At 40.7% G+C, this 72,089-nt stretch overlaps 3 protein-coding genes across 3 annotated transcripts in view; 1 reads left to right on the top strand and 2 right to left on the bottom strand.

The window, feature by feature from the left end:
* Positions 1–3,029, bottom strand: part of drd4b (dopamine receptor D4b) — a 46,369-nt gene extending 43,340 nt beyond the window's left edge. The window contains exon 1 of the mRNA XM_031323688.2: positions 2,429–3,029. Within this exon, the coding sequence (XP_031179548.1) occupies positions 2,429–2,731 (303 nt within the window). The 5' untranslated portion in view covers positions 2,732–3,029. The remainder of the gene's footprint in view (positions 1–2,428) is intronic.
* An 18,076-nt stretch (positions 3,030–21,105) lies between these two features.
* On the top strand, positions 21,106–43,363 carry cdhr5a (cadherin-related family member 5a). The gene is made up of 14 exons (XM_031323678.2): positions 21,106–21,337; positions 27,304–27,476; positions 28,677–28,736; positions 28,902–28,991; positions 30,226–30,312; positions 32,732–32,836; positions 32,916–33,101; positions 34,357–34,447; positions 35,645–35,742; positions 35,900–36,106; positions 38,535–38,648; positions 38,765–38,831; positions 39,599–39,759; positions 41,501–43,363. The coding sequence occupies exons 1-14, from the start codon at positions 21,241–21,243 to the stop codon at positions 42,080–42,082; spliced, it is 2,118 nt and encodes a 705-aa protein (XP_031179538.1). The 5' UTR covers positions 21,106–21,240; the 3' UTR covers positions 42,083–43,363.
* A 3,784-nt stretch (positions 43,364–47,147) lies between these two features.
* On the bottom strand, positions 47,148–59,305 carry ctsd (cathepsin D). The gene is made up of 9 exons (XM_031323691.2): positions 59,066–59,305; positions 55,121–55,277; positions 52,858–52,981; positions 51,793–51,911; positions 51,499–51,698; positions 49,394–49,516; positions 48,734–48,878; positions 47,946–48,044; positions 47,148–47,706 (listed from the first exon to the last, which is right to left on the bottom strand). The coding sequence occupies exons 1-9, from the start codon at positions 59,125–59,127 to the stop codon at positions 47,545–47,547; spliced, it is 1,191 nt and encodes a 396-aa protein (XP_031179551.1). The 5' UTR covers positions 59,128–59,305; the 3' UTR covers positions 47,148–47,544.
* Positions 59,306–72,089: the final 12,784 nt, after the last annotated feature.

The raw sequence follows: 72,089 nt of genomic DNA, 5'->3' as shown, positions 1-72,089 counted from the left end.
AACACTTTCCTCTTCAGGTGAACATGGGAAAGGTTTTAACTTTCAGACTGACTTCTCTAATCCAGTCAGTGCATGCGGACGAACCACCACGCGGTAGATAAACTGGCTGCATACACTGGCACACGTAATGGGATCACACCTGGAGCTAATTAAAAAGGACTTAAAGGGGGAAGCCTCGGCCGGGCATCTCTGAGCCACGCTGATATTTAGACAGGCAGGCAGGTGGCTTTTAATACTTTAATAACCTCCCTTTAAACCTTTTTATTGGCTGCTAATGTTTTGAGTCATGGATCACGCCTCTCCTAATAACCAGTACGAACCCCCAGTGTGTCCACTGTCCTTAAATAATCCTGATTAAAGAAGTGAGAAACGCAGCACGACTCAGTACTGGATGCTCTTCTGATAAATCCTGATAAAGTTCCCATACCTAGAGATTGACATGGGGTACTTTCCATAAAGTCATCTCTCAATGCAAATCAAACCAGCTATTAGGCTAACTGAAATAAAAATATGCCAATCTCTAGGTATGGTGAAGGGTATGTGATGATGTGGGGCTATTTTAATTCCAAAGGCCAAGGGAACTTTATCAGGATGCATAGTATCCTGGATCCATGAAATAACTGGCCTTTAAAATAAAAATCTGCCTGCCTCTATGGGAATTTAACATAGGGGTGTATTTACTTATGCCCCCTGTATTTTAAGGAAGAATATTTATTTATTTACGATACATTATTTTTTTTAATTAAGCCATTAATATCAATTTCCAAAAGATGATTTTTTTATTCCTCTTTTTAGTCAACTTTAGTCCGACGTTGGATCCGGAACCTTTTTTATTGGATCCGGCACCTCCTGTGTTACTATGAAAAATTAGTCGCCTAAATGAAAAAAATAAACTACTGTTTGTGTAGTGTTCAATGTTGTTATCTGTCTTGTTAGTCTTGATTCCCCATTGGAGTTCCACAAAAGTCTTGTGTTTGCATTTTCAATGCGTTTTGAGGTGAATTTTCAGGGTAAGACAGAGGGGGGAGAGGGACGGAGGGAGGGGAGACAGAGGGAGGAGAGGGACGGAGGGAGGGGAGACAGAGGGGGGAGAGGGACGGAGGGAGGGGAGACAGAGGGGGGAGAGGGACGGAGGGAGGGGAGACAGAGGGGGGAGAGGGACGGAGGGAGGGGATCGGCACTTCAACAGCGCGGCGCTGCACTTCAAGTGACACAAGCGCTTGTGCTGGTTGAGGATAAAAATGTCAAAAAGACAACAAAGTTTGCTTAACTTTTTCAAATACGCTGGCCAGTCGGATCCCAAACAAGCAAAAATCGTTTTTGCCGATCAAGAATGTGGAGACCACGGTGGGGTTTATGTTTTAATTGTCCGATGGATAGTTGCTGCTTTTGAAAACGATCGTTGCAGTGTATTTTTAATTTTTTTTACATTTCGCACCGATGCAGTGCACGTTCTGAAATAAAAATAAACATTGCCCTGATGTACACACAGCGTTGTTTAGGCTTTTTTAGTCAGAGTCAGAGAAGCTACGTAGGCAGGTGTAATTTTTGTTTTGGTTCCGTTACCTCCAAGCCCCGTTTTGAGTCGCCGGATCCCCCCCCCCCCCCCCCCTCTGCGCTCCGGGACCTCCCACTTTACAAATTAAGCACTGGGAGCATGCCACCCCCCCTCTCTGAGCCATTAATGTTTGCAATGTCTAGCTCCGCCTTTGTTTTGTTACACACTAAACTCTCTGCTCCTTGTGCTGTAACATGTCTGCAGGTGTTATGTGTGACACAGGCTGCTGTCATGGATGGATTAGAAAACAATGGGCCCCTGGGCCCAGACATGTAAAAAGGCCCCTCATCCCTCCTGCACTGGAGCAAAAACACCCAGACAGAAAGAGAAACAAATGGACTGCAATTGACGCAATCAGTTTGTTTGGTCGTTTGTGGTCATTTGTGTTTTACGCATCTTACTATTTGTTTTACGTGTGTTTGTCATTTTTAGTGTCTTTGCAGGGTTTTTTACAAGTCGCTTTGCGTTTCTTTGAGGCTGTGTTTCTCTGTAGTTGCTTGCGTGTTTTTGTAGTCACTTTGCGTTTGTAATGCTTCGCGCAAATTTGTAGTCGTTGAGCACGCCTTTGAGGTAATTGTGCCTGTCTTGTTTTGCATGTGTAGTGGTTTTGCGTGTTTTTTTCTGTCTCCTTTAGCAACATTCTGCAGGTAAAGTCGAACCCTCGGGTGCTTAAAAACTGCAGCAACAGTAGGCTATTTGGTTCTGAAAGTGAAAAGAGGTTTTCTTAAAGCTTCCTGCCACAGCAGATTCACACTGACACTCAATGCACAAATACTACAGCTCACGTCCTGATCATATGGCCCCGGTGCCTTCTTGCCCCAGCCAGCCTCATGCAGTAATCCACCCGGGCTCCGGTAGCTCGGTGCTTACCTCTGCGTAAACGAAGAGCGGCAGCACCAGCACCGCCAGCAGCAAGTCTGCAAACGCCAGACTGACTATGAAGTAGTTTGTTGTGGTTTTTAAAGCCTTCTCCAGGTACACGCTGAGGCACACGAGCACGTTACCACCGGTGATGATCACAATCAGCAGAATCCCGAATATGAGCGCGGGGAAGTTGTAGTGTGTGACCGCAGCCGCCGCCGGCAGCGTGTCGTTGGTGAAATCACTGGAGTTCTCCGACATGGTCGCCGGTGTCCCGCCGTGCGGAACGACTCTCTCCGGAGTAGTTTTCATCTAGGAGCCGTATCCAGCAGCTCTGAGATAAGTAGCAGCGTGACAGGTGAAGTCTCTGAAAGTATCTCCGCGAGGACGCTCATCTGACGCCTTTTGAGTCTCTGCTATGAGCGCGCACTGCATGCGCTCCGCTCTCCAAACTCAAAGCCCCGCAGCGCACAGAACCAAACTCTGCTTTATCCAGCCCCTCGTTTCCTCTTTTCTTTAATATTTTCTGGACGGATACTGCCGGGCACTTGTAGAATTGTGTGGATCAGAGTCCCTGCCGTCTTCTCAGTCAGCCCGCTCCTTAAGGAATGAGTGACGAATCAGAAGGCAACAGCTTAAATCCATCCGCACAAAGGCTGCTTACTGAAGCTCCGCTGCTCGCTTTGTGTGTGAGCAGTTATATGGAATGCCATTTAATTCAATATTAATTAAATAAATAAATACATAAATATGCCTATGAAATACATCCTGAAATAAATAAATGAGGCAATAAATAAATATAAAAACTATAAGGGAGTCAAAATACTTCAATAAATAAATTAGGGACCGTTCGGTATTTATGGAATGGATCACTGGAGGAAAATAGGGGAGGGTCATGTCTTTTTATTTTTTTGTTGAGGGGAGGGTAATCCAACATTTTTTAGTCTGGAGGGGGGGGGGCAAAATTTCAAAGTGGCTTGTTTGGTGCATATTTATCCATGTAGCTCCCCCTAGCAGATGGTCTGTCCGCATATGCGAAGTTTGCTGGGGGGGCAGGAGGAGCACTGCCCCCCTAGTAGCTGAAACGGGTAATTGCATTGTTTAAAAAATTAGGCGAATAATTACGTCTGGCATGACCAGATATTTTATAAATATCTTAAATAACACAAAACAACTAAATGGTGATAGGTAATACATCTGATTTCATATACTGCTTTAGTAAAAAAAATATTACGTGACTGACAATGGGAGCAGCAGGACGCAAAAAAAGAAAGTTACTGTTGCACTAGTCTGGACATGTTGCCGTGCCAACCTTGCAATAAAGGTTTCCTAAATGCCATGTATATAAATGTGATGTCAGTTTACTAATTGATTGCGGGTTTTGTGTAGATTTGGACTTGTATACGTTTATTCCACTTTGTTTAAACGGCGAAGTGGAGAGGCCTCGTTTACATGTTTGGAGCTGGCTGGTGAATTGACGCTCGTATCGGCCTTGCTGGATACACCGTGACTCTGTTTGTGGATCTACTGATCGCTGCGGATTACTTTTTTCCCGTGTCATGGGATTACGGCAAAATATGGATCTTTTTTCTTAAAGGGGTGATTGAGTGATTATATAGGGTATTTTACACTGTTCCTTAAGGTCTCTTAATAGGGTATGTAACATTGGTTGGGCTGAAAATTGCCCGAATGCTATTTTATTAGGCCCTTAACTACCCTGTGAATATGGCTCTATTTGGAACAAGAGCTTTTCTTCCAAATATGATATGCTCATGAATATTTAGATGAGCTGCGCGCTGATTGGTTTGAGCGAACCCGACAGAAACACATTGGAGACGAGACAGCAGGTCTCATATTTCAGACACTGCAAAGTTATACATTGTTTGTCGGGTTATTTCGTCATTAAATTCACTTCTGAGACTTTTTTAAGCGAGAAATCAACTATATAAAGCTCAAATATGGGCCGTTTTACGAATTGCAAATTTAGTAAGACGTGTCGGACTTTAGGAGCTCCACACAGTCTGACGAGAAAGCGGCAACCTCCATAACCAGTTAAAGTCACCGGTTCTCGGTTACTGGACGACCGGGGCTCGGGGCTCCGCAGAGCTCCGGAGCTGCAAGCTAGGCTATGTGTCCCATTTAATAATAATCGTTGCTACACTTTCGGCATAACATTCGTATATTTACAGTTTGAATTTCGTCACGCCACTTACAGAACATGTACCCCAATGTCTTATAAAGCTAACTATGGTGTCCGATTTTAATTTAATGCATTTTTGTGAACATTAGGGATTTCGTTAGCTGCTACTGTCCCTCCAATCCTATGTTTACAGAGCGCGGCTAGCTAGTTAGCTCCACTTTCGGCATAATTAAAGTATATTTACAGTTTGAATTTCGTCACGCCACTTACAGAACATGTACCCCAATGTCTTATGAAGCTAACTATGGTGTCCGATTTCAATTTAATGCATTTTTGTGAGCATTAGGGATTTCGTTAGCTGCTACTGTCCCTTCAATCCTATGAATCGCGGCTAGCTGCAGGCCCTGGAGCTCCATCAGGGCCTCGGCATTTTGTAGTCCAGTAACCCAGAACCGGTGACTTTGCGCGGGTATGGAGCACCGCGGGCTTCCCTTCGTGACGGAGATCCAGCTAGCTCACAGCGAGCCGGGGGCTATGAAGTAGGACACGCCGGGCGGCGAGGCAGCACCAGCCGCTGTCACGTAGCCTGCTGAGCTCCTGCTGAACTGCGACACACAGTCGGACAAAATTTGCAATTAGCCATCAATTTTCGTAAAACGGCCCATATTTGACCTCTACATAGTTGATTTCTCGCATAAAAAAGTCTCAGAAGTGAATTTAGTAATGCAAGAGCAGGCGAACAATGTAAAAAGTGTCTGAGATTTGCGCGACCTAGATTTAGAAGACTAACTGACCTTAGATCAGTTAGCTAGTGGCCTATGTAAATGTTTGGGCGTGACAAAGATAGAGACTAGAGCCAAATGAGGAGGAGCTGCCGAGTTGACGTCAACTAGGCGGCTCGTTGAGATTTGCCTGTTTTCAGAGGCAGTTTCAAATTGTGAGATTTGCAGAGGAAAGAGGTGTCAATGGGGTTTTGAGGTTCTACGTATGTCCTAGTTACCCACTAAACTGTCATTATTCAACTATGACAAGGTAAAATCGGTTTTGCATTCAATCACCCCTTTAACGTGTCTTAACGTTTTATGGTGAGTTTGGAGAGGCATTTCAACAGACTGTAGGTCAAACACTGATTGTTCACCGTTACATTTTAGTTGAATTTAAGCATCTGTCTATTGCGTTCCAAAACAGCCGTGCCGCGATTGGATTTCATAAGGGCGAATTGTTAAATTGTTACAATGTAATTTAAAATCTGCTTTAAAAATAAACATGTGTTTTGGAATATAATGTTCAGCTTCGGCACCTTTACCTATGTGCTAAAATATACAATGACAAAGCCTAGTGACAAGTCCATAGCAACCAGTGTTGAATTGTTATTTCCTATTGTCCTTTGCTGAATGGTCTCAATGTTTTATTGTTTTATTTCATGTGAATACTAGTTTACTAAAGGAAGAACTTAGTATCTGAAGTAATGCAGTAAGGCATGAAGTGTGCATTTAGTTTCCATGCTTATTGTGTTTCCACAACAATGTTAGTAAGTAAATCTACTAAAATGGCCACCACACCATGACAGAGGAGTATGATGTGTAAGATGAGAAAGCAGAGGTTAACTCCTGTACGTCATGGCTGTAAAAATCAAATGGCATCTGTACTTCTTTGCTAAGTGCGAACTTGCACGCAAGGGGAGGGTCATGCCTCTTTTTCAAATCATTTTAGAGGGTTAGGGGAAAATTATTACTGACGAGGGGAGGGTCATGTCTTTTTAGGTTAGAGGCCACAAAACTCCTCCGGTGGCCCCTTAAATAAATAACGAACAGTCCCTTAATGTTTTTTTTGTTTTTTTTTGTTTTTTAAAAGAACGTTTTTCAAACTACCACTTTTATTTATTTCAGGGGACTTTTATTTCATAAGTCCAGATTGTTTTGCATTGTTTCCCAACAAAAGTATAGTTTTAACTGGTTTCACATGTCTCTTGTCTGGTTGTGTTTGGTCTTTGTCATTGCCTGTCTTGTTTTATCATGTTTTTATCTAATGCAGCGGTGTCAAACTCATTTTAGTTAATGGGTCCAAATTCCCTTAATCTGATCTCAAGTGCCACAGAGTTTCTTGTCAGTTTGATGTTGGCAAACGCAGGTTGCTTCTGCTACGACAGCGTTCTAAGGCCGTTGTAGGAAACAAATTATGTTACAGACCCGGCAGAGAGGGGTAATATTCAGAGAAATAACTCAGAATATCTAAGATTAAAGCTATAGTGTGTAGTTTCTGTCACCCCCATGAGGAATTCAAACTAATGACAGCTAAACTGTCAGCGCGTCCACATGATACTAGTCTTCTGTGACCGTGCACCGCCCCCACCACTCCTCCTCCACGCAGTTACTAGTAGCCAAGGAGGACACGGAGGATTAAAAAAACATGATGGACTCTTCAGAAGAGGTAATTATATTCTCTCGAGTTTCTGCGCGGGAAAGTCACCGGACACCACAATCTTCTGAACATAGCCATACTGAGAAATACAGAGAGAGTTGTGTAGAGCTGATAATCTTAATTAGCTTTGTAGCAACTCATTTGGCAATGGCTTGAATGTAACGGACGTTCATTAATATCAAAAAGTTACGCACTAAAGCTTTAAAGTCATACATTTACGGAAAAATAACTCTCAAACTGATATTCTCTGAGATTAAAGTGATAAATTTGGAATTGGAATTAATTACTTCTCTGCAATTTTCACACTTTGCAAAGTCATCCAGTGGGCCTGATTGGACTCTTTGGCGGGCCGGTTCTGGCCCACAGGTCATATGTTTGACACCCCTGATCTAATGTAATAGAGAAGACACACCAGTCCAATAAACGGGCGTCGGGCCGTCTGGCGAGGTCCGTGACTCGAGTCTGTTCAGTGTGTCCCGTGCCGTCGGCCGTCCGAGGAGCCGTCGGCCTTCATTTGGGCCGACCCGACATGTTCAGTCGGAGACAGGGCAGTCGGGACTCACCTGGAAATGGGGAGCGGATGAGCCTCTCAAAATCTGACGAAAATCTTTTAAACTGACCTTTGTCGATCTGAAATGAAGACAGATTCAGCAACTGCACGGCCTATTTCTCTCTTAAAATGTTTTCAGAAACACGTTTCGGTGAACTATTTTAGTACAATATGAGATCGTATTCTGAAGAAGCCGCCATGACAGTCTGGCTGTGAATTTCCGGAGAAAAAAGAACCACGTGACACGTTCATCCAATCAGCTGCCGGTTTTCATTTTCTGGGAAATAATCAGACTGTTAATGGAAACAATACAGAGCAGCGCCGCCTGTGGAGACGTATTACGTTTCGCGCACGAGCAGAGCGTACACTCAAGTCGGCGTCGCCTCAGTGTGTTCTGAGGCATTTTTTGGACCTCGGGACCTGACTGATCAGTCGACTGGCTTTTCTGCCGACGGTCGGCCGTCTGGTTGGTGTGTCAGGGCCTTAAGGTGAACTTGGGTGTTACGAAAGACACCTCCAAATAAAATGTATTATTTATTTTTTTCCACTCTATTTTGATTTCTTATATATTTCAATGAAGGGGCGTGACATTAGACAAAAATCATTTCAGGGAAAAGTTTTGTTGCTGTTGAATAAAATATATGTGATGTGCAGACCCAAATGGGATCGAGCTTTTTTCAGCTTTTTATTTTTTTTTTTTTTATAGTTTTTCAGCTTTCAGAGTGTTTTTTTGCTTGGGATGAAGATGTCTAAATATATATATATATATATAATAATAGAGTTTTATATTCATTTATTTAGAATTCTGCGTAGTTGTGTGTCCGCAGCTACTTTGTGCTGATATTGGAAGTGACACTGAATAGCTCGTTAGCTGGACATGCTAACGTTTGCAGCTTTCAATAGATGTTGGGGCAATCAGTGTTTGCCGGGGAGAGGGTTTAGCCTAGTTTTGTGTCATGCATCTGAACACTTTGCTTCCTCGGGTGAACACGATGCAACTTTCCGTGTGACTTCTGATATTTTGAACTGTTTGAAAACTACATTTAGCAGCGACACAGACGCTGGATAATCTTGGGTTCAAACATCTAATCTCCATACTGTGTTTGCTGTTTATCCTTCCAACCTCAAAGAACCAAAACTTCAAGGAGCAAATATTTTTATACTTCTTAAAAACTAATCTTAGCTTCTGAAATTTGCTATGAACTGAGGGCAGAAAGGCATGCACTTCCAGGTCTGGTTTTCACCCCACAACGTTATAATCAGACATCACATGCTACAAACAGATGATGAGTTGTCTAGCGACTTTTGATCTGAGCGTAAAGGTGTTTGCACCGCGGCTGCTCCTGTGGCATGAATATCATTAGAATAAAGTCAGCAGCAATTAGTTCACACATCGTCACGGAGCCTTGGGAAGAAAAGGAGAACAGCACACATGCTTAAAAAAAAAAAAAACACGACGCAGATGTTAAACTCGCCCCGGAGTCCTTTTGGCCAGAATATTCATGAAGAGAAGGACGATCAGTGTGAAATATCTTCTCACTCATGGAAATAAAGGACACCATTTGGGCTTTAGACTTTATTTTCTTGATCAATCGATTAGTTATATGGTCTATAAAATGTCAGAAAATGTTTCCCAAAGACCAAGATGACGTCATCAAATGTCTTATTTTGTCCACAACTCAAATATATTCAGTTTACTGTCACAGAGGAGAGAAGAAACTAGAACATATTCACATTTACCAAGCTGGAAGCATCAGAACAAGGACTCAGATTCAAAAACAGTTTTTCCCCAAAATCCATAACCACTCTGAACTCACACATGCACTGACTTCACAGACTGCACAGTCTACTCCCCCAACCCCCGGACTTTCTACTCACTACTGTGCAATATTTAATATTTAATACTTATATTAAATATTGATAATTACTGTAATTATCTCATTGTACATGTGTATAGTGACAATAAAAGGCATTCTGTTCTATGGAATCAGAGAATCTTTACTTTTTTCATAAAAAATGATGAATTGTTTAAAATAGTTGGCAATTAATTTAATATTTCACAACTAATTGGTTGATCGTTGCAGCTCTATGTGGGCTAATCTTCTTTCCTCCACCTGAACTCAATGATTAAACGAGAGCAGCTTTCAAAATCATGACTTTTATGTTCAAAACCGTGACCGACATTCTCTGGTTTACATATGAGGACTTATTTCCTACCGCTTAAGGTGCTAATTTATGAATAATGCTCCTGTAGGTCGTGAGAGGGTAGGAACAAAAGACCCATGTTGTCGTATGGTTTGGAGGACTTGTTGAAATCAGATTTAACACGCTGTTACCACCCAGTGAGCAGTTTCTTTCAGCTTAAAGGGATACTTCACAGATTTATCATTGAGCTTTGTATCAGTAGAAAAACGGTAGTATTTTTGAACGACTGTACTTCCCTCCCTCATTTCCCCCTGAGACGAGAGATCTCTGTATTGTGGGTCTGGAAAAAAATCTTCCGATGACGTAAAACGACGATTTTTGCGTCATCTGAAGATTTTTTGCCCAGAGGCAATGGACTACAGCCAGTAGTAGGAGCTACTTCCGCATGAGCTACCCGCCCATAGGGGGTTGGACTGTCGTCTTTCTCCGAAAATTGCCGAGGCAAAACGAGGGCCAGCCATCTTGATTCCTCACTTAATGGTTTCTCAGCAGATAGATAGATAGATAGATAGATAGATAGATAGATAGATAGATAGATTTATTCATCCCGAAGGAAATTTTAGAATAAAAATTACGTGCATTCAAACTACCACACATGTGTTACACCGGGATACATTGATTACAGACGGAATACTCGCACACTATGCGAGTTTTGCCAGCCGGCTATGGAGACCAGCGGTGTTGCTTGATGCATCTGGCCCGGTAAAGCGACATCATCAGCGGGGAACACATAACGAGTGCTGTTGGAAAGCTAACGCCAGCCGGCCACCTGTTCCATCAATCCTGCTTGCAAGTGTCTGCTCATTAGACAACAAACTGGACTACATCCAACTTCAACGAAACTCCCAACGCGAGTTCAGAGACTGCTGTGTTTTTGTTGTTGTGGAAACATTGCTGAACAACAGTGTACCGGACTATCCAGAGTGATAGAGAAAGATGGCTCTGGGACTATCCAGCTACCAGGCCTGCTGCTCTGTCGCCGGGTAAGACTATTCGAGGTGAGCTGTGTTAACACGGACTGGTGCAGAAATGGGGGTGCTTGTATCCAACTAACTGCTAACTGCTGGTGGAGTTTGTGACTGTTAAATGCCGACCATTCTACATTCCACGCAAATTTACGTGTTTATACTCTGTGTTTACAGCTCACCAAGCGCTAATGCTATTAGTTATGTGTTAGCTGAACTTTACGGGGCATATAATGTGTGTGCACTAAATGTAGCCTGTTTCGTATGTCGTTTTTATATATTTTAATTGTGTAACCACTTGAGCCATGGTGAAACGTTGTTTCGTGTATATGGTTGAAATGTACGGTGGCCGACAGGGGCAGACGCCCTGCAACTTAAGAAAACACACGCAAATAGACAAAACACAAGCAAATTAAGAAAACAACTTCATTAATTTGACAACACATGCATTCAGCAAACGCGCTGCAAATACCACAACACAACCAAATACATAAATGCACTGCAAATACACACAACACAACCAGATAGATAAAAGCGCTGCAAATATGAAACGATGCAAAAAGAAAAGCACACCAACCCAGAAAATAAATGCAACAAAAAAAGGCTGCATCCAGATTACACAACGGAAGTTCTCCAGACCTCTAGAGGGAGCAGCTAGTGGAACAGCTGGATTTTCAACCTCACGGGGAGAGAGGGAAGGAGAGAGAGAGAGAGAGAGAGAGAGAGAGAGAGAGAGAGAGAGAGAGAGAGAGAGAGAGAGAGAGAGAGAGAGAGAGAGAAACTGCATAGACTGTAAATATTAAGTCTATGTTTGAGATATGTTTTCTCTCGTTTGGTGGGTGTGTCTCGGCTCAGGTCACAGGTGAGACCCAATCAGCAGAGACGTCTGTAAACTCGTGGTGATAAACATTGAACATTTAAAACTGCATCAGCGTTTAACGTTGACGTTTGTTTAAGCAATATTACATGAGAGGGTTTAATTTCGAGGTCCGAAATTACTGAAGTGTAGACCTCCTCAAGTGTAATATTGTGATTATACAACAACGGTTACCAACAAAATAAGTGATCAATCTGTATTCATATTGTGGAGCAATTCGCTCTTGAAATACAAAAAACAGACAGGATTTCTAGTCCCTCCCTGTTAGTAAACCAGCCAATTTACCGTGGGATTTATCAAACTGAATAAATCCCGCTCGCACATATAAACACACAACTGCTTTGCTAACTCCATCGTGTTGTAACTAAGACATCTGCTGAAAAAGTTATTGTATTCATTAGCATGATTGTCGTACTGTTTAGTTCACAAACATCCAACACACCAAAGTACAAACACATAGCGGACCAGACGTGAGCTTTTATTTTGAAAAGCCGAAGCTCGAGGACAGCACCAGCCGGGAGGGCATGAGACGGGAGCATAGACTGTATATTAATAATATATTATGTTATTAATAATAATAATAATAATATGAATTTAATATTGGTTAATAACGGTCGGAAATCCAGCTGTTCCACTAGCTGCTCCCTCTAGAGGTCTGGAGAACTTCCGTTGTGTAATCTGGATGCAGCGTTTTTTTTGTTGTATTTGTTTTCTGGGTTTGTGTGCTTTTCTTTTTGCGTCGTTTCATATTTGCAGCGCGTTTATCTATTTGGTTGTGTTGTGTGTATTTGCAGCGCGTTTATGTATTTGGTTGTGTTGTGTGTATTTGCAGCGCGTTTGCTGAATGCTGCGCATGTGTTGTCAAATTAATGAAGTTGTTTTCTTAATTTGCTTGTGTTTTGTCTATTTGCGTGTGTTTTCTTAAGTTGCAGGGCGTCTGCCCCTGTCGGCCACCGTAGAAATGACAATAAAATACACATAAGTTGAGTTGACTGTCTCACTGTCTGTCTGTCTGTCTGTCTGTCTGTAAACGGTAGGCGTGGCTTGGGAGTAGATGCTAAAGCAGTGAAACAAGTGCATTCTGGGATTTGGTGTCTTTCATCCACATGAGCCAAAAACACATTTTCTGGCTTTTCTCTGCCTAGAAGCCACCAATTTCTAAAATAAATTCACATTTCTGCTACATAAGTGACCCAATTTAAAGGTGTATTCATCTTTCCAACGGTGAAATATCCCTTTAAGTGCCACTGGATCCTCTTTAGGTGTGTTCCTGCCACTTGACCACAATTTTTACAGGTCAGTCTGTATTTGCTTTGTTACACACACACACACACACACACACACACACACACACACACACACACACACACACACACACACACACACACACACACAGCAGCAGGAGAAGGACCTTGTTCCATTCACAGGCTATAAATAGGAGTAGATTGATGGGACATGGCTAATTACTAAGGTGTGTGTGTGTGTGCGTGTGTGTGTGTGTGTGTGTGTGTGTGGAGAGGAAGGTGGTGAGCTTCCCAGGGATGAAACCTGACCACTTTTTCCAAAATATGCAGTTGCTTTCTACATCATAATTCCCTCTTGTACCCATGTACCCATGTACCCATAGATATAAAACAACCAGTGCACTTCTCTTGTTATACTTGTTGACTATGATTGATTGATTGTCTGTGTTCTCATTGCCAATTTTAGTTCTTACTTTAATGCTATTTTATGTCATTTTAAACTGTATATATGTCTAATGTATTTTATCTAGCCCTCCTTCCTTTCCCCCTAAGTGGCTTTGTCGCTTGTTGACACACTTTCTATTGACCGCCGCACTAACGCACTTATTTCGACTCACAAAGTAACTTTACATTTGGTAACTGCAGTGCTAGTTGTATTTTACATGTGGAGGATTAAATAATTGCAATACAATCTTGAGCGCGTCACAGTGTGCTTATGCTTCTCTCAGTGTTTAGTCCCTCGCGGCAGCACTTTGTTGGACTGCTTACAGCTGCAACAGACACGTTAAAAGAAGATAAAGACACATTAGAAGACGATAAAAACACAGTGGAAGCAGATAAAGGAACACTAGAAGACGATAAAGACACAGTTGGGCTTTCTTTGTGTTGGCATTTTAGGGCATTTTCACACCTGAAAGTCTGAACCAAGGTCCGGACCAAGGTTCATGTTTTTGTTACATTGTCTACATTTGATCCAGTAAGTCTTGGTTTCACACTGCAGTTATGCAAGCGCACTAAAGATCTCTACGTGACAAAACTACGTCCTGCCGTCATCACATACGTGAGCTGCGTCTCCAGATACTTATAATTGATTGGTTTGTAGACGGGCTTCCCCGTCCTCTCGTATCCTCTCTCTGTGTCGGAGTTTTTTCAACTGACTGCTGCTCTCCCCTACTGCCGCGGCTTTCAGGTGTGAAAATGCCCTAAAATGCCAACACAAAGAAAGCCCAAGGTAACGGATATCCGGCCTAAATGAGAGATATCCGGTGGATTTTCCAGAGGCCACGGAGCAATCCTGGAAGTGGAACGTCAAGGATATAGACTACAGAATTAACAGAATGGGCTTAAAAATAGAGGCACTTTTTGTTTTGTTGTGATGTTGAAAAGCAAGACACGGGAACTTTCTATCTGGAGCATTTATTTAGAGACAAATGGAAACCTACACTGTACATTTACGAGGCCAATCACTTAACAAGTAAACTGCTGATTTATATTCTGCTCTGATAGCTGACAGCTGTCTGCACACTCTCTCTCACGTAGGCTACAAACTAAGCACTGACAGCTGTTCCTTAAAGGAGCTTCCCCGGTCTTATAACACCTGTATATGGCCAGAAAGTCTGAACCATCCAAAAAATGCTTTCACACTATGAAAGAACCGGACCATGGTTCAGTTTGATCCGGACCGAGACACCTCATTTGGCTGGACCAAATTTCGGCTGATTGGTCCAGACCATGGTCCGGGGGAGGTTTCACAGCTGTAATTTTGGTTCGGATCAAACTGAAAAGTCCGAAAGTCCGGACCAAACAAGGTAGGTGTGAAAGCCCCCTTAAACTCCGGTGGATTTGTGAGGACTATGGTTAACTGCTCCTCAGATCTCTGCAGGGTAAATCCAGACAGCTAGCTAGACTATCTGTCCAATCTGAGTTTTCTGTTGCATGACCAAAACAACTTTTGAACGTACACATGTTCCACCAAAACAAGTTCCTTCCCGAGGCTATTTTGCAGAGGCACCGTGGTTTTTCTCTGGCGCTTAGCACCGCCCAATACGATTGTGATTGGTTTAAAGAAATGCCATTAAACCAGAGCACGTTTTCCTCCCATCCCTGAATGCTGTGTGGACTAGCCAGACCCTCCTGCACAGCGCTTTGGAGGAAGGTCTGGCAAAGCGAGACTAATTAATTGTGTTGTAGCTCTGCTGCTACATACGTTAATAAAAAAAAAAAATAGAAATAGTGTTTTAGAGGGATTGTGTCATGATTTATCTATCATAGGTCACAGTTTGTTAAGACACAAATCTTGCACTTTGGGGCAGAAACAAGTTTCAAGATTCTGTCAAAATTTTAACCGAATTTCCGGAAAATCTGCACAAAAAAAGGGAATTAACGCGGGTTTCTTTCCAATGAATATTAGTTGGTTCATCGAGAGAAACAGTTTGTGTTGCCCATAAACCACTGCAGAAGAATACTGGACTAAGTATGCAAGTCGAACCTTAAACAGTAGAAAACAAAGTAGAAAACATGATGTAAATATATGTTTCATGTATTAATGTGAGAAAGATGACAGTCTCCTCATCGCTCCACACATCTGATGTCTTCAGGTCTTCAGTGACGCTTCATGTACATCACCATTTATTTGTGGGTTGCGTTGTACTTTGCTGCATGTTGCTTCCTATACACCAAGTTTTCCACCTCTGCCAAAACTTTAAAAGCTTTATTCTTTCCACTAAGTTTTGCAAATGATGTGCATAAAAATGTGGATGTGAACATACTGACATATTCGAGATGATATAGAAGAAGAAGATACCAAATTATTTAAAATTCACTCTGTTATACACTTAAGCTGTGTTGGAAACCACTCCCTCACTCACTCACTATTCCCTATATAGTGTTTATTAAATAGTGAACTATATATGGAACGACGATTTCGGACACTCACTGAAAACACATCATTGACGTGTGCCAGAAGATGTGCCCGTTGTTTGTGTGACGGAGGCGGGCCCGCCCAGCATCATGTAAACAAACCCAAACAAAATTACTTCTAATACGTCCCTGAAACAAAGCGAGCACCCAGGAGAATAGTAAAAGGTTGTATATATATATATATATATATATATACATATATATATATATATATATATATATATATATATATATATATGTTGCATGTTACATTTCCACTGTTTAGAAACGAAAGTGCACTCCATTTTTCCATTTCAGTTGTCGGGGTGCAGCTGCTTCTTCTTCTCCTTGGGGAAAACAAGACGGCGTTGCATTGTGGTATATGGGAGTAAAATGTAGGGTACATCGGGTACACTCACATTAGCAGTGCATTGTGGGTATCTTAAAGTGGACTAGATAGTGAATGAAATTAACCGCGGAGAATTCGAACACCACTACAAAATGGCGAACACACTATATAGTATTATATTATTATATTATATACTATTTCCGTGATAGGGAACGGTTTCGAGCACAGCTTCAGTCTGAATCAATGGGAGTACATTTCCATGTTGTCTGCTCTCTGTGTGTTGCTGTTCTTTTCTGTACCTTAATGTATGAATGGTTCATGAGAACAGCTTGAGTGTTTCCCTGTTCATCATATCATATAATCAAAATATTGATTATAGCCACTTTAAAGCTTTAGTGCGTAACTTTTTGATATTAATGAACGTCCGTTACATTCAAGCCATTGCCAATTGAGTTGCTACAAAGCTAATTAAGACTATCAGCTCCACACAACTCTCTCTGGATTTCTCAGTATGACTATGATCAGAAGATTGTGGCATCTGGTGACTTTCCCGTGCAGAAACTCGAGTGAAGATAATGCCCATCATGTTTTTTTTAATCCTCCGTGTCCATCTTGACTGCTTGCAACTGTGTGGAGGAGGGGGTGGGGGTGGTGCGTGGTCACGTAAGACTTGTATCATGTGGACACGCCGACAGTTTTGTTGTCAATACTTGGAATTTGTCATGGGGGCGAAAGAAACTACACACTATAGCTTTAAAGTCACCTGCTAAACTGGCACGAATGAATGAAAAGCAACAACCCCCTCCTGCTGCTCTGTTGGTCAAAGGTCAGCAGCACAGACAATTTGGGTTTTGCTTGTTTTATGCTCTCACGTGTGTGTGTGTGTGTGTGTGTGTGTGTGTGTGTGTGTGTGTGTGTGTGTTTTAAAGCTTATCAGACTCAGCAGACGCTCAGTTTGTCATTCACACTTGTTTCCCATGTCGTCACACCCCTGTGACAGACTTGCGTCCCATAATCCTCAGCGTGTGATGTCACAGGGTCAGCCACAGGTGACTTGTCACTAAAGACGCAGGTCAGGCAGGAGCATGATGCAAGAACGGGACAGATTTCAGAGTTTAATTTCAAAGTTTAATTGCAGCCAATCAGTGTTGATTCTCAGATCACAGCATCATGTCTTATGCCTCGGGCCAGATTCTGTCCACACAAGCTTAGTTTGACAACATTTCTGCGCCCACACTAAAATGCAAAAAGGACTCCAAACACTTGCCGGGCCAGTAGATGGTGATAAAGGCTGCGTCAACAATACAATAAAGATTCTGAGCACGTGTAATGAGCCTATTTTCCTTTGAAGGTGTAAACAAATCAAACAATAGTAGCTAATTATTTCTTTATTTCTACATATTTGATAGAGGTTGATTGATTAGAATATCCTTTCCAAAAATATCTGTATACTAGTAGACCGGTCAATAGTGAGAGGTGAAATGTAACGTTAGATAGCTCACGTTAGATGATGCTGAGCGCTGTGAGTCTATCTTGGCTTAGTCTCGCATTGCCAGACCTTCCATCACAGAGCTGTGGAGGAGGGTCTGGCTAGTCCACACAGCATTCTGGGATGGGAGAAAAACGTGCTCTGGTTTATTGACATTTCTTTAAACCAATCACAATCGTCATGGGCGGTGCTAAGCGCTGGACGGAGAGACGGCGCCTCTGCAAAATAGTCTCGGGAAGGAACTTGTTTTGGTGGAACGTGTGTACGTTCAAAAGTAGTTTTAGTCGTGCAACAGAAAACTCAGATTGGACAGATAGTCTAGCTAGCTGTCTGGATTTACCCTGCAGAGATCTGAGGAGCAGTTAACCATAGTCCTCAGAAATCCACCGGAGTTTAGAACGCCAACACAAAGAAAGAGGAAGGTGACGGACATCCGGTGGAATTTCCGGCGGCATCGGAGCAATCCCAGAAGTGGAACGTCGTGGATATAGACTAATCTTGGTTTATCTGCGAGTGAACAAACTGAAGGGAAGGGATGAGAATGGGTGGCGGGTCGAGGGGTGACATTACTCTCGGATTATTTGACTGACTCGCCGGCATCAGCTGGGAGGAACGACAGGCTGCACGAAAAATGAACTCTGTTTACACATTATGTGTGAAACGGCAAATTATATGTATTTATTTTATAATCGAAGGTGCCAGAACGCCATTCCTGATCGTTCCGGCGCCAATTTATCCCCTGAATGTAACCAAGTACATTTACTAAGGTACTCTACTTAAGTACAATTTCGAGGGACTAGAGTATTTCAATTTCATGCATCTTTATACTTCTGCTCCACTACGTGTCAGAGGTTTATAAATCTGGGGAGCTTTTGAAAGATCATGACATTAGTTTTCTTTATATTTACTGCCAAGGCCCAGCTTCTCTCTCTCTCTCTCTCTCTCTCTCTCTCTGTCTGCTTTATGTGGAACAAGAACACTATTAACACTATTAAGTAGGTCTCTAATGAGATTAGCTTTCCTGCTAAACCCCACCAACCCCAAGTCACAATTACATCACCATTTTTATATAAAAATGGGTCAGTTACAAGTCCAAAGTTTCATAAACACAGACAAGAACAAAAGTTTAAACCCCCACCATGTGAGGCTGAAATGTTTCTTAGAAACCTTTCTTATCCTTAGTTATATAAAAATATGCCATTCTGGACTATAACATGTAACATTTGGCTTTTATTTCTATGTTTTTGGCTTGCTCAAATATGTACAGGTAGAATACAAGAAGTATTGTCAGAGGTTTTTGAACAGCTTTGGTTCCAGAAGTGATTTTCCCCGTTCAATTGCTCCATTGACGTTTAAAGAAATGCTTATATAAAGACTTGGACTTGGATATTTACTGTATATTTATAATGAGTGGATGTATTATCAATTCCACATTTAGTTTTTAAACTTACAGCCTTCAATTGATTTGAGTGGTTATTAGTGTTCTTTCTTTCTTCCTAACCTGTTTATTTTGTGTGTATTTGTTCAAGCTGCTGCGCACTTGGTCCTTGCCAGGACAAATAAAGTTGTATTGGAAATTGAAATCGAGGAGCTGACAGTCGCTGATGTTAAGGCTCCTCCCGGTGGTCAGACGGGAAAGCAGCACAGGGAGAAGCTGTGTGTGTGTGTGTGTGTGTGTGTGTGTGTGTGTGTGTGTGTGTGTGTGTGTGTGTGTGTGTGTGTGTGTGTCCTTGTTTAACTACATTCGTGGGGTCCAAAAACTGTGAGTCCAGCATACTTGTGGAGTCCGGACAGCTTTGTGGGGCCAAAATGCTGGACCCCACAATTTTAAAGGGCTGTTTGAGGGTTAATGTAGGATTAGGGTTAGAATTAGGTTATGGTTAGGGTGAGGGTAAGGGTTAAGGTTAGGCATTTAGTTGTGATGGTTAAGGTTAGGGTAAGGGGCTAGGGAATGCATTATGTCAATGACGGGTCCCCACAAAGATAGTGCCATGCACTGTGTGTGTGTGTGTGTGTGTGTGTTCAGTGTTAGTGAGGAGCATCTCTGCATGGAAACATTATGTATGGGCTTCATGTAACATAATGACACTGTGAGCTTGTTGTTCCCACACAGAGGAGATGGTGTGTGTGTGTGTGTGTGTGTGTGTGTGTGTGTGTGTGTGTGTGTGTATGTGTGTGTGTGTGTATGTGTGCGTGCGCACAGTGGTGCCTTGTCCACATGTGAAGCCGTTATGTGTCCCAGTTTGTGCCAGCGTAACTTTGTGTCATTATTACTGAGCGAGGGATCAGACAGGAAGGAGAGGAAATCATTTTTGAAACTTGAATTTGTGCTTGTGTAATCGGTTGTCAGCAGATCAATATCATCTATCACTGATAAAATGGAGGATAAGGCTGGCAATATGTTTTTTTTTTATTGTCAACAAATCCCATGAAAAGAACAAAGTGTTCATCCATCTGTCAACACTGTCCAACTTCCTGTCTGTGCAGCAGAGTATTGGTTCCTACTGAAGACGAAAATCTTTCAAAACACAAATATATAGTTTATTTTTTTTAAAGTGTCAGTCATTTCCTAAAACAGCTGGTCACTGTAGTTGTATAGGCAGTGGTGGAAGAATTGTTCATTTTTTTTAGAGATATTTTTTGGGGCATTTTAGGCCTTTATTTTGACAGGACAGCTGAAGACATCAAAGGGGAGAGAGATGCAGCAAAGGGCCGCAGGTTGGAGTTGAACCCAGGCCTGCTGCGTTGAGGAGTAAACCTTTACATATGGGTGCCTGCTCTACCAACTGAGCTATCCAGGCGCCCGAGAAGTGCTCATTTTAACTCCTTTATATAATGTTAGGTAGTTTAATCTACAGCAATGCATCATGGTCTATAAGATCATTATACAGTATATGTTTGTAGCGTCGCTGTCCTGTGAGAACCACGTATCTCTAACAAGTTTTAAACTTTTCATGGTGTCAGAAACACTGCCCTGTTTCCAGCTTTGTGACGATGCATTTCTCAGCTGATCCCAGAGGCTTTTTAAAGACTTTATTTAGCTTAATCTACTGAACACATAAAGGAACACTTCATCCTTCAGTTTATCACAAGCATTCAACATCTGGAGATACATGGTTGTCTCTGGAGAGGAAGGGGACGAAAAACTGTCACCTGAAAAGCTGTCAGACAAATGTAGTGGAGTACAAAGTACAATATTTACCTCTGAGATGTAGAGAAGTAAGTATAAAGTTACATAAAATGGAAATACCAAAGTACAAGTATCTTGAATTTCTACTTCCCTACACTACTTGAGTAAATGTACTTGTGTTAGTATGTTTATTTGTGTGCAGTAACAGGTCTTTAACAGGTCTAACCTGAAGAGTATTTATGTGAGAAATGTTTTCAGCTGCCAGCATTCCTGTGCTGGATTCCTCCCAGAATGCATTAGGGCCACCAATTCAATTTGGCCCATCCAGCTAAAACAGATGCAAGTATTTTAGTAGGAGGCTGCGAATCCTCTGCTGGCAGGCGCTTAGTGCAATATGTGCCCGTAAGATGAAGTCACAAACATTGCAACTGTAGTCGACTCCCACTCGCCGGGCAGCACAGACGGGGCATTATGTGGACGAGTACCAGCTGGTACCACGGGCTCCTCATCCTCCTCTGGGACTTCATTTGTTTAGTGCGTCTGAAATCAGGACATGGAACTGAAATCGAAGAGCAAACCTGTGAACGTTCTCCTCGGATGCGTCGTCGTCGTCGTCGTCTGCTTTTGTACAGTTTGTCCGGCCGAAAGACGTGAGTAGAGCTCTGATTTCTGTGCAGGGTGTCATCTGTCGAGGGCACGGAGGGATGTGGATGTTGATGAGGCTGCTGAGAGCCAGGGAGAAAAAAACAGTTGATGTTTTCAATTTTTTTGCTCCTTTAAAGCAGTGATTCCCAACCTTTAGGGACACTATGTCTACTTGTGGTCCCTCGTTATGATTTTTAGAGACCTAAAGAGGTCAAAGGATTCAGTATTTCACCAGAAAAACGCAGAAATTACACTAAAGTGAAAGGAAATGAACTCTGTGCAATTGAAATACTCTTTTTTTATATTCCTTTATTCATTTGGTGACCCCCCCCTCTCAGATCAGATCATGTGGCCCACTGGGGGGGGGGGGGTCTGACCCCCAGGTTGGGAGCCAATGCTTTAGAAAAATAGAAGCCTCTCAAAGGGTTAATTTATGTTTACTCCACACAACTTAAGTCGTGGGATTTGATTTCAGTGCAGCATGAAAGAAACACTCAAATAAAGCACAACATAGCAGACCAATGAAATAATCACATTCAGACTTGACATAAACCTAAAGATTTGACTCATCAGCAGGTTTGGATTAGCTTATTGTGCAGCTTAAACAAACAAGATACTGTATAACTGAGAGCCAGTAAGAAAGACAGATGATGATTTTAATTTTTGCTCCTCTAAAGCAGGGGTTCCCAACCTTCAGGGACCCTATGTCTACTTGTGATCCATAATGAAAAGAGAAGATGTTTTTCTTTTCCAAAGGATTTTTAGAGGCCTGAAGAAGTCAAAGAATTCAGTATGTCACTACAAAAAAAACATGAAATTACACAAAAAAAAAACAGAAAATGGACTTAATGCAACTGAAATTTTATTTTCATTCATTTCATTTCTTTCTTATCCATTTTATCATCTGGTCTGCTTTTGGGACCCATTAAGGGTTCCTGAATACCAAGTTGGGAACTAATGCTTTAACAAAGAAAATACAGAAGTGTTGCCGTTAATTTAGGTTTACTTCACACAACTTTGAGTCGTGATTACTGTATTTAAAGTACAAATGTTGAGGTACTTGTACTTTACTTGTCTTTGCTTTTCATGCCACTTTCTACTTCTACTCCGCTACATTTCAGAGAGAAATATTGTACTTTTTACTCCACTACATTCATCTGACAGCTTTAGTTACTAGTTACTTTACACATTAAACTGTTTGCACACAAAACACATGCAGTTATTGATGCTAAAAGTCTCCTTTAGCGTCATATCTAAACTCGCTTTATCTAAACACGCTTTATCTAAGCACGCTGGGTCGGGACTATTGTTTTCACTTTTGACGCAGTTAGGTTTAAGAAAAGATGTTGGGTGGGCTTATAAAAAGTACGTTTACGTGACACACAGGACAAGAACGGAACAGTTGGGTTTAGAAAAAGAAGAACGGGACAGTTGGGTTTAGGAAAAGAAGAACGGGACGGTTGGGTTTAGGTAAAGAAGAACGGGACAGTTGGGTTTAGGTAAAGAAGAACGGGACAGTTGGGTTTAGGTAAAGAAGAACGGGACAGTTGGGTTTAGGAAAAGAAGAACGGGACGGTTGGGTTTAGGTAAAGAAGAACGGGACAGTTGGGTTTAGGTAAAGAAGAACGGGACAGTTGGGTTTAGGTAAAGAAGAACGGGACAGTTGGGTTTAGGTAAAGAAGAACGGGACGGTTGGGTTTAGATAAAGAAGAACGGGACAGTTGGGTTTAGAAAAAGAAGAACGGGACGGTTGGGTTTAGGAAAAGAAGAACGGGACAGTTGGGTTTAGATAAAGAAGAACGGGACAGTTGGGTTTAGGTAAAGAAGAACGGGACAGTTGGGTTTAGATAAAGAAGAACGGGACGGTTGGGTTTAGATAAAGAAGAACGGGACGGTTGGGTTTAGATAAAGAAGAACGGGACAGTTGGGTTTAGATAAAGAAGAACGGGACGGTTGGGTTTAGATAAAGAAGAACGGGACAGTTGGGTTTAGGTAAAGAAGAACGGGACAGTTGGGTTTAGGTAAAGAAGAACGGGACGGTTGGGTTTAGATAAAGAAGAACGGGACAGTTGGGTTTAGAAAAAGAAGAACGGGACGGTTGGGTTTAGGAAAAGAAGAACGGGACGGTTGGGTTTAGATAAAGAAGAACGGGACAGTTGGGTTTAGAAAAAGAAGAACGGGACGGTTGGGTTTAGGAAAAGAAGAACGGGACAGTTGGGTTTAGATAAAGAAGAACGGGACAGTTGGGTTTAGATAAAGAAGAACGGGACAGTTGGGTTTAGGTAAAGAAGAACGGGACAGTTGGGTTTAGGAAAAGAAGAACGGGACAGTTGGGTTTAGATAAAGAAGAACGGGACAGTTGGGTTTAGGTAAAGAAGAACGGGACAGTTGGGTTTAGATAAAGAAGAACGGGACGGTTGGGTTTAGGAAAAGAAGAACGGGACAGTTGGGTTTAGATAAAGAAGAACGGGACAGTTGGGTTTAGGTAAAGAAGAACGGGACAGTTGGGTTTAGATAAAGAAGAACGGGACAGTTGGGTTTAGATAAAGAAGAACGGGACGGTTGGGTTTAGATAAAGAAGAACGGGACGGTTGGGTTTAGAAAAAGAAGAACGGGACGGTTGGGTTTAGGAAAAGAAGAACGGGACAGTTGGGTTTAGATAAAGAAGAACGGGACAGTTGGGTTTAGGTAAAGAAGAACGGGACAGTTGGGTTTAGATAAAGAAGAACGGGACAGTTGGGTTTAGATAAAGAAGAACGGGACAGTTGGGTTTAGGTAAAGAAGAACGGGACGGTTGGGTTTAGGAAAAGAAGAACGGGACAGTTGGGTTTAGGTAAAGAAGAACGGGACAGTTGGGTTTAGGTAAAGAAGAACGGGACAGTTGGGTTTAGGTAAAGTGACACGCGGGACACAAAGGGAAAGTCCTGTGTGGTTTGACCCATCCACCACCCCAACCACCCTCCCTACGCTGAATTTCGGTCTTTCATACTACTCGCTACTGTTGTCTCTCTTAATACTACGTCATCTTAAAGCGCTGCGTAGCTGCTGCTCTGCCCGGAGCGTTCTACACACCAATAAAGGGTGATTTTTGCGTCGCAAATTTGATGTTTTATTATAAATTAAACTACCCAACAATATAATGGCCTACAAGTCCAGATGTAATGATTAGACCATTAAACACACAACTGGTTGGATCGTTTCCAGTTTCAAAAATATGAGGATTTTTCTGCATTGAGTACTTTTACTTGTAATACTTTATTTACATTTTCCTGATAATACTGACATACTTTTACTTGTAACAGAGTATTTTTTTCAGTGTGGTATTAGTACGTTTACTCAAGTAAAGGATCTGAATACTTCTTCCACCGCTGCACCGTACAGACATGAAGTGTCTTCTCATTTACAGTAACTCTCCACCAGAAAGTCAATGTTTCTCAAAAGGTTGAACTATCCCTTTAAGTACAATATCAAGTGGCAGGTTGTGTTTCATTACATAACCTACTGTAATGTTTTGGCCCTACCTTGCGGAGGGGCCTGTGTCAAACCTTTATTATTATAGTTTATATCGGGCTCCTTTATTTATTTAGGACAACACACAATCAACAACATTTCTGTAAAGATGCCAGTGTTAGCCAGCCGGCTATTTTTCAACTGTAGTCCTTTGGCGAGATGTTTTGAAACCAGAGCAACAGGAAACAACCACACATTCATGGGCTAAAGGTTAAAGGTGCAGTAAGTAAGACTTATAAAACTAACTTTGTGTCATATTTGCTGAAACTGACCCTATGTTCCAGTAGAACTACATGAAGCAGGTCATTTAAAAAGAAATCTGGCTCCTCTGGCACCACCTACAGCCTGTAGTGTGATTTGCAAAAATCCACAGCTCCCTGTTCAGATGCACCAATCAGGGCCAGGGGGGGGTGTCTAACTGCATGTCTATCACTGCTCATGCACACGCATTCATTCTCCCATGTGGGGGGAGGGGCTTAGGAGACCGTTTTGGGCTTTAGCGGAAAGGGGGGAGGGACTGAGAAGTTGTCAATGTTCAAATTTTTTAGCTAAGTCCTGGATCTTTGCAATCCTACCTAGAGCACCTTTAACATCTACATACAGAAGACAACAAGATGCCATAAAGACAGAAACAGCAACAAAATAAGCATTCTCAAGAAGCCATGCAGAGAAACAACAGGAAGCAGCAAGACGTTAGTACAGGTTAACATTTATAAACAGGTTCATCCCACCATGCAGCACACTTAGTTTAGTTTCAAAGTTAGATATAATGTTTTACTGTTTTGCACAAGAATCAAAGTAACTAAAGCTAACTTATCAGATAAATGTAGTGGAGTAGAAGTAGAAAGTGGGATGGAAAGAAAATACTCAAGTAAACTACAAGTACTTAGGTACAGCAAATGTAGGCCACTTATACTTCCACCAGTGTACGGTTTGTGTGTGTGATTGGGTAAATAGTACAGGCATTATGCAACATGACCCCACACAAATTGAAATTATTTCAACTGATCTAGTATCATAAAAGTCTCCTCTATCACATTTAAAAAGTCCTAAGAAATCCAAGGGTGGAAAGTATTGAAAAATACTGAAATCAGTGAGGCCAATTTCCCATTGTAGCCCATGTTTACCCTTGTGTTGTCTTCCATTGGACCATGCACGCAGGTCCTCCTGGGTCAGAACTGAAAATCAACACTTTTTCTCACGTTTTTTCGACACTTTTTTCAATGTTTTTTTTTTTCAAGCCGCTTTTTTTACCGTTGAACACTTCTTTTCACTACCATATAGCCTATACACACCACAAACACCAACTTATTACTAGTTTTACACTTATTTTTGGAATTCATGGTCAATAAACCTCATTTATATGAAATTATACCTAATTCTTGAGTTAAAAAAGCAGAAATTATGAATTATTTTAGACTAATATTAAAGGAAGGATCATCGCAGACTTTTATATGTCAACGTTCAGATTTCAAAAAACCTTTCAATTTTGTTTTCAAATGCTAAAACATTGAACAAAACACCTAAAATTTATTCGATTCGGAGATGGTCCCCGTCCCGATCCGATCTTTTGTTGTACTTGAGAAGCGCGTTGTATGGAATCATCCATCTATGTTATTTTTTGGGTAAATAAAATTAGGTAGTTAAAAAGAAATCCATATTTCTAAAATAGAGATTTAGAAAACGGGTCAAATTTGACCCGAAGACAACACAAGGGTTAAGGGGAGACACAAACTTATAATAATCATATCTGCATGTACTGTAGAGCTTCATCTCTTTAGATGATTAATCCTGTTTTTCCTCCCACAAATCTTTGTTTTATTTGATTAAGATCTCCTAGACTTAAAGGTCCAATGTGTAGGAATTTCTCCCATCTAGCATTGAGATCATATATCGCGCTCAACTCTCTCACGCCACGCAGTTCAAAGTACGTATTACAGCTACGGTAGCCTTCATGCTCAAAAAAGCCGGTCTCTTGCTCTTTTCTATATCCTTTTTCTTTTTCTGGGCGAAGAAGAAGACTCCTGTTCCTGAAATTTGGATTTTGGGTGTGTGTGCTCCTCCATGTTTCCTTCTTCAAACTTGCCGGGGCCGGGAAGTGACGATACCCATTAGCAGCATTAGCAGCATTAGCAGCATCGCACGAAAACGCAAAAGGCGGAGCAGTATGTCCTGTATGTCCCTTACTGGCAAACGTATTTCAAGATGGCGCATGAATATGGAGCATCTACCCCAGTTCATGCAAATGCAAATGTAAAATTTCAAGCCAAAGGGAATACTTGGAATTGATGGTGGTGGTAAATATTCATGAAAAAGGACAAGTTTGTGAACGGGCAACACAGATTTTGATAATGAACAACTAAACATGTTACACACTGGACCTTTAATGTTGCAGGCCTGATGTAGATTCTAACTCTACTCTCTAAAACCTGACTTATCTGTTGCCTCTCCCCTCTCTCAGTCTGCACGGTTCCTCCGGGCCCCGTGGCGGTCCCAGAAAACAACACGGCTGACGTCCAGGTGGTAAAAATCCTCTCCGGGAGTGATGTGACGCTGACCGTCACCGTGAACCCTGAAGATTTGTTCTACCTGAAAGGGAACGCCCTGATGGTAAAGAAAGGACTCGACTATGAGGTGATTACAGCCAGAGTTTAAAACTATCAGCTGATAGTCGTTTACATTGAGCAAACATTTTGATAAAGATCCCTTAAGTGTGTGACAAGAAATGTACTGTGAGTGGAACATTTTACAGTTTCTGTGCTGCAATGTCTTGTTGCTTTTCGGTCAAAATATACAACGATACTCATATATCAATAAACTAATATCAGCTGATTCTATGTCACGTGGGCTCCACCACGGCCACGCCTCTTTAGGAGACTAGCGGCAGGTTCCGAGTGTATTGATCCCAATGGGAGAAGTGAACGTGAACACAGATTATGAGCGACTCTTTCGCCCCATAGTCACCAAAGTAACATTTTGATTTATTCTTCACAAGCCACATATCTCCAGAACATTCTGACGCTAAAATGGCATTTTTCAGACGGACACATGTGGAGAAAATTAACTTTAACTGTTTGGAACAAACTCTCGCAAGATCTGGCAACACAGATAAGCCTAACAAAACTAATATTTGTAAAGCTGTGTATCTATGTCGACAAAACTAAATAATAATAAATTTATGTAAATGTAATATATATATATATATATATATATATATATATATATATATATATATATATATATATATATATATATATCCATCCACTTTTCGTGTACCATTATACCATTGGCGCATTTTGTTTTTGAGAATCCTTGGTGTGGTAGCTGTGAACTTTCAATTATTTTAACTGACCTGATTGGACAGATTTCAGGGATTCTTCAGTGAAGGAAGCCAATCAGGGCCCAGTTCAGTTTGTGATGCACTTCCTGAAGATAGTCTGAAACTGGGTGAATAAATGATGAGAGACTTTAGAAGGATGTGATTTGAACAACTCAAACAAAATAAAAATGAAACAATGCCTTAACTAAGTATCTCTACTTAACATCACTATAAAGAGAAGACAAGTTGAATCTACTTAATGTGGGACCTTTAAATTAACCGGGTAGTAACAGCATGAAGGGTTCAAATATCACCGTAACTTCAAAATGAAACCAAATCAAATTTTAGCAAATACTATATTTGATTATGTATCGATTTAAAATCTAAGGAAATGTAATGTCCTGCAAGAGAACTCCTTGGCCAATAATTTACGTAATTATGGCAACTTAACTATCATCCGTACTTGTGTTTAAATGAAGTCAAAGTATGTTAAAAGTGCTGTGTGTTTTTGTCAGTCGTTCCACAGTGCAGCTCTGGTGGTGTGGGTGCAGTGCAGCAGAGACGGCTCCAAATCTGTGAGTGAAACCAACACAATATCACAACAAAGCTTGTCAACAAAGAAGCCGATCATTATCTAGTGAACCAAGAAAATGGATTTTAAACAGCGGTGAGAAGGTCAAGACACTCTTTGTTTGTTTGTGTGTTTGTTTCTGATGATTCGGTCGCTTCTTCCCTTCAAGGTGAGCGAGTCTGTTGAAGTTCTGGTTGAAAACGTGAACGATAACCCTCCAAACTTTGCACAAAGCCACTACGTACTGGAAGTGAATGAGGTGAGTGTTGCTGGTGTTTCATGTATTTCTTGATTTTGCTGCCTCATAATAAAAGCTTTTAAAGGACAGTTCCGGAGCAAAATGAACCTAGGGGTTAATAACATATGTGTACCGAGTCGAACGTTCTCTGGGATATGTTTTCATGCTAATCGAAAACGGGTAGTTAGCTGCTAACGCTACCTTTCGGGGCAGATGGTAAATCGCTATTTTATACCACTAACAAGGCTCAAAATAGCACCACACTTCAATGGTAGCATAATGAGAGTCCCTACATGTAAACCAAATAATTGAGAACTTTGTGTTTGAGCTATGCTGCTGGTTACATGGTGTTCGTCGTTCCACTGCTTTTTTTTTTTTTCCAAGATGGCGCCTGCATGTAAACATGAATGCTACTGTCTTTATAATCTATCTGTACACTTACAAAGTTCTCAATGCGTCGGTTTACATGTAAGGACCCTCATTATGCTACCGTTGAAGTGTGGTGATATTTTGAGCGTTGTTAGTGGTATAAAATAGCCATTTACCATCTGCCCCAAAAGGTAGCATTAGCAGCTAACCACCTGTTTGCGGTAGCATGTTAAAAGCTAGAGACACATTTGATTAGCATGAAAACATGTCCCAGAGAACTGTCGACTCGGTACACATATGTTATTAACCCCTATGTTCATTTTGCGCTGGAATTGTCCTTTCATAACAAAATAACCTGGGACTTTTATTGTGAAGAATGTAGGCTATAGGAAATGAAATCCTGTTTTATGAAACTAAAAATAAGGTTATTGTCTACCGGCGGCTGCCTTTTCCAGGCAACAGCAGGACACAAATTTTCCTCCGCAGCGCTGTGGAGGAAGGTCTGGCAGTGCGAGACTAGTACGGGACCATCTCCGAATGTGCTCTAAGTGATCGGATCACAATGCGTCCTGGGTGCGTTTTCACCTGTATTTACTTGGGTGGTGATGGCGCAGTGGATATGACGCATTCCTTTGGTGTGGGAGACCCGGGTTCAATACCCACTGTGATACATCAACCAATGTGTTCCTGAGCAAGACAATTAACCCATAGTTGCTCCAGAGGCGTGTGACCTGTAACATATATAGCAATTGTAAGTCACTTTGGATAAAAGTGTCAGCTAAATGACATGTAATGTAACTTAGAGCTGTCCACTCGTGATCCGATCACTCAGATAGGATTAAGGACAAAACGGAGATGTGTTGACTCTGAGTTATGTCTCCTGCAGCTCCTTCCTGTCAACTCCAGCGTGGGACTGATAGAAGCATCGGATGTTGATTCAGAGCCCCTGTACTATCGCTTAGAGCCTGCAACAGTAAGACCAATACTAACGTAACCATGTAGTGATGCTGCACTCACTGGTTTTTATTATTTCAGAGCATTATTTCTCAAAGAGCGGTGGTCCGCGAGTAGATTTGGTAAATTGTGTTTTCAGGGTTTTACCTACCATTATAAGGTTTAGGTGCAGCACCCGAGCCGTTTTGGGCACCACCTTAGCCAAATGAATGTAACTGAAAGATTTTTCTAGGATCTAATGATTGTAGTTGGTCCCCAGTGGACTTCTTTAGCAAGTTTTGTCTTTAAGGTTTTTGACTGTTATTTATTTATCATCTGCTCTAGCTTTTCCCACATTTTAGACACAGATATGGTGATAATAGTAGTCCAAAATGATGTGAAATTGCATGTTTTTAAATTAAAAAACTTGGCATTTTCTTGAGGGAGGACCCCTAAACCCCCCACCTAATATGTGCACCTAAGTCTTCCACACACCTACTTTAAAATGTTAAACAGTGTTTCCTAAATTGTCTGCAAGCGACTCCAGAGCCTAACGGTGTGGAGCATAGATGGGTGGTTTTCAATATAAAAAAACCCCCTCATATATCAATTCAAAAATGATTTATTTGAATCGGCTGTTGTTTTCTGTGTTGTCGGACTTCAGCAATGAAGCCAACCATTTTGCATCAATACCTCCAATTTACATCACAAATGATCAGCGTGACATTTGAAGGAATTACGCAGGAATAAAGTTCACGGTTACTGCTTTCTCAGCATAAGCAGCACCATTTTTCTCCATTGGGATGGCAAAGGGACAATGAGTGAGTCAGCTATTTGTAAAAACTTATTTGTAATGTACTGTTGAAGTAGAAGGCCTACTATTTTTGAGAAAATGTTGGCAGTTAGGTGGTCTGTGAGTTTTCTTTTGTTGGGTAAGTGGTCCTTCCTCTGAAAAAATTTGAGAAACACTGTTTTAGAGAAGAAGATGTTTTGGAAAAATCAAAAAGTAGGTACGTTTGTTTATCTATTGGTGGAGAATTCAACTTAAATGACATTTGACAAAATATTTAAACATTCCTGTTACACAAAATTATGTTTGAGCATGTATGTTCATTCTTAACTTTAGGTAGTGGTGGAATGTTAATAGGTACATTTACTCAAGTACTTACGTACACATTTGAGGTACTTTCCTTGAGTATTTCCCTTTTATGCAACTTTCTACTTCACGCCACTACATCTCAGAGGTAAATATTGTACTTTTTCACTTCACTACATTTGTCTGACAGCTTTAACTTTTCAGATGACAGTTTTTCACCCCCTTCCTGTCCGGTGAAAACAATGTATCTCCAGATGTGTTAATGTTGAATGTTTGTGATAAACTGAAGGATGACGTGTTCCTTTATGTGTTGAGAAAGTTCTCCTCCTTCTTAAGCTAAATAAAGTCTCTGGGATCAGCTGGGAAATGCATCGTCACAAAGCTGAAAACAGAGATGTGTTTCTGACACCATGAAAAGTTTTAAAACTTATTAGAGATACGTGGTTCTCACAGAACAGCGACGCTAACAACATATGATGATCTTATAGACCATGATGCATTGCTGTAGATTAAACTAGCCCTTATAGTATATAAAGGAGTCAAAATGAGCACAACCTTAAACATCTACAGCAGTAAAATGCAACATACACATTAATGCGGCAGGAATATTAATCCAGGAACATCAGATAGAAGAGGAAAACACTGACGGGAGACATTATACTGCACAATGACTACTTTTAATTGAAGTACATTTTGCTGATAATACTTACATACTTTTATTTAGGGTAAGGTTTTGAATGCATCACAAGCCAGACATGATGTGAAACACTGTCTGCAGATATATTCTTCATCATTGTTATGAACACTCAGAATCACACACACACACACGCACGCACGCACGCACGCACGCACGCACGCACGCACGCACGCACGCACGCACGCACGCACTCAGAATCAGAAAAGGATTTATTGCCACAATAAATTACACCTATGTGGAATTTGCCTTGTGAAAGGTGCATACATAAACAAACAAACATATTAAACATTAATATGAAATAAACAATAAATACAGAAAAACAAATATATACATACAAAATAAATGACTTACTTCTGCTCTATGTCCCATGAAAAAATGTGACTTACATCCCTCCTGTCCTGTCAGATGTCCCACAACTTTTTCACCTCTCCAAGCCTATATTTAAAAATATTTTATCTTTTTTATTTTTTTTGTGGTGTAATTTTATTCCATTTCCTTTTCTGTTTTTTATTTTCCAGATTTTATTTAACTGTTGAAATGTTTTAATCTCGCTTTTCTTTCTTCATGTAAATCACTTTGTACCTTAGTTTTAAAGGATGCTGCTAAGTGTAGTTCATCATTAAGAACGTCATTGAGTCTTTCTTGTCTCTCTGTCTGTTAAACCAGGACAAATATTTCCGCCTAGAAAACATCAACACTCCAAAGATAATTGTGAAAAGCATCCTGGACTACGATGTTGTTCAGAAGATCTCTCTGGTTCTCCACGTGCAGGTACAGTCATCATTCATAAAAAAACAACTTCCTTCTTGTCTCTGACCTTTGACCTGTGAATATGTGTCACATGTTCCAGGACACGCTGGAGGGTTCGGCCTCCGATGAGCCCTTCTTCACATCCGTGGCCACCATCACGGTGCATGTGAAGGATGTTGACAACCGCCCTCCGTGGTTTCAGCCTTGTTTGAGGACCAACTTGGGAATCGCCAAACTGTGTGTGAGCACCGGCTACAGAGGCAAAGTCAACCTCACCGAGAAGGAGGTGAGCATCTGAGTTTTGTCATTTACTGGATATATGGATATGCATATGGATTTAGAATTTGTGGCACATGTCCCTCTCACTTTTCAAAACCCTATTTTTCTCCCTCTCACTTGGTTTTTTTACTTGCCAAATTTATTTGGGGAGATGCCAGCCACCCTCCTGAGCAAAGCCATTTTGGCCGCTTGTCATTCTTACCGTCATGACATGTCATCTTTTTGTCACAACGGTGCGATAAAGTGAATGTGATACCGCCCCAGCTGCTCTGATTCTCCGGCCAATCTCCCACATCTCCCACTTCCAATTATATTTTAATTCAATTTTATTTTTAAGTGTCAAATCATAACAGACTGAGGAGGAAGTGAGCATCTGAGTTGAGCTGGATTTGGATTTATAATATTTCACCTCACAGCACCTTTAAACACATGCAGTTCAGGTGAAAAGGAAACTCCAAAAATGTCTGGCACATGTCCCTCTCCCTTTAAAAAATCCTACTTTTTTCCCTCTCACTTTTTGTTATTGTTGGTGTTTACCTTTTGAGGGAAACTTATCATTGATTAGCTTGGAAACATTTGACTTAACCTGAATGCACCATTAGTTTTGGTCTCTGTGAGATGTAGGGCTGCAACTAACGATTATTTTCATATCAGTCTATGTAAGTTAATCTGTATTTTCTCGATTAGTTGTTTGGTCTATAAAATATCAAAACATTTTCCCAGTGTTTCCCAAAGCCCAAGATGATGTCTTCAAATGTGTTGTTTTATCCACAACTCAAAGATATTCAGTTTACTGTCACAGAGGAGTGACGAAACTAGAAAATATTCACATTTAACAAGATGGAATCAGAGAAGTTTTACCTTTTTTCATAAAAAAATGACTCAAACCGATTAATCGATTCTCAAAATAGTTGGCGATTAATTTAATAGTTGACAACTGCTTGATTAACCAATTATTGGTCTCTCTTTTTTTTCTCTCTAGTGAGAAAGATAAAATCTCATCAATGTCCATGAATGTAACATTAGTCAGTACCTTATGTTAATTATTCAGTCAGTTGGCAGATGGAAGTTATTCTCATACTCATACTCAGTAGAGAGAGGTGTTGATGAAACTGTGAAAACTGTCACTTCTTCTCTAACTTCCCCTGAGTCGACACATGTTGAAGGCTCATCAGATGTTTTTGCTATTTCAGGCCTCCCTGTTAGAAAAAAAAAGTCTTGGTATGAATGAATACGAAATGTGTGATGGTTTTAATCCACAGGACGGGCCGTTGGTGCTGGAGCCCGGCCCAGTGTTTGCCAAAGACGGAGACAAGAACCGGAGTGAGCAGATCAGCTACAGAATCCTCCGAGGTTTGAACTGAACAATTGATACAGAGCGCATCTTCAACCGCTTATCCGGGGTCGGGTCGCGGGGGCTGCAGCTCCAGCAGGGAACCCCAAACTTCCCTTTCCCGAGCCACATTCACCAGCTCTGACTGGGGGATCCCCAGGCGTTCCCAGGCCAGGTTGGAGATATAGACCCTACACCTAGTCCTGGGTCTTCCCCGAGGCCTCCTCCTCTAACCTTAAACCTTAATGGTTGCTTATTTAGTTGTGGATGTGGAGAAGTACTTAGGAAGAATTTAGGTAACACTTTACTTGAAGGCATCTACATAAGAGTGACATGACCCTGTCATGAACACATGACCCTGTCATGAACCCTAACCCTAACCCTAACTTGTCATGACAAAAACCGAATGGCACTTCCTGAAAGAAGCGTTATGTCATAAACGTTTATGACTTGTTTATAATGTTTATGACACGTTCATGACAGTGTCATGTCACTTTTATGTAGATACCTTCAAGTAAAGTGTAACCAGAATTTATTCCCCCAATGATTCTTGTAAAATTCAAACGGTCACAAGGACCAATAACATTCAAAATATCGTTCAAATGAATGTTCCATACATATTATCCTTACAGCTGAAGATAACTCAGATTATAACACTGCAGCAGGATCTAAAGCTGTCCAGCTTGATCCCGCTAGGGGATTTTAAACTCATTTTAAGGGCACTGGAAAAAAAAACATCTTTGGAATGTGTTTGGAGTGTTTTAAGTCTACTTGGCACTTTCATTTAAATATTGTATATACTATTTGGTAAATCTTGATAATACTATTGTAATCTGTTTGTCTGTCTATAACTGATGTTGTGTATTGTCCCAAACAGGTGGTGTTTGGTGTTTTAAGCCCCCAACGTCGCAGCACTGCCTGGAAGGCACTAGGATTAGGCAATGGTTAGGGTTAGGGATAGGTGCCTTGAAGTCGACGTTGGGGGCTTAAAACACCATCGACCCAAACAGGTCTCTCTTGAGAATGAGACCCTGTGTCTCAATGAGATTACCTGTATAAATAAAGGTTAAATAAAATGAAACAAGTACCTTCATGAAGGGGTGATTTATTGCAGGGCTGTTGGGTTAGACTGAATCAGTTTTAGCTTACGAGGTCCTTCTGAATGATGTGTTGATTTACGGATGTTTGTTACTTATGGTGTTTTTCTTCATCATCAGGGAATGAGGGAAATATTTTCCAGATTGATGAGGAAACAGGAAACATCTCCATGGCTAAGGCTGCTGATATTGTCGGCCCAATAACTCTCACTGTTCTGGTAAAATAATCTTTTGGCCTGTAGTTCTGTGGTGATTTGGATGAAAAAAACTAACAAATTAAACTATTTACAGTAGTTACTGCAAAACATTTGACAGAGAAAATGGACATGGCTTTGGTGTAACTCACTTGTCATCCTCTCCTGGCCTCTCCATCAGGCGTCACAGGTGACCAACAGGGATCAGTTCGCGGTGACGCAGGTGACCATCAACGTGATGAAGAAGAGCAGGAACCCTCCTCGCTTTGAGAGGGAGCGATACGAAGGATTTATCTACAGCAACTCGATCCCTGAGAGCATGATCCTCCGAGACCGAAGCACCAACCGGCCCTTCAGGGTCCGAGCTCAGGACGAGGACTTCGCCGCTGTGAGTGTTTAACCTCCCTGAAAAATGTAGTCTTCGCAGAGTCAACTTGAGGCCAAGTCCCAGTGACTCGAGTGCACATCTCTGAAACATAGTGGAGCTTTTAGCAGCAGAGGAGACAGATATTTCTCTCAGGAGATGGTGCAGACCAAACATAAAGCTAAAAGTGAGATAATATTGGACTGACATTCATCAGGTCGACACAAACACAAAGACTTCTAATGAATGAACATGTTTTATGTAACTGCTAGATGTGGAAATAAGCAACTGTTTGCTAAAGTACTCAAACCATACGACAAAACAGGTTCTTTATTCCTACCCTCTAATACAAAAGCGTTTTCCGTCCTCATATAAACCAGAGAATGTAATAGTCACGGTTTTAAACACGTTAATGTTGTGAAAACATTTACAGTTTGGTTGTTTAAGAACAAAAAATACTTAAAGCTGTAGTGCGTAGTTTCTGTCGCCCTCATGAGGAATTCTAAGTAATGACAACAAAACTGTTGGTGCGTCCACATGATACAACCGTACGTGACGGCGCACCACACACACCCCCCCCCTCCTCCCCCCACCTCCTCCACACAGTTGCTAGTAGCCAAGGAGACACGGAGGATTAAAAAAAACATGATGGACTCTTCAGAAGAGGTCATTCAAAGGCATCAAAATGACGCACATGTAATGCGACAGGGTCGAAAGTAACACCAAACTCTGCAGCTCTACTGAGCTTTTAGCTTTCAAATGTCCTTGTTTTGTTTCCAACGCTGCAAATATAATTTAGTCAGCTCTCCTCTGTAGACTCAACTGTAGAAGGCTGCTTTTATAAGAAAACAACCAAAGCGTACTCTACCTGTCCAGTATCAAATGGCAGGAGTTGATGGTGTGAAACAGCTAGCACCTAAAGAGCCAGATCATTTTTTCAGAAGTTAATAATCAGGTTGACATGAACACGACTCCAAATGAAGGATAATGTTTCTCAGTGTGTTTCAGTGTGAGCTTGCGTTGTGGTTTGCTAACTAATTAGCTAAAGCAAATGAATAAGTCACTGGTACATCAGGGCTGTGTTTCTGTCTGCCCCCTAGTGGTCAGAAATCACGAAATACAGCCTTAAATGGCATATTGTCGCTGTTTGGCAGAAACCTTGTATCTCCACGTCATCATTTAATTTTTTTTTTTTACATAAATCAACATTGGTCACCCTTTAAGATAAGATAAGATAAGATAAGGGTTACAGAAAATTGTCTTTGACAAGGCTCCAGTCACAAAGAGACATTCACACAGACATAAAAACAAGACATGGGGTGTTGAGGTATCAGCTGACTGTGGAGTTCATTTTGTGCTGTTCAGTATAGCTATTGCAGAGGGGATGAAGGATTTCTTGTAGATGTTTTTGCAGGCCAGTGGTACCTTAAAACGCCTGCCTGATGGTAGTAGCTGGAAGGAGTGATGGAGGAGGTGAGAGGGGTCCTCTGTGATCAGGTTGGCTTTCCTGATTACTGAGCGGCTGTACAGCTCAGATAGGCAAGGCAAGGCAGCTTTATTTGTATAGCACATTTCAGCAACAGGGCAATTCAAAGTGCTTTACATAAAACATTAAAGAGCAGATAAAAAAAAACACATTAAAGAGCAGTTAAAAATGATTAAACACAACAGGCAGGACCATATTTCTTTACCGTCTCATCCACCACGGGCCCCGCAGGAACATGTGACTTTGTATTCTTGTTACCCATAACAAGAGCAGAAGCACTTCTCTTTACCTACAATATAGCCGTCGCTATAAAATCTATCTCACACCCGCATTGGAGAAATTCTCAGAAATATGTCCGTTATCTGTTCAAAAATACCACTAGATAAAAGACGAGAATAAAATTGACAGTGCAGTATAAGAAATTAACAATTATTTAAAGAAAGGCAACTGAGAGTTGCAGCAGACCTGCAGTTTTCTGGGAGTTTGTTCCAGACAGGAACATAAAAACTGAACGCTGCTCCCCCCTGTTTAGTTCTGACTCTGGGGAGATATGGGGGAGCCAGTTATTTTGGCAGCGTGATTCACTATACGTGAGAGTCTTGTTTTGTGTTTGATGGTGAGTTGGTTGTACCAGGAAGAGATATTGAAAGTGAGAACTGATTAAATGAGGGAGCGGTAAACCAAAGCTAAGAGTTTTCTGAGCAGGTGGAGACGTTTCTGTGCGTTTTTGTATGTTGTGTCTGTTTGTGGGTTTTACAAATATTTAAACAATTACAAGGTGATTTTTGGATTTGAGAAAAATAGCTCAATAAAATGTTTTTTTTTTTCTTTTTTAGTCTTTTTTAATTTCCTGAAAAGCAACGGTTTAGGACATACAAGGTTTTCGCCAGACAGCAACAAAATGATAATACCTTCTACCGTCTTTTGTGCATTTTATTTGTATGTGTGTGTGTGTGTGTGTTTCAGGGTGCGAATCCAGATGTGAAGTACGAGGTTCAGTACAGCAGCTACGTCAACGTCACCTCGGACGGTTTTGTGATCCTGAAGAGAGTCGTGAAGACGGAGTCCTTCGCGCTTCAGGTGACGGATGTGAAAACGTTTCTAAAAACCAAGCACAGTAAAATATCTCTGCGTACATTAACTGACACATTTTACAGTTTTTTGAAGCTGTAAAATTGTTTTTTTCCTAAATGCAGCTCAGAGCCGTGGACACGACAACGGGGGAGTTTGGAACAGCTGCCCTCTCTGTTCAGGTCATACCAGGTAAAACATCACTCTGTCATACTGCTTGACATGGGTGGAAAGTAACTAAGTACATTTAATTAGACCTTAGAAGTTTGTAAAAAGTAAAATGTATAAATATTCTACTTGGGTGAGCATTGTTCGCAGGCATTGCTGTTTTAAGTGCCTTATATTGTTGTAAATAAAGCACCTATAAAAATGCATTTGCAGTAAACTGTATTTGGTGTCTATGTAGTGACCTAATGCTGCGTTCCAGACAACCCGTAACCCATGTTCTCACAACCTTCTACCTGTGAAAGTGCCCTGGAACGGCAGTCAAACCCGTAACTTACTCCCCGTGAACTCGTACCAGATGGTTGTACTCCCAGTTACAGTTTTTGACGCCACACACACAATAAACAACAATGGCGACCCCTGTTGATGCTGTACAGACGCCGGTGATTAACGGTGAGAAATAGAAATAAATAGACATAAATAGGCAACGTAAAGTAATTCCGCACATTGTTATCAAAACAATACACATACGATTGTGTACTACTACAGGTTATGTTTATTAAATGAAGGCCAAAATATGTCGCCGACTAGAAATCGCTAGTATCAGCTAGCGCAAGCTAACGTCAATGTTAGGTAGCCGCTAGCTAACGTTTGCCTGGAACGCTACCAAGTTGTGAGTCGCGACTTGAAATCGTAACTTACGGGCTAAAAATTGTGTCTGGAACGCAACATCAGTATCATTGTTAGATTCGGCAGGTGTAATCCTGAGTCGTTCACCTGTCCTCCCTTTGCAGCCGTGGCCACCCCGTCCCCCTCAAACGTCGGCTACCGTCCGGGCGACATGGCGCTTCTGGGTTTGGTCATGGCGGCTCTGCTGGTCCTCTGCCTCATTGTGATTGGCTTCTTGATTTCCCGCTTGTGGAAGGGAAATGCCAGTATGGACAAAATATGTGAGGTCAGTCAGTATCCTTCATCTCTGAAGTGTTTTTAGCTGTAACATACAAACTTTATTTGAGATGTTGCATCACATCGGGCATTTTAACACCATAAATGCTGCTGAAAGAGTTTTGTTTTATTTACTTTTTGTGTGTATTAAAGGTCCTATTTTTTATGTTTTATACGTGGTTGATTGTTGACTCTGTATGTTCCCATATTAAAGGAATACTAAGGAAACATTTTGGTGGTATAGCCGATAAGTTGAATCAGGAGATCAGAACCACTCTCAAATTTGTATGTTTAGTATAGAAAACAATATTTTTATTTCATAGGCTATTGTCCAAAGTTTACAAAAGTAATAATTGTGAGGACATTGGAATTGAAGATTCTGTTAATTAATAATAGCTCCATTAAATACTTTCTTTATTTTTCATTTAATTCAACCTTTATTGACGCAGGAAGTCTGAAGACGTAGTATCTCCTTTACAAGAGAGACCTTGAGACCAAGACAGATTTTGGAAAATCTGCTTATTTGCTTTAGTGACCAAGAGTTAGATGAAAAGATCATTACCACTCTAATGTCTGTGCTGTATGTATGGAGCTGGTGTCAAGAGTTGATTAGCTTAGCTTAGCATGAAGACAGCTGGCTGTGCCATAATTAACACATTGTATCTTATTTTCTCAATCCAAACAGAAATGGGAAAAGGACAATTTGTGTTTAAGTGCTACGTTTTCTTGATGAATAACTATTTATATGACTTCTGTGCAGCATCTCCCCCTATAACCAAAAATTATGTTATGCATATATATTTTTGTGTATAGGTAAACAAATTAGATTTTGTTTTTTAAAGATTATTTTTTGGGCTTTTCTGCCTATAATGGATAGGACAGCTAGGCGAGAAAGGGGGAATACATGCAGGAAATCATCACAAATCAGATTCGAACCCTGGACCTCTGCGTCAAGGCATAAACCTCTAAGTATATGTGCGCCTGCTCTATCCACTGAGCCAACCCGGCCACAACAAATGAGATTCAACATGCTAATTATTGTAAGACATATTTTTTTTTAACTTTGGACAGAGATAAGCTATCTGTTAATTTGCAGCATTTATGCTAAGCTAAGCTAATTGCCTCCAGACACCAGCTCCATACATAACATATAAACATTAAAGTGGTATCGATTTCTCTCATTAAAAGAGATGATGTGACTCAAAACTTCCTGTTTAAATAAAAGTTAAATAAAATGAACTTGTAATAATTAAACATTATTGGATCAAAGTAGTTTAGTTGGTTGATTTTACTGTAAGGTATATGCAGTTATGAAAGTGAAAAGATTACTTTGAAGTTGGTAAAAGCGAAGAAAGTCTGGAAAGTGAAAGGAACTTAAATTCCACTCTCTGACTTTGTAAAAGAAACATTGACAATAGCCTGTCAAATATAAACATATTTTCCTTTGAAACAATTAATGTTTTGTGCCGCTTTTTTGAAGCCTTAGTTGTCAGTGCGTTACAAAGGCACCTCCGTACTGTGATGGTTTGGACGTCAGAGACATACTCTCTATGTGCAGTGCTCCTCCTGTGCGGCTTTGATGAATATTTATCAGCTGAAATCCACAGAAGGGCTCTGTGTCAAAGCAGAACAAATGAACCTAGCTCACTCTCGGGGAAGCACGGTGGCATCTGTAACTTTGAACAATGCCTCAATATTCTCAATGCTTCATTAACTGCTGTTTTAATGAGGGGCCTCTCTCCTGCCTGTAGTGCCTGGGCCCCTGCCTGAAGTCGGACCAGCCGCGGTCCGGCCACAGGGACTCCCTGCAGTATACCAACGACGGCTTCCAGAATGAGGGCGACCCGAGCCGCGGGGGCGGCAGACGCTGGACCAACGTTCTCCCCAGACGGAGCACCTTCCCCCAGGCACGAGGCCGGGTCATCCCCATGGAGAGACGGAGCCGCCACTGCTCCTCCTGTGGCGTCTACACCAACCACGTCCCCAAGGGGAGCCCCTCGGTGAGACCGTCCCGGAGGGGCAGAGGCGACGGGGACGAGTACAGCCGGAGGTCTATCCTGGCCAAGCAGAGGAGGAAAGAAGGCCAGAAGACGGTGTGGTTCAAGGAGATCGAGGACTCGTCTGACATCGAGGTGGAGATTATCCCAGACACTGTAGGCCGGGTGGAGGAGGAGACGGAGGAGGAGCTGGATATGGAGGGGGTTGTCAGAGACCCGGCGGCCCCGCTGAGAGAGTCCGATGGCGGGCAGGAGAGCCAGAGCGCGGAGCCTAGTGAGGAGCGGGACCGTGGAAATAGAGAAAAAGAGAAGGGAGGCCAGGAGCAGGAGGGCTGACAGCGGGGGTCACAGGGGAAACTCCAGTCGGAGAATGAAACTGAGCTTTGTTTTCTTTTCACTTTTTGGAGACGCCAGCCTTCAGCAGGGAGGTCCCAGCAGACCAGGACGACTGGATAACTGCCCAAACCTCATGAATACATTCAAGGATCCAAAAAGTATTTATTTTCTACTGTGAGTATCTTCAGAAGACTAGTGTCCAAGGTAATAACTTCATACAATGTTTAAAAACATAAACCTGTCCAGCGCATTCTCATGAACGGGTTTGTATATCGCACAAACACTTATGCACAACAATTCGTATAATATCCTGCGAAATTAGGGCAAAGGCCGGTCACATGATGACCTGTTAAGTTTAGTGGTCTTTACAGTTAAATTTAGCTGAGAAAAGGTGACTATCATGCAGCGACAAGAGTTGAGTTTGAGTTGAGACACCAAAACGGCTAGTTAAGATTAGAAAAAAAGATTGTAGTTTGGGTTAAAACGCCAGCCCCCTGAAGTTTGTGTCCCCCTAGGTAGACTTCTCCCGGGACACAAACACCCGTTTCCTGGGTGAAAGTCTTGTGTTATCCCTTAACTTGAAAGCCCTGTGTTTTATGACCCATTATCCACCCTAACCCTACTCCCTATGCGGTTCTTCACGGTCTTATACAGCTGCAGTCATTGTGCTGCATACAGAAATAAATACGTGGAATACACACTTATTACAGAGCTTTACTTTTCGTAGCTATACCTACGAATGGTTCACGAGACCAGCCTGACTTGTCACTAGTGTTGGCCAAGTATACATTATGAATACGTATACCATGGTGAGTCTGGCTTCACACAACCTGTCTTTTTCCCCCCGTAGTTTTGGTTATAACATTGTACTCAACATTGTGTAAATATATTGCGAAAAAACACAGCAACGTGAATTAAATCCAGTCACTGTAGTCAAATACACCGTTTTTCCTGTGCATGTGTGTGTATGTGGGATTATTACTGACTAGGTCTGCACGATAAATCGTTATAAAATCGCGATCTCGATTCAACCGTTCATGATTTAATTTTTAGATGATTTCTTTTTTCTTTTTTTTTTTTATCTCCTTCAATTAATTTATTGAAAGCATTTGACATTGACATGTTTTAATTATGTTAAGACATGTTGAAGGAGTTCATATAGAGCCTGTATCCGGGCCATATTTAGTTCAATGTGTTATACAGTACGTCACTATTTTTGGTAGCCTACTGTACTTAAATGGTCAGTATGTACTTTATTTTCTTTATTCATTGAAGCCTCTATGTTTACAGGCGTGTGGTGATGCGCAATGCGCTATAGGTGCCAAAATAAAAATATCTATGTTTGGTACTGCCAATTTGTTTTGTTTTGTCATGGTTCATGTGTGAAATAAACATTACACTCCGTGAGAAAACAATCGTGGCAGAAAATCGTGATATCAATTCTAAGCTAAAAAATCGTGATTCATATTTTTCCCTGAATCGTGCAGGCCTAACACTGACATTTCTGATGTAAACCTACAGTTTGGGGTAATTGTGAAATGTGTTTCCTCATGTCCGGAAGCAAGCGTTTTGTGGACCGGTACTGACCCGCAGCCCAGGGGTTGGGAACCTTTGGATTTAGGTAAACTGCTGGGTGTGTTTACAACTTGACTGACTGTCTGACTTCTCTGTCGTAATGTCACCATGTTCCCAGATCTCTGGTGGGTACAATGTTTTCATGACGGATAGAAACGACGGCCCAAAGTACTAAAGTAAGATCCAAGTTGTAATAAAACGGAGATTAGCGCATCACTCTCTAATAAGGCATTGTTTATAAAAAGGTTTATACGTTGTGATGAGGGGCTGCAACTAACTCTGCATTATCGATTAATCTGCAGTTTATTTTCTCAATGAATCGAATAATTGTTTTGTCTATATAAAACATCAGAAAAGACTGAAAATCACATTCATTTAAAATCACAATGTGACGTCTTCAAATGTTTTGCTTTGTATCACAGTTGAAAACTCAAAAAAAGATAAAAGATATTACATTTATTATTATCTAAGACAGGAAGAACAACACTTTCTCACATTTAAACGATCAAACGTTTGACATTCTTGCTTAAAAAAATGACGATCAAAACGTTTGACTCTTTGATTTATCGACTGATCATTGCAGCTCAAGTTGTAATTAATGGTTTTATTAGTTAAATCATTTATTAACGCTTTATAGACCAGTTATGAGTGATTGATCAGAACAACTTTTAGGTTGCCAGGTTTTAAAACACCCTCTATCATGCAACATCCTCTATTCTTAAATTATTGTGTAATAAGTGTGTAGTTATAGGCGTAATTTACAGGGGGGACGGGGTTACAACACCCCCATTAATTAAAACTGGCCAGTGCAACCCCCCAAAAAATTTGAACCATAACTTGATGCAGAAAAGGCACACATTGTTGCAGAAAAATTCACCAGAATGTAGGAAATGAAGTGGTTGATATGCTCAAAATTTAAATTTTCAGATCTCAAAGCCCCCCGCCCCCCCAATGTTGAACCCAAAGTTACTTCCTTGTCTGTAGTTATAAATGCTAATAAGTTGCAATAAATGGATATTAGTGCAGAAAGTCAAACGGTTCATTGGAGTTGTCTACCTACTATTAACGACTTACGTTGATCTGTAAAGCATCAGTAAATAAACTATTTATAGTTTTCAAAACAAAGTAAAGTGCTAAAAAGACAAATAAAAATGGCAGACAAACAGTTAAGTTATAATCACTTAAAGTGCTCATATTATGCTCATTTTCAGGTTCATAATTGTATTTAGAGGTTGTACCAGAATAGGTTTACATGGTTTAATTTTCAGAAAACACCATATATTTGTTGTACTGCACATTGCTGCAGCTCCTCTTTTCACCCTGTGTGTTGAGCTCTCTGTTTTAGCTACAGAGTGAGACCTCTCACTTCTGTTCCATCTTTGTTGGGAGTCGCACATGCTCAGTAACTAGGTAAGGACTACTAGCCAGTCAGAAGCAGAGTATGAGGGCGTGCCCTGACAGTAGCTAGGTAAGGACTACTAGCCAGTCAGAAGCAGAGTATGAGGGCGTGCCCTGACAGTAGCTAGGTGAGCATTATAACGTGTTCCAAAGTGACCACGTTTGTCTCTGAAGTAAAGGCTGGACTACAATAGAGCTGTTTGGAGCAGTTTGTGAACAGTGTTTTCTGTTGGAGATGGTAAGTCCCTTTGGGGTGGACTTTGGGCTTTTTCACTTTGTAAACCTATAACGTGCACAAAAAAAGATATATAACACAATAAAGGAAAGGGAAAAAGCCAAACAGCATAATAGGAGCACTTAAAGTTAAATCAATAACATTAAAGTTAAGAGAATGCCATCATATTTATAAAACATGTTTAACAGATAAGTGAAATTGAGGCCACACATGATTTATTAACCAAGAATAAACCTGTTCTAAAGGATGCCTTATTAGAAAGTTGTAACGATCAGGATTTTTTGCATTCATTTAATTGTTTGTTGTTGATTTTTCAGGTATTTAATTCACTTGACATTTGTTTCTAAATTGAATTTTCAGGACTTTTCATATATAAATTTCTACGACACAAAATGACCATGATAGATTTGATCTGCGTCTCCTGCTCCTGATTTCTGTCCGCAGTGACGCGGCTCGCTGTGGTGCTGCGATTAGGATTTCACTCTCATTCTGTTCAAGCTTTACTAAACTGGATTTTATAGTGAAAAATACACGTGAAGAGAAACGTTTATCTACTGAATACTAAACAGCCAAGAGGACGTTTTTATGTGGACTGTATTTTTATTGAGCATGTTAAGTAAAATAACTTGTTTTGTGGATAAATAGCCTATATGGTTAATGTATAGTTGACTTTTTTGTACATTAAAGTGATTGAGGGAATAATAAAGTTTAAAGGATTTGTTGAGTCTTGGGAGAACGTCTTGCTGGTACATTATTTTTTTCCTGCACACAGTTTCCTACCGTAGGAACTTCTGATATTTAAAAAAAGTAACAGCGGCCCAAAATGGGTTTTCCCCCATAGGCCAACAGGACATCTCAAACAGCAAACAAAGGTCGGTTGTGACCCATTCTATTTTGAATTTATAATCCGTGGACTTCTCACATTTGAAAGACTTCCCTCAAGCCGAGAAACTCGCAGGCGAGGCCAGCGGGAGAAACACTACTGTGCATACTCAGTGGGACGCATATCACGGAAATAAACCCAGAAGTGTAAAAACGTTTTGGCGTATGAGCCAGGCAAACTGAGTAGGTGCCATTTTGGGGTCCAGTATCCAGTTATTAATATACATCCATGACTGAGATCTACCCTATAAGCCTGGTTCTGGGATGAAGATTTTGATTATTTTGGGCATATGCGGAAGATCCGGAAATAGTGTTTACATTAAAGCATCTAAACATGTAGAAACCCCAAATACTTCTGGAAATGAGCATAAGCATACAAATAACAAGGTCACATGAGACACAGCCATCTTCTAACCATATACATACTGGAACTATAGTCTCAGAAGTAACAACGGTGCTTTTCAGGTGTAGAGCTAATCACTCCGCCCAAGTAGCAGAAGTAGCAGTGCTTCACCTTCTGAGAATATAGTTCCCAGTATGTATACGGTTAGAAGATGGCTGTCTCATGTGACCTTGTTATTTGTACACGCTGTGACTATACAAATCACAACATGTAAATAGGAACAAGTTGGCGTTATTTTGTCACTTATTGGGAGCAGTAGGCTAGATGGAGCCGGTTACCTCCAGGATCTGTGCTAAGCTAGGCTAGATGGAGCCGGTTACCTCCAGGATCTGTGCTAAGCTAGGCTAGATGGAGCCGGTTACCTCCAGGATCTGTGCTAAGCTAGGCTAGCGCTGGGGGTGCCAGACAGAGTTACAACACGCACGGAGATGAGAAGGGTATGTATGGACTTATCTAACTCTGGGGGATATGGGGAATAAGACAAAGTCCCAATAAGTCGGCGTGTTCCTTTAAAGCAACTTTTAATGAGATCATCTTCTAAGAGAAGCTACAAACCAGTTGAGACTCGCTGCTCCTTTTAAAAACTTGTTTATTCAGGCCCATCACATCAATATACATCTCAAAGTCAGTAGTGGAGGAACAACTCTCTCCTAAAATGCAAATGAAGTTTCGTTTAAAACAAATCCCTGATTTTAAAAGTAATGATCACGTAAGATGTTTATGAAAGGGCAGTACTGTTACAATCAACTGATTCCTGATCATGTACCCCCGCCACACAAACTTATCAAATCTCCACTCGGTTTCACACACTCTGCTGGAAATCGTACAAAATCTTCAGATCAGTGCATTTAGGCTCTACACAAAATCTATTGCTAAATACGGTTGGATTGCAAAGCAACAGAAAACGTGTGCAGCTCAGATTTTTTTTGTCTCCTAAAACTTGGGATGCTCAGCTCTTGCAGGACGTGCTCACTTGGCCTTGGCAAAGCCCACCCTGTTGTTTTCCCGATCAAAGACGGTGTAGTACGGACCGATGAATACATCTCCCAGAATCCACAGGGGCCCGGCCGGGGCAGGGATGTCCAGACCCATGAAGCCGCTCAGACACATGGTCTTTCCAGCCTGACTCACCTGAATAATTACAAGGAGAAAGACCGAGTCAGAGCTGCTGAAGGGTTATAAAATAAATCTGGGAACGTGTAATCACTCCTCAGACAACAAAGTAGCCTCCTCCCCGCTTTGCCAAGGGAAACAAAAGCTGTACTTGTTTAGTTTTTCTTTTTTAAAAGACGCCACACAGTCCGTGTTGTACCGATGCTGCAGGAGCAGACTCTGTGGCCCCCTGCTGGATAATAAACATCACATCTCACCTTGAGGATGTACTGCTCTCCGGTCAGAGAGTAGGACTGGCCGCCCACGTTGAAGGTGATGACGGGCAGCGATGGGATCTTATCACAGCTCACCATGTACTGAAACACAACCAGAAGCCACTTATTAAATGCACTGCTTATTTGTTAAATTCATTATTTTAACTACAAAACTGACAAGACTGGGAAATAAGCGGCATAAAACTGTGTTTACGTTTGATTTGATTCCACAACAGTAAAGTAAATGTACAGTGAAGCCTGCCCTTACGTAAATTAACTGGAAAATATGATGATGCAACAAAAAAGAAAATTAAAATGAAACCCAAATAACTACTTTAATGTAGCCATTGTAACTTCAACACGCTTATTTATAAACTTTAGGACACGAGTTGATCAGAATTGCTGGTATGCAGCAATTCAAAACTCAAGACTGTTGTGTCTTATAGTTTATTAATCACATAAGACACGAACACAAATAGCCAATATAGTTTATTAAGTTAAGTAATTTCCTAAAACAGCAGGTCCCTGTAGTTTTTAGAGAAAAAAAAAAGTGCATTTGTTGGGGACTTTGTTGTCAGGGGCGGATTAATCCACATTTGTTGCTCTAGTGGGTATTTGTGGCAGCAGGACGGTGTGTGCGGGATTGAGTACATTAAAGAAAATATTGAACATCAGACGTATTCTTTAAAAGCAACAGGATTGCAGTGTGCCTTGTATCTTTAAAAAAAAAAAAAAAAAGAAGAAGGTTTGCTTCTACATCACAGCGGTTGAATGAAGTTTGTGTGTCTCACTTCTCCCTGGATGAGTGGCGTGGCTCCGATGGCCTTCTGCAGGGCCCTGACCTCCACAGAGGGGCCGGTGATCAGAGACGTCCCGGTGTCCACGATGGCCTCGCAGCCGCTCTTACACAGACTCAGCTGGCTGCCCACGGCCATCCTGTTACACACACAAAGCAACACGTGTCAGTATTCAAAGTACCATCACAGCATCACTGTGGCATGGAAGTTGTGCACTAAAGCAAGCATGCAATTTTTTTATTATCTTCTTAACGAGTGATTATTTTTCAATCAGCCAAAAATTTTAAAATGGCAAACCAGTTTCCCAGAGCACATGGTGAAGTCTCCAAAATGCTTGTTTTGTCCAACCAACAGTCAAAAAACTTTAAATATAGTCAAACTACAATTTGAAAAGATGGCCACAGCAAATGTTTGAAGGAAACAAATAATAGACAACAATTCTCACTGTCTTGAAGTCAATTGACTTGGTCAACAAATCGTAACTTAATCTTTAATCTCTTCAAAGCATGGGTTTCCATACTTTTGTTTGTCCCCGTAGAGTTTAAGATACAAATTACGATCATCCCCAAGCAGAGAAACTAGAACTGCACGACTTGAAGAATGATGATAATATAATGATCTGTGTTTGGACTGGAATATTGGAGCACCACTCACCCGTCCATGTGGATCTGCCAGTAGGCCTGTCGGGAGATGTTGACGTAGTTGAAGTCACCGGTGTAGTATTTGGGGTCGGTTCCTCCCAGCAGCAGCTCACCACCGGGCTCGGTGTCCGGGTTCCTGACCACACAGAAGACAGGAACTTCAGGATCAACTTTTAAGGATGGCTTTAAAGTTGTTTCAGCTCTTGCAGTATCAATACATGCAGAGAGTTTGTTTTAGATTTATATATGGTTTTCAAATATGTCCGTTTCTGAAACGTCTGCTACCACAATACATCGGACAGAGTCCACTGGACTCGACCTTTGTCATAGAAAGTATTTCAAGACAAATAAAACCAAAACTAAATCAGTCATCAGTGGTTTTAAGTAAAGAAAATGTTTTGTTATTTGGGTGAACCAGCTTCTTAAGAAGGTATTACGAACAGTTTTATTCAGCAATTTAAGATTCCAAAAAATGTCCATAGTTGCATGTCCATTTAAATTGCAATGGTAGCATCCATTCGGAGTTGTTTTTTTGTTCCATATTTATTCCACAGACCTCTGATATTTCTTTTTCATTTGTTAAACTTTCTTCACCAGCTAGCTGCAGGATTTAATGCTGGCCAGGTACTGTACAGTGGGTTTATTAGCACCTTTTTTTGCTGCCTGCTGCTGCTGCCGATAGTTGAGAGCGCCGAGACGGAAACTGCAGCCTAATGCTATGAGCTAAAAAGGCACTAAAGCGCTCCTCGGAGCTGCAGTGGGGTGATATTTCTCAGTGTCACCTCTTTCAGTCAGTTCATCCACGTAAAAAAAAAAAAAAAAAATATTAGTGCAGCTTTAAATGATAAATCTAATGAATTAAAATTGACAGTTCTAAATAAATATCTATGCATGTCAACAATTTGTTCACTACCCACTCTTAAAGTGCTCATATTATGCTCATTTTCAGGTTCATAATTGTATTTAGAGGTTATATCAGAATAGGTTTACATGGTTTAATTTTGTCCACGTATGAGGGTGTGCCCTGACAGTAGCTAGGTAAGGACTACTAGCCAGTCAGAAGCAGAGTATGAGGGCGTGCCCTGACAGTAGCTAGGTAAGGACTACTAGCCAGTCAGAAGCAGAGTATGAGGGCGTGCCATGCTAGCAGCTAGGTGAGCATTATAACGTGTGTTCCAAAGTGACCACGTTTGTCTCTGAAGTAAAGGCTGGACTACAATAGAGCTGTTTGGAGCAGTTTGTGAACAGTGTTTTCTGTTGGAGATGGTAAGTCCCTTTGGGGTGGACTTTGGGCTTTTTCACTTTGTAAACCTATAACGTGCACAAAAAGATATAGAACACAATAAAGGAAAGGGAAAAAGCCAAAAAGCATAATATGAGCACTTTAAGTTTTTAAATTCATAATTTCAGAAAGTCCCTCATACAGAAATCAAAAAATGATTTTGAGTGTCTATGATAAAGTGCTTTATACATGTTGGTGTAATAATAATACAAGAAATGTTCTCATATGTTCTTTACCGTCTAAATGTTATGACCACGTTTGTGAGAATGATCCATCTGCACATTATCTTTATCTACTTCTGTTATCAGAGGCCCTGCCACACACACACACACACACACACACACACACACACACACACACACACACACACACACACACACACACACACACACACACACACACACACACACACACACACACACACACACACACACACACACACACACACACACACACACACTTTGGAGGGAGACTGTTTCTCCATATGATGGGAGCAACATTTGAGTGTCCTAACCAGATTTTACATACACTGGTCAGTCCTGCCAGTGTGCAGCTGTAAAGGAGTTTCTGTCTTTGGCTTCTACAGCAGCATGTGGAGAATAATGCAGCTTTTAGACTGAATATTTTCTCCCTTTTCTGCTGCAGAAACTTGGCAAAACTTAGGACAGAAGGCCATTCAACACAGCCGAACAGTACAGGACAAAAATGAAACTAGATCACAGAAAAAAAAAATAAAATAAAAAAGGATCACAATGCAAAAAGTGGCGCAAACAGAAAACTATGAAGTGGTGTGATGCACTGGAGGGTGTTTCGGGCCCCCGGTTCTGTTTCCCCACCTGTTTAGGTAGAAGGAGAAGACGTTCTGCTCCACCTTCTTCTGGCTCATGATGTTGTCAAAGACCGGAGCCACCCCGTCTACGGAGATGCGTGGGTAGGCCATGCCGAGAATCCCATCGAACTTAGCTGCGATGAAGGCCACGCCTGGCTGCTTGATGGCTTCTCCGAAAATCTGCTTTTCCACTGATATGTCTCCGATCTAGAAAAACATAAAAAATAAAAAAAAACTTAGTCACGTAAAGCTTCACTGAAACTACAGTTTACTGCGATGCTAACATTCGAGATAATCTTACCGTGCACGTGTCCTGACTGAGGTAGCCCGACAAACTGCCACTTCCATACTGGATGGCGAAGGCAGTGCCGTTCTTAACGTATGAGCTGGACTTGGCAGAATTATATTTGTGGTGAAGCACTGTGAAAAAGGAGAAGGAATGGAAAGATTATATTTAAAGCTTTAACATTTTACCTAGACTATAGTAGGGTCGGGTATCTTTTGGTCCCCCCCCCTCCCAACTCTAAAGGCAGCTACACACCGACCTGACGGCCAACCGTTGGCAGAAAAGGCAGTTGGACTGATCAGTCTCCCCGAGTTGGTCAAAAAAGTGCCTCGTTACACACCAAAGCGGCCTGCGCTAATCTGTATTGTCGCCAAAAAAATTAAAACCGGCAGCTGATTGGACGAACGCGTCACATGGGTCTGGCTGCTGCTTCCGGATTTTGGATTTTTCAACCGGCCATTAATGGCGACTCATTCAGAATACGATCTCATATTGTACTAAAATAGTTCACCGAAACGTGTTTCTGAAAACATTTTAAGAGAGAAATAGGCCGTGCAGTTGCTGAATCTGTCTTCATTTCAGATCAACAAAGATCAGTTTAAAAGATGTCAGATTTTGAGAGACTCTAGTCACGCTCATTCCGCTCGCCATTTCCGGGTGAGTCCCGACTGCCCTGTCTCTGACTGAGCATGTCAGGTTGGCCAAAATGAAGGACGACAGCTCCTCCGACGGACGACGGCACGGAACACACAACCAGACTCGAGTCACTGACCTTGCCAGACTGTCCAACGGCCGATTATCGGCTCCGTGTGTAGCTGCCTTTAGATCAGCTAGTCTCCTCTGAGTCTTTAGCTGCAGACTGTTGTATGTCTCATGTCTCGGTGTTTAAATCCCTTCCAGTGAAATACAGACAACAGCAGACCGCTTAGCTGTCAGCAAACTGTGTTTAAGCCAGCTACAAGCTAACGTTGCCTGCTGCCAAGAGTAATGTTATCTATCGTCTTGTGCAGAAATGCTTCTGTTGCATTTTGGACAAACAGGAGAGAGACAGAGACAGACAGACAGAGAGAGAGAACTTACAGCATGCGATGTCTAAGAGGGAGCAGTGAACGGAGGGCACCCACAGGTTGGAGGACCCGGTGTCAAACACCACAGTGAAGATCTGAGGCGGTGTACCCAGGCCAATCTCACCGTAATACTGGGCCTGGACAAACAAAAACAAAAAAAAACATAACCATGTTCATGTTTATTACAACCGCCTGTATCTTAAAAGCTTGCAGAACTTTACCCAAAAGATCCTGAGCTTTAAAATCCCAACAGTAAACAAATCTGAGAGAGAACACAGGCTTCTGGAGCTGGTCTTATGTTTTTCAGATTATAAATATCCTTTAAAGCAGAAAGCGGGTCAACAGCAGAGAAACTGAGCAGGTCTAATGATTAAAACAACAACAACAACAACAACAACAACAAAGCAAAGCTGCTGATTAGGCCTGACAGCTGTTGGTGTCAGCGAATGTTTTCGAAAGACTCAGGTCAAATAGTTAGAGTCATGTCAATAAATCACTTCTAGTTTCACAGTTACAGTGTGACACAACAAATGATTACTCCACAAATTTAGGAGCTGACGCAAACTTCCGTTTCATGTGACTGCGAGATTTGTCAAGTCACCCAGGCCCTCAAAGTACTTCCTTTTTCAGAGCAACATGTGATAGCCGCTTGATTTAATCTGTGTTTGGGATTGGTTGGTTGAATCTAGCAGTTTAGATTATTTGTCCAGATTTTGAGGCATCAGTCTTTGATATTTCTTCCTTTAACCCAATACTATGACAGTGAAGTGATTTTTTTTTTTTCTAATTTTGTTTTTTAAAAACAACTGTGGGTATTTTTCAGGAAAAAGTTTAACTTGTCAGTGCTCTCTGGGTGACATACAATATTAACGGAGACACCGTTTCTCAATAACCCAAAAAAAAAAAAAAAAAAACTTTTGCCATTTCTGTTCTGCAGACTTACAGCCATTTTCCACCAGGTGCGTCTGTGCTGCGTTCCGTCCTCCGCCGCGCCATACCACAAAGGGAGCGACTCAGAAGAGGAGCCTCTTGTTGCCAGACTCGCAGATTTTATCGTCTCCACAAGTACTTTACAGAACAATCCCGTGTTTATTAAGCTAGTATCTACCTTCCACTCCAAGCACTCCTGTAATTAAACTCCACGCCTTCTCTTTTCTGGTGTTGTCCTGATAAAAACAATCTGCGATGTCGTATTATGTTTTTCCACCTCCAACATAAATCTCTCCTCGTCTGTGGTGTTGTAAAGGAGACATAAACGATAGTGGGGGGTGCGTTTTGGTAAACTGACTGGATTCTCTCGCTGTTTCACTTCCTGCCCGGCTGTCTGAACGCCCCGCGGCTCGCGTGAAAATAGACTTGAATGGCCGAGATTGCTCGCGGCGCCTCCGGAACGCAGCGCAGACGCGCCTGGTGGAAAATACCGGTTATTGGCCAACAGAAATGCTGTTATTGACGAGTGGGAATCACCAGAGGCCTCACAATATGATTTCATCACGATACGATATTATTGCAATTTTAAACATATTGCAATATTCTGCCATATATTGCAATTTATTACCTTTTTTTCCAACTTCAAATTTTTCCCAATTTCAAATTATGTCATCAAAAGGGAAACTTGTCAACATCTTGTTTTATCTTAAAAGATACATTCCTCTGTTTGTTCATCTAACTTCAATTGTATAGCTGCAAAATGGGATTGCAAGCAGACAAACTGACCAACACACACATGATAAAAGAATCGATACTTGGCGTCTGTGTATAGATACAGTATTGCCACGGAAAATATCGCGATACTATGCTGTATCGATGTTTTTCACTCTTCTCATCTTACAATCTTAAAAGGCTGACTGATTTCAAGGTGATTGCCTAATACGTTAAGTAAAAATGAGAGCAAAAAAACTTTCTGTCAGCTGACGAGGATCAAGAGGCTTACAGATCAACAGTGAGTCAGCCGTCACGCGGTAAACGTTCCCTCTTCTGTCACTCTCAGCTCATCACCTAAAAGCTGATATTAGTCTACAACAGAATGAATCAGCCTTTCTAAAAAAGAAAAGAAAAAAAGCTGTGTTCACAGAGGATTTTCTGGTCTTGATAGGCAAAGTCTAATTTACCATTCAGCTTAGAGGATTTACAGAAGCGGGCCGAGGCGGTCACAACACAACAGGGCCTTTGTTGTGGCTCTCCCCTAGCTTGGCTTTTGAGCTTCGGAGCAATGCATTAGGGGAAAGGGAAGCCTTAAGAGTCCACAGTTCAGTGGTTTGGAGAGTGATGCTTACGTCAAGGTAGTTCTTCAGGGTTTCTGGAGTGGGTCCATTACTGGAGGGGAAGCCAAAGTTGTACTTAAGGGAGTGCCTGTGGGCCAGAAGCTCCTCGGCTCTTCTCCCCGAGTCTGTCAGCTCACGTCTGATGGAACGGAATTTCTTTAAGGGAATTCTGAACGATGAGAAACAGGAAAAACTGTTAATTTACAGGCTCTGAATATTTGTTTTGGGGAGGGGGTTGAAAAATATAACCAAGCACAAAGTAGGGCTACTCGGTTATGGAAATAAAAATCACAATTATTTTGGTCACTATTGAAATCCCAATTATTTAACATGATTACTCATTGATTTTTGGAAAGATGTTGCATTTACTGAACTTAAAAAACAACAGTGAAAACACCCTTAACTGTGAAATAGCCCTTAATACCTTTTGAATTCCCCTTAAAATATATTCCAAATGTTTGAATAGTATTAAACACAAAATTGGGACACTTTCACAATCTTTTGAAAACAAAACAAGTGATAAAATACAAAAAACATTGTATGACAAATGTGTCATTCAGAACACAAGACAAAATTACTTGCCAACTGCAATGTGCAAAATTGTTTCCCAATTACCTTGTTTTTGTGATCATTAGAAGCCGAAATCGCGATCAATTTTCAATTAATTGCACAGCTCTAGTACAAATGCAGTACAAATTAAGTTTGATTATCAGGCTACTTCATTTATGAAATACACAGACGCCACTGGCGGCCTTGCAGATAAGATTTCACCCACATATTTCCTCCTTATCTGCACAAAGACATTGTGTGTGTTGCAACATATTGCAAGTCAAATGCATACTGCAGCAATGCCTGTGACCACAACATGTCCACATTAAGTCAACATGTTCCACTCAGTGGCCATAGGTACACCAAGCTAAAACTAATCCAGTCTAATACAACAGTAGAAATCCTCCCTTGATGAAGATTTAAATGTTCAGTTTGTGTTGAAAGAGACAGATGTTCCTATTATCAGTAAGGGTAGGCTAAAGAAACATCTGTTTGAAGCAATAGTGTTCCAACAGCAACACAAATGATTGTACAGTTGCATCAACACGTCTCATTATAACCTTCATTAAAAAGCCTGTATGTTCCCGGTATGTTCATTTATATTGTTAAAGCTTTACTGGCTAAATTACCACGGTACATATCCAGTTTACACACATTTCTCCAGTAGCTATAACACTAGATCAGATACAAGTCTACTCATGATCGCAATAGAGCTGGGAAAAATCTGCCTTTTTACTCCCACGCCCCGCAAGCTTGGAATGAGCTGCAGGGCATACTTAACTAGAAATCTTCAACCTCTCGGTAGGTTTGAGTCATTTATTTACAGAACAATGTTATTGCTTGTAACAGGTGCCATTATAAGCCAGGATTCTTCGGTTTTGGTAGGTTCTGTTTTGTGATGTTATCAGTCTTCCTCGTATAAAAAAAACTTTATTTTGCTGCCCATCTTTACCAGGACTCCCTGGCAGAAGAAACATTGTATCTCAATGGGACCTTTCTGCTTAAACAAAGGATAAATGAACAGAAAATAAATAGGGAGGATTTATTGTACATATTGTGGGGGTTTCTGACACAACTTCAGCTACTTTCAAGGTGCATGGAGAGGGGAACACTTGTAGCATATAGAACAACTTTCTTGTAAGGCCGACGCATTTCGGCTTGCGGCCTTCATCAGGTTAAACTGGACTCTTGTATTGCACTGCATTAGCTTTACCTACCTGCCTAATAAACTCAATCTATATCCCAACTCAATTTTAATGAGTTCATGAAGAGTCAACTAACTGCATTCAGCTTCGTCATCCCCCCCCCGAAGAAATTTGATATTAAAACTATGAGCAATCCTTCTGTTAAAGCTATAGTGCATAGTTTCTGTCTAATTACAATACAAGAGAAACTTATTAGATAGACGCTGATATACTTGTACTTCTATTTCAGGGAATGTTATAGAGATGAGCCAATACCGATATCAGTATCCAGTGGCTCCGATACTGCCTAAAACGCTGGTATCGGGAAGTACTGGAGTTTATGCACCGATCCAATACCACGTAATAAAGCCCTAAAGAAAATCTACGTTAAAGTAGTTTATTCATGTTTTTTTTTTCGTTATAACTGACTGTTAAACTGCGTAATAAAAGAGTTCTGTGGCGTTCATTGTTTGTGTTTGTTCATGTTTCATAAAGAGTTTAACCTGAGCCAGACTGACAACAAAGATAGAAATCATATCACATCCATACAGGGATAGTAGTATACAGCTGTTATACATCATATCATCATACAGAGATAGTAGTATACAGCTGTTATACATCATATCATCATACAGAGATAGTAGTATACAGCTGTTATACATCATATCACATCCATACAGAGATATTAGTATACAGCTGTTATACATCATATCATCATACAGAGATAGTAGTATACAGCTGTTATACATCATATCATCATACAGAGATAGTAGTATACAGCTGTTATACATCATATCATCATACAGAGATAGTAGTATACAGCTGTTATACATCATATCATCATACAGAGATAGTAGTATACAGCTGTTATACATCATATCATCCATACAGGGATAGTAGTATACAGCTGTTATACATCATATCATCATACAGGGATAGTAGTATACAGCTGTTATACATCATATCATCATACAGAGATAGTAGTATACAGCTGTTATACATCATATCACATCCATACAGAGATATTAGTATACAGCTGTTATACATCATATCACATCCATACAGAGATAGTAGTATACAGCTGTTATACATCATATCACATCCATACAGAGATAGTAGTATACAGCTGTTATACATCATATCATCCATACAGGGATAGTAGTATACAGCTGTTATACATCATATCATCATACAGGGATAGTAGTATACAGCTGTTAAAACATAATAAAATATATGACACACTGGTATCTGATCAGTACTCTGTATCGGCTGATACGCAGGTTCAGGGTATCAGAATCTGTATCGGGAAGCAAAAAATGGTATCGGGCCATCGCTAGTATGTTATACTACTACATTTCAGAGGCAAATGTACTTTTGACTCCTTTACATTTATTTCAATATAAGTAGCCTATTAGTTACTTCTTGGATTAATACTTTACTTACAAAACACATGGACCAGTTTTATAAAATATAATGCATTGTTAGATTGAGTACATGTTGTTGCCAATATTTCACACTTTTGCTTAGTAGAATTTTTAATGCAGAATTTACTTGTGGAGTATTTTAATACTACTTTTACTTAAGTAAATGAGCTGAATACTTCCTCCACTGCTTGGTTCTTCTCCTTCTGGAAACCAGACTCGTAGGTCTGTGGCATTTTTAATCTTTGCTATCTTATTTATTATTTCTAGTATATTTTCTTGTTTGTTTCTGTATGTGTGTGAGTGAGTATGAGCTTGTAACTTGCTGCTTGTAACAGAGTAATTTCCCAATTTGGGATTAATAAAATCAATCAATCAATCAATCTTACCATTATATCACAAAAAGGTGCCAAATCATAAATATACACACACTGAAATGTAAGATGCACCCCCAGTAAGATGAATTGGTATGAGCCTACAGAGAAGTGCTGGGATCACAGGATCAGCTGTCCTCGCTGGAACAGACGATTACAAAGAAACAGAGAAGATAGAGCCAGAAGGCTAGCTAGCGTTAGCTCTATGAATACATATATAGAGCTAAAGTCGCTGTTAGCTAACACACTCCTCCTCTAGCTTACGTGACTTTGTAGATATTGCAGGTTTAAAATGTGCAACTAGACCGTCTTCCGTTACAAAGTGTTAGGTAACATTGTGTAACGTGCAGGCTAGCTAGCATTAGTTCACATAAATGGTGTTTACTTCGCTTATAAAACAACACTTGTATTAATACTTAATATTCTTACCGGACCAGCGCGTCGTTGGTCAGGGCTAACGCCGCGAACACAAACAGGAGTAAAACCTTCATTGTTAACAGTCGGAGGAGAGTCACAACAATGACGGAGCAGTTTACAGGTTCTGGTTCAGACTGTTGTCGACAAACTGCTGCAGACTTTTATCAGCTGATTGGAGGCTCACGTGAGGCCCACTCCTTTACAATCACGTCACTTCCGGTGGTTGTTGACCTGACCGTTAACTCTCTGTGTGCAAGCAGCTTTTACATTTAATAGCTACACTGGGTATTTATTGCATTGCAGATATCCTTAATTCAGTTATTCCTAGTTATAAAGAACATTTCAGATATCCACAGTGGCATTATTGAAAAAAATATATATAGATAACTTTATATATAGATAAAGATATCCACAATATGTGTGTGGGTATTGTTAGAAATAGAAAAACACACAACGTGATCGTTTGATTTCTGAGGAGGAAGGAGAAAGCTAGGGTCCAATTGAAAGTTAAACAAAAAGATTTAGTAAACAACATGGTGAAAACGACATGACAAAAACAAATGTTACACTGCCAGCAGTGGACTGCAAGCATGCTTCCTTGTGGGGTCACAATTTTGCAGTTTAAAGAATACAAAACAATACATCAATAAAACACTGCCAGCAGTGGACTGCCAAACATGCCTCCCCTTCGGGAGACACATTCAAACAGTCCTTAACCATTGTGAAGTTTCCAAATTTATCCTAAGGAGCTGAGGGTGGTTCCTCAAATTAAATCCCTCCGTTATTGGTTAGATGTCTTCAAAGGAAAAGGTGTTCCTAATCCATGTGTCTTGTGGCCACACCCGGCCACAGGATCTTACCAAGTCAGTGTCAATTGTTTCCAAACTACAGGAATACTCATTCTTTGTCTGGCCCAACAGGGGATGGCTCTCAAAGTTGATTAAACAATAGGTCTTCCAGAGCTTCTACCTTTATGCTAAATAACAGACGTGACTTATTCAATTCTTTAGAAGCTAGGGTTGGGGTGAGGCAGTCGAATGCTGATTAGGCTTAATCAGCATTGAAACAATCATTTTCAGCTCAGTTTCAGTGTCACTCACTCTCACAGCAGTTTACATTAAATAAGTTACATTTTTGACCTAAAAGTATATTGCTCTAAAACATCACCAATGTTTTAACCTTTTTTTTTTTAACTTCAACAGTATCTGCAATTGCATTGTTTCTAGTCATAACTCTAGGCCTAATTGTAGATATTTGAAATTGCATATTTACTAGTCACAATGGCAATTTTGGTAATCCGTAATTACATTTGTAGCTTCAAGTCAAAATGTATTCTAGATATTCAAAATGACATTAAGTACATATAATCAAATGTTTATGTTTACAAGAGCCAGGAATCAAATTCCCTGAATGTGTTCACACTTACTTGCTCGTTAAAACTAATTCTGATTATGACAGTATGGATATCTGGAATGGTTTTCCATTTTGGACATCTGAAATCAAAATTATGAATAGTAACCATAGTAACAAATGGATTGTAGATAGCCTGATATCTGAAATTGAAGTTGTTCCTGTAAGAATTATATGTCAGATATCCAGAATGTTTATTGTAGATAGGAAGAATTACTTTGTAGATATCTAAAATGTTCTTTATGACTAGGAAGAATTGAATTACGGATATCTGCAAAAAAATATCAAGTCAGTACAATCAAAGTTAAAGTTATCTTGAATTTCTTTTAAGAATGTTATTGTCTTCTTCTTATGCCTGACACCCCTTGGGGGGTATAGGCCGTCGACAAAGGACCTCCAGAAAACTCGGTCGCTGGCTTCTCTTCCCCTGGGGGTTCCACATAATGTTCTTCATGGTGGAAAGAAGGGTTGTCGGTCTCGAGGCTTCCAGGAGCTCCTGGCTTTCACCACTCAACGTCATAGGTCTTTGAGAGTTGAAGAGCCTTTCTCTCCCAGGTCAAAGTTCTCTCTTTGTTCCCTTGTCGTCGTTTCTGTAACATCTTGTTTTTTCCGGGTTGGGGTTGTTAGGCCCACGCCCAACCCCCAACCTGGAGGGCCAGTTTGCTAAAAGATGTAATCCTTGACCAGTCTTCCAAAGCATTTCATCACCACAGAGATTAGCCACTGGGCATCATCATGTGTTTTGTGTGCAAAAATCTTAGTTTGTAAAAAGTAGGCCTAGAGTGCATGTAGCCTATTTAATTACATATTCCATCACTGGTGCTTTCCCAAATATATTTTTCATCTAATTTATAATTTTTCTGCCTAGAACGTCTTCCACCAGGTGAAATGTTCGGTGGAGAAGTTACGTTTTTTTTTTTTTACAACTGCTTACACACATCTTCAAAAGTATGTCTCCTTTTTTCCGTTACATTCAAGCCATTGTCAAATGAGGTGCTACAAAGCTAATTAAGACTATCAGCTACACACAACTCTCTCTGTATTTCTCAGTATGGCTATGTTTAGAAGATTGTGGCGTCCGGTGACTTTTGCACACAGAAACTCGAGTAAAGAAAATTATCTCTTCTGAAGAGTCCATCATGTTTTTATAAACCTCCGTGTCCTCCTTGGTTACTAGCAACTGTGTGTTGCAGATGTTTTGATGTATTCACAATGTACTCTGCAGTTTATTGTGTTAATTAGATCATGTCGGTCACTTAGCATACAGGAGGAAGCTCTTTGTCAGACGGCAGGAAGAAACCTTTTGTCTATCTGTCTTGGAGCCAAACCCCTAGATTAGATCTAGATTAGAACAAAACAATGTTTATTCCTGTAGCTTGAAAAAAATTGACACCCACATGGTAGGATCTTGTGATCGAAAGTAACCTTAAAACATGGATTTGGAAATAACGCCTTCTTTTGGGCGACGACGGACCAATAGAGAAAGTTTTCATCCAAGGAACCACCCACAACTGTCACTACACCACAACTTGTCATTTCGTTATTAAATCTTTTTGTTAAAAACTCAAGAAAAACGCAACATGGGTGAGTGAGTCATCACAGAAGGCTTGTATCATGTGGACGCGCCGACATTGTTGTCATTACTTAGAATTCCTTATGGGGGCGGCAGAAACTACGCACTATAGCTTTAAGCAGTGATTGGTTAGTGATCAGTTAAAAAATGAGTGTTTGCACATGTGAGGAGTGGGTGTGTGACCTCAGGTGAATAAGTGTAGTATTTTGATTGGTTGTGTTTGGAAAAGGAAAGCAAGTCACACAGATGTTTGTGTCTTAGGTAGAGACGTGTGTGAAGTGTTTTGAAAATAGCGTCTTAAGCAATTGAAAACTGAGTGAAGGGCTGAGAAATAGCTTATGGTTTTGGAGATTTAGTGTGTAGTTTGGTTCTTTGAGTGAGAGGTTTCAAAAACGTGTAAGGGCCCTGACACACCAACCAGACGGGCCGACCGTCGGCAGAAAAGCCAGTCGGACTGATCAGTCGGGTCCCGAGGTCCAAAAAGTGTCTCAGAACACACTGAGGAGACGCCGACTTGAGCGTACGCTCTGCGCGTGCGCGAAACGTAATACGTCTCCATAGCAGCAGGCGGCGCTGCTCTGTATTGTTTCCATTAACAGTCTGATTATTTCCCAGAAAATGAAAACCGGCAGCTGATTGGACGAACGCGTCCCGTGGTTCTTTTTTCTCCAGAAATTCACAGCCAGACTGTCATGGCGGCTCGTTCAGAATACGATCTCATGTTGTACTAAAATAGTTCACCGAAACGTGTTTCTGAAAACATTTTAAGAGAGAAATAGGCCGTGCAGTTTCTGAATCTGTCTTCATTTCAGATTGACAAAGGTCAGTTTAAAAGATTTTCGTCAGATTTTGAGCGGCTCATCCGCTCCCCATTTCCGGGTGAGTCCCGACTGCCCTGTCTCTGACTGAACATGTCGGGTCGGCCCAAATGAAGGCCGACGGCTCCTCGGACGGCCGACGGCACGGGACACACTGAACAGACTCGAGTCACGGACCTCGCCAGACGGCCCGACGCCCGATTATCGGGCTGGTGTGTCTTCTCTCTAACATGTAACGTTTTTGTGTGTAAGCAGTTGTAAAAAAAAACATACTAAAATGAATTAAACCACCTCTACTGTTGGAGGCACACCAGTAAATATAATCTGCCTTGTAATGACGAGGACTGGTCAGATAGTGGCGGCCTTGTCCCAAATACCAGAGACCACCAGCCAGGATTCTCCCTCAGTCTACAAATCATATTCAAACCTTTCTCTCATAAAAACTCATCAAGGAAACTCTGAGCTATTACCATAACACATCACAATTACAGACAAGCAACTTCTTCCTTTCTAACATACACTGACAATGAACATAGATGACGGCATGTTTAACAGCATGTCTAAAGTCTGACAGCACAACTGCTTGAAGATAATACTGCAACTGTAGATTTTACTAAACAAAAAAAAAAAATGGAAATGCAATAAACCCAAAGGTAATACTAAACAGAACTGAAAAACTAATTTCAGGTTCGGCGGGATTTTAACATTTCCAGATAAATCCTGGCAATAAACATTCATTTATTTATAATCTTATTTGAGTTTTAGTATCCCAAAGGGTCCATATTGTATTCATGATTTATTGATTTAAATCTGTCATCCTTTCATCACACGCTCCTAAAACTAATTGTTTTTAGGTGGCTTATATCTTGCAGACGTGGATGGCTATATGTGTGTTATTTTTTTTTTGGGGGGGGGCAATAGTTCTGTAGGGTGTTGGGTTGGGAACCTCAGGGTCACTGGTCCCCTTACGGACCAAAGTACAGAGTGTGGACAGGTACACTGTTAGCCCTTGCTGTAATTTTTACAATAAAATACCACAGAATGCCCAGTAAACCTACCATAAAACATATTTACAGTTAGTTACACTAACAATTACAGTGTCATAATGTAAACCACAACTATAGTAGAGCAGTTTTACTGTAAAGAACATCCACAGTAAAGCTGTTTTACTGTAAAACATAATTACTGTAAAGGTATTGTAAATGCAATTGTGGTAACTTACTGGCAACTCACGTTGGTGAGTTATTTTGACCAATAATTAAGATCAGAGGATGTTGATGGATAATCACTGATTGATTTTTGTCAATGTTGAGTCAGGATTCTTTTTTGAAACCATTTAGACATTTTTTTCAAATGCTATGAAATTGAATAAAACACCCAAAATGCAATGAAAGTAATCCTCCTTTTCAAATATATGTGGGAACTCAACACGCACAGAGCTAGAGTAGATCCATTACCCTTATTACTGAGTATGACTCAGGCACATTAAAAATATGGAAATGTAACTTCTGACTCAGTCAGGATTTACACTACAGTAGGTATCACATGGGGAGTGCTGAGCTACGTTTCCTCAAATTAATCCTGTGCTTAGAAATGGCTGAGTGTTTAGGAGCAAGAGCCTGAACACTAAACAGAGTTGGATTAGAGCCACATCTGCGCTACCGTGAAGTGACATCAAGTGTTTTGGCTAATTCACCTCCAGAAGCTGCTGCCTCTAAAATGTTTTCAGAATGCCTCCAGCAATGCTTTTAATGATTACATTCAGCTGCATCTTGAGATGACGTTTATAATTTACATCCATGACAACTTACATTCACAGAAGCCCTGCAAAATGTCTCAGTATAATTGTATAACTGAAAAGTAAACATTAACTATTGCTCCTTAGAGGCAGACACATCTGGCTGTAGATGTTTTCCTGATTGCATTTATGATTGTGGTTGACTTTAGGAAATATTTTTTTTTTAATGTTTTTAATGTTTTTTGCACTTGACACGGAAGTCTGACTGAAATATCTCAACAACTATTCTTTTTTTTTAAATAATTTCTTTTGGTGAAAAATTGAACCAAAAAATAAAAACACTGCTGGGTTTACAGGTCACCATTTTTTTTTTTTTTTTTTTTTTACATTTTTTTCATTTTTCATCTTTATCACATCCACCCTTCCATCCCACCCCTGAACAACAACAACAACAACAACAACATGCATTACAGAAACAAACAAAAAAGGGTTATAATAATAAAAAATAAGAAGGGGAAGACAGTGATAACCAATGAAAACCAATATGATAATACTAACAATGGGGTGAGTTAGATGGCCAGGAAGAAGAAAATAGAAAGGAAAAATAAATTGAATTAAATTAAACTAAAGAAAAATCTAAATTGAAAAAAATCTTCAACTTGTTTATATTTGTCTATGGGGTTAAGGAGTATATTGATCAGGGGCCTGCTATCGATGATATTGTGTAGAACCGAAGCAATCAGTCAGGAGGAAGGACAGATAAGCCATTAAAATGGGAGCCAAAGGGTTGCCACTTCTTTAGAAAGCACTCATTAGATTCTCTAAGCGTAAACTTTATAGATCCAAAAACGACATCCCATCCCTCAGTCAGGTAGATTAAAGGGTGTACTTATCATGTTGTGTTGTTCACTCCGTATATTTAGATAAGGCTAGAATAAAAAAAACCAATATGGTTGTTTATTCAGTTTTTAGCAGACTTTAATGAACCCTTTTTTCCATAAGCCTCAGACAATGGCAGATTAAACTTTGTTGTTATGGTGACTCCTTTGCTCATTTTCATATTGCTTTGTTGCCTTTTGGAGGACGTTTGTGACTCTTTTGTAAGAAAAAGCACTCATGGAGATCCTCACGTTCAGTTCAGTTATATCCAAGAATTATTACGTCAAAAAAAATATTCTCTGTGAGACTTAGAGGGGTTGAGACCGAGACAAGACCGAGACTTTGAGGGGTCAAGACAGGGACAAGACCGTGACTTTGAGGGGTCGAGACAGAGACAAGGCCGAGACTTTGAGGGATTGAGGCCGAGACAAGACCGAGACTTTGAGGGGTCGAGACAGAGACAAGACCGAGACTTTGAGGGGTCAAGACAGGGACAAGACCGAGACTTTGAGGGGTCGAGACAGAGACAAGACCGAGACTTTGAGGGGTCAAGACAGGGACAAGACCGAGACTTTGAGGGGTCGAGATAGAGACAAGGCCGAGACTTTGAGGGATTGAGTCCGAGACAAGACCGAGACTTTGAGGGATTGAGGCCGATACAAGACCGAGACTTTGAGGGGTCGAGACAGAGACAAGACCGAGACTTTGAGGGGTCGAGACAGAGACAAGACCGAGACTTTGAGGGGTCAAGACAGGGACAAGACCGAGACTTTGAGGGGTCGAGACCGAGACAAGACCGAGACCTTGAGGGGTCGAGACCGAGACAAGACAGAGACTTTGAGGGGTCGAGATAGGGACAAGACCGAGACTTTGAGGGGTCGAGACAGAGACAAGACCAAGACTTTGAGGGGTCGAGACAGAGAAAAGACCGAGACTATGAGGGGTCGAGACTGAGACAAGACCATGACCAGACCAAACAACTGAAACATACAGTGTGTACACAACTAGTTAATATGTATAGCTAATGTTCGCTAAATCCCTTTGGGTGAGGGGTGAAGAGATTTATAGAGAGTTTTGGTACAGAGGCAGATTGATAACTTTAGCTTCGCTAGTGTCACTAACACTTTCTTTATGCTTCCTTTTTAAGTGTCGATAAAAGTTTTAGGTGGTCCCAGCTGTCTCAATCAGCGTTACATTGCAGAATTTACACACTGATGTGGGTTTTCTTTTAGATGTTGTTTTGCAAATAAACTCTTGACAAAATATAGTAAATAAAATGTGATAAATAAAATATTATTACTGAGGATTTAGCTAACATCTCGAGAGACAGCCAGAGCTTCTTCTCCTGTCACCTACATTCACTTTGGGAGTACGTTTTAAAGGTGGGCGGGGAACGGGGGTTGACAGTAACACATTTTAAACTAGAAATGAGTCAAGTTATTGGTTGCACTTGAAGCAGGAAGTTTTACATCCAATGATGGTAATTATGTCAACATAAGTCAGACGGTACACAGGCAGTTTAGTGATATCCCTGCTGCTGTGGTCTTGAAATAAAATCCTGAGTCCTCTTCATCCGATACTGAGTCAAAATGTGTAGGATTCCGAGACGAGACCAAGACCGGTCTCCAATACTACAAAACTGCTTTCAACAGAACATATCCTAAACTTAAACCCAGGCGTTCTGTTAAAAACTGTTCACAATGTGTTCACTAATCTGTTTCAGTCCTCCTCTCTCACTCAAACGCCAAAAAACCCCTCCAAACTGTCACCCAGCCCGTCGATACACCTGAGAATGATCTCATTAGGAGGAGGAGGGGAGGTTAACATTTTCCAGAAAATTATTCAAAAGTCCAAATTTCATAATCTCAAAATTAAATAATAGAAAATAAACTTAATACAAATCATCTTGTTTTTACAATGAATTAATATGAATCAACTCCAACAGTGGCAACTCAGAGTCTGTAATAACAGCAGGACATAAAGTAATATTGGTATAAATTTGTTGTCCGTTGATGTGATATTATTAATCTAGGCTTCGTTATGTATACATCTACAGGAAAAGGACAATTTTTGAAATAACTAATTCATCAATACAGAGCCGAGTCATACAGCATGAGGTCGACTGGCATTTCAGCAACAAAACGGTTTGGACATTCAGCATTTTGATGTGAGTTTTTTTAAAGCATGAGACGTTAGAGCTGGAAACAGAGTGAATCACATGAACCCAAACTGCAAGAGCAGCAGGCAGGAAAACAACCCTGCAGAGTCCTTTATGTGCTGATGGGAACGGTCGAGAACAATCATGAGAACAAACAAAGAGGAACATCAGTCACATGTTGAAACTAACCAACAGGGATGTGACAGTAAGGGGCAGTTGAACAATACTAATTGCAGTGAATAACTTACTGATTATCATATCTGACTCCACATAACTGTGGATGTTTTTACCAACTGTGTCCTCAAAAATACATTTATAAACAGTTTGACTCAGGCAGAAAACACAGAATTACCAATTTAACAACCACCAAGTCCTCCAAACCATAAGACAATATCGGCTGTTTATTCCTACCTGCTAATACGACCCACAGGAGCATTTCATAAATTAGCGCCCCTAGCAGTGGCAGAAATACAATCTCATATCTAAACAGCCTGTTCTCACGAACCATTCATTCAAAAAGCTATGAAAAGTTAAGCACTGTAATTCGTAAGCATTCCACGTTTTTTTTTTGCTGTATTCACTACATTGGGCACTGGTAAAGTAAAAATAAATCTCTATTTCTACACCACTAACAAGGCTCAAAATAGCACCACACTTCCACGGTAGCATAATGAGGGTCCCTACATGTAAACTGAAGCATTGAGAACTTTGTAAGTGTACAGACAGGGAAAACAGTCGTGACCAGTCGAACGACGAACACTGTGTAACCAGTAACCAGTAACACGGCTCAAGCCTGGCGTTCATCGTTCGACATGAATCCGCTCTCCCGGGGGAAAGTCCTGTGTTTGTTAGACCCATCCCCACCATACCTCCTATTTGACGCTCTTAACTTCGTCACCTTACTTCCTGCTTTGCTCCTGTCATGACTATTACGGCCACTAGAGCGCGCCGCCACTATAAACGTAAACATAGGTCGTATTTTGCTGCTTGAACATACAGATGTCGTAAGAAAATGCCTCACATAATAATGAATTGTTTGGTTTTGTAACACTGCTCTGTTTTGCAGAACATTCGCAAAAAAACCCAAATTTGATTACGGCTTGATTCTTTTCTCATAACCAATCGGATGCAGACACTGTTCAACAATTCAACAAGCACTTAGTTTGAAGCACACTGATGATACCTGAATGCTCTTGTGGCTGAATGGGAGCAAATCTCTGAAACCAGAAGAGCGGAGGCTGTTGCAGCAGATTAATTTGAATAATTTTGGAATATTTTCAACTAGCACGTGGGATTTCTGTAAATGGACAAAAGAGTATATTTCTCTACATGTTGCACTGTACCTTTAAATAAAATACTGATTAAGAACATCTGTATTGTATATACCATATTTCTTGTGTTGCTGCCTTTCTCTTTCTTTGCTCGTCTCTCTTTAACAATGCAAACATACTGCAATAATTGCATCAATCTGTTTGCCTTCCAGTGTTACAGCTCATCATGAATAATTTATGAATGGAGTTCTTTATTCAGCATTATAACTCCTCAACTGCAGTGCTTTGTTGAATGCACACGAACTGACTGAGACTGGGTTGGATGGATTCAGCATTACAGCAGTAACCCATCTGGGGTGTCGTGCTTTGCCTTGGAAGCAGGTGCTGAAGCATCTTGAGCGATAACGATAACAGATGGTCCAACACGTGGAGCAATCGATTGGGCCTCAAGCACAAACATGAGGGCAGAAGATCATTTATGAACTGAAATTTGATTTTATCCTTTTTTTTAAATCCCAATCCCTGTTTCCTTCCCCTGCTTCCCTTCCTCACGTCTTAGTCCGTCCCACTGAGGAAGCATGGGAGACATGAGAGGAAATCATGCGAGGAGAGAGGAAACGAGGAAACGAGTATATGTGTTTTTAGAGGGATGAGACGTTCTTTGCTCTGAAGCGTCACGTGACTACTTCTTCTGTTTGGGCGGAGTTAGCAACGGCTTTCAGCTGCACGGCTTCTGGGAAGGTTGCTCCCGAATATCCTCATATATCGGAAATCAAAGAATTGATTTCAAATATTGCTAACTTACACCACACTGAATGGTTTGGGAGCAAAATAAATGTCTGGGGAGGAAATATCTGTTATAAAGAGGTGCTCTGCTTTTCTAACACCACACTTGACCAAACGAGTCCTGCAGACTCTAGTTTTATCACGTCTGGACCCAATGATATGGTCAGGTGCTGCAAAGAAGGACCTAGGACAACTGCAGCTGGCTCAGAACAGAGCGGCTCGTCTTGCCCTTCAATGCACAATTAGGTCCAATATAAACAACATGCATGTCAATCTCTCCTGAAAGTTGAGGAGAGGCTATCAGCATGATTGAAAATTCCTAATTGTTTGTATAGTCAACTCACATTTAGCTCTAACTAGAGCCCGACCGATAAAGGATTTTTAAGGCCGATATCGATACAAATATTTGGTGATTTAAAAATCCGATATTCCGATATATATTTAAAAAAAAAACATCCAGAAACGCGTAAGAAAACATAAACAGATTTCCCTAACATTAGTTATTTGTAGTTATTTATGAACTAAAATAATATGATAATGCAGTTTAAAAATAAACTTGTTTGTTTTATTGTCATAACAGAACATCAAAATATGTTAAAGTTCTGATAAATAAAATGTATAAAAATACAAACTTAAGATATGAAAGATATGAAGTCCTTTGAACAAAAACACAATAACAAAAAAATAATCAAAGAGTGTTGCCAACAGGGAGGTTGTAGAGCGTCCTCTGGTGGACAGACTATGCAACGCCAACACTCAGAACATGGTTGAAGGGTGTTTCGTCCGTTTTTATTTTATTTTTTAAATATTCATTTATCGGCCATTATAAATGCTGAAACGGATAGTTTGGAAAATGCCTAATATCGGCTCTAGCTCTAACACACATACATATCCCACCAGACATGCCACCAGAGGTCTTTTCACAGTTCCTAGATCCAGAACACAATCAATGCAACGTACAGTATTATCGAGGTTGCATGGAACGCATTTCCAGCTCAGATTGCTAAAGCGTATTTTTTGTAACTACATTTTGTACTTTTTATGTATAGGAATATGTATATACAAATATGTTGTACGATTTCACTTTTGTATATTCAGTGCTTATGAATTTAGTGTAATATATAAATAAGAGTATATGAAGAGGAATATGCATAACTATGTTTGCGAGAAAGAATATTGTTAGTTATACTATTCTTGTTTTTATATCATGGGGTGGTTTTGTCTGAAAACGTCTTATGTGTTCATATGTTTTATGTTTTGTGTGGAGCCCCGGAAGAGTAGCTGATCTTCTGCATCAGCTGATTTGGAGCCTAATAAAATCAAATCAAATCAAATGTCTGAAATGCTGCTCTGTTACGAGTCATCCAGAGCTCTAAGATCATCAGGGCCGGGCTTTCTCAGGTGCAGGGTCAGAACCAAACATGCAGAAGCAGCTTTTTAGTTTCTATGCACCGCATATCTGGAATAAACATCCACAACACTCGAGATCTGCCCCAAAACACTTTGTTCATTTAATCAAGCCTTAAAAACTGTTCTGTTTGCCATTGCTTCCTCTGAGAGTCACACTTCTATGCTTCTAAAGTATTTTAAATCTTTTTTTTGTTTTATTTGCTTTGTATCCTTATGTAAAGCAGTTTAAATTGCCTTTGTGTCTGAATTGTGCTCTATAAATAAATTGCCTTACCTATAAAAAGACCAACTGCACCACAAATAAGTGTTCAAAGTAAGATTTGTCACTCGTGCACTCTTAAAATTGCTCTAAATGCTTTGTAGTTACATTCTGTTATCTTGTCAAGGCTGATGAGTCATACATCAAGCGCTCACACAACTTTATGCACGATATCTCACCACATCCCATGACGGTTCAAAACACTCCTTTGTCTTGACATAGGCCTATCTCTTGTCTTTTAAGATAGTTAATCACTCAAACACTGAAACCTTTAATCAGCCCCGGAGTTTTTCTCCAATGTGCTGATGATAATGACGCCGTAATTTGCTGTTTCCCTGCTTCGTTTCTTACGGAATTGTTTAGGAAAATCTAAGTGCCTAAAAGCCTCTCCACAAGTCCTTGTTAAGCTCTTTAGCAACAAAAAAAACACCATTAGTGAAACGAGTCATACATATAAACTGCCACCTTATACACTGAGTTCTATTAAAAGACACAGAGCCGAGGCTGGGGGATAATTAGCCTGCCAAACAGCATCTAATTAAAAATCCATTTTATATAAGGTCAGAAATCTTCATCTCGGCACTCGCTTTAGTTATCTCTTGCTGAGTACCTGCTGTTCCAATGCACAGAAATACAGCTGTTACACTCTCACTTCATGAGGAGAACAGGCAACACGCATTTTGGATTTTGACCCACACTTAAGACACATTTGGCCCTCTATATTAGCCGACCAA

The sequence above is a fragment of the Sander lucioperca genome, chromosome 3 (genome assembly GCF_008315115.2).
Source record: "Sander lucioperca isolate FBNREF2018 chromosome 3, SLUC_FBN_1.2, whole genome shotgun sequence".
In the NCBI taxonomy this organism is placed as follows: Eukaryota; Metazoa; Chordata; class Actinopteri; order Perciformes; family Percidae; genus Sander; species Sander lucioperca.
Note: the sequence above shows the minus strand (reverse complement) of the source record. Positions and strands in the feature narration are given on the sequence as shown.

Excerpts from the sequence above, each read along its gene's own strand:
- cdhr5a (XM_031323678.2), top strand. The coding sequence starts at position 21,241 with ATGGAACTGAAATCGAAGAGCAAACCTGTGAACGTTCTCCTCGGATGC. Across the intron at positions 33,102-34,356 it reads TCAACCTCACCGAGAAGGAG|GACGGGCCGTTGGTGCTGGA; the intron begins GTGAGCATCTGA and ends TTTAATCCACAG. Across the intron at positions 38,832-39,598 it reads CTCTGTTCAGGTCATACCAG|CCGTGGCCACCCCGTCCCCC; the intron begins GTAAAACATCAC and ends CTCCCTTTGCAG.
- ctsd (XM_031323691.2), bottom strand. The coding sequence starts at position 59,127 with ATGAAGGTTTTACTCCTGTTTGTGTTCGCGGCGTTAGCCCTGACCAAC. Across the intron at positions 48,045-48,733 it reads CGCCACTCATCCAGGGAGAA|TACATGGTGAGCTGTGATAA; the intron begins GTGAGACACACA and ends GTTGTGTTTCAG. Across the intron at positions 47,707-47,945 it reads GAGAGCAGTACATCCTCAAG|GTGAGTCAGGCTGGAAAGAC; the intron begins GTGAGATGTGAT and ends GTAATTATTCAG.